The following is a 72,089-nucleotide window of genomic DNA, read 5'->3' on the forward strand; positions in this document are numbered from 1 at the left end:
GAAAGTAAGTTCTTGAAATAAAAAATCCAGAACAAGAAATAACAATGTCCACAACTGGGGGTTGAAAAAGCAACCCTCTTAACTGAATACAAGGACACAGTGAAGAGCGAATGCAAGTTTAGAAGCAAATACTATGTAGCCCGCAACTACGGGGAAGGGGAAAGACCGGGCAAAGCTATAGCAGACTATATTCGAAAACCCTGATTTTCCAATTACGTTACAAAAATCTGGAAATCTAATGGTACCATTTATAGGAACACTCCAGATCTTTTACAAGTCTTCACAACATACTAATTCTCACTATATACCAAACAGAGAAAACAACCCCTCAACCTTCCCCATATTGAAAAATATTGCACTGTGCTGGCTGGGTGACTCCGGGAGAGTGTTCCTGGCTGCAGCACTAGAAGAAGACGAAATAGGAATGCTTATTGTGCAAATGAAATCGGGACGTGCCCCGGGATCGGATGGTCTAATGTATACAGAGCACCTAGTCCCCATTTTAAAAAAAGTCTGGGAAGCAATGAGTACCTCTTTGCTTAAACTTTGTAAACCAGCAGAGCACTATGTGTGTATAGACCACTCTCCTTAATTAACTGTGAAACAAAAATCTTAGCAAAAGTTCTATTTAAAGATTAAATCTTTTACTGGAGACCCTGATAATTCCAGACCAAGCTGGATTTATTCCTGGGCATGCAACGACTCATAATCTCTGCACTCTCTTCTCGATAATGCAGGATTTAAATCCCGACATAGCTGCAGAGCAGTTTTTCTAGACGCCACACAAGTGTTTGATTCTGTATAGTGGGACTACCTCCTAGGAACGCTTCAACACCTGGGAATGCCCCCAAGTTTTCTTAAATGGATTGAACTAATTTATCACCAGCCTCAAGCCACAGTCCTTTTTAAGGGCTCACGCTCGTCACCTTTTCCTTATAACGCATGGCACTCTGCAAGGATTTCCATTGTCCCCACTCCTATTTGCTCTTGCCATAGAGACGTTAGCGGCTAAATTGTGGCAGCATCACAAAGAACGTGCCGTGCGGACGACCCAACCAGACATATTCTAACATCTTTATATGCAGATGGCATTACATTTAATCTCAGAGACCCTCAGGAGAATGTAAATCCACTTCTTCTGGAATATTCTGGAATATGCATCAATTGGAGCAAATCACAAATATTTCCCCTCACAGATGCTATCTCTCCGTATACGTTAGATTATCTCTCAGAATGGAGTATCATGGAGGTTAAATATTTAGGCATCAAGATTACTAGCGATAAAACTGAATTAATGCATAATAATTATGGCACAGCCCTAGACACCCTGACTAACTCCATTACTCACTGGATAGCCATGCCATTATCCATGGTAGGACGGTTCTCTCTTATAAAAATGGTGACACTACCCAAGCTACTTTACCTGTCTACTAATATTCCCTATAACCCATTCCCTGCAGCTCTAAAAACACAGACGTTCCGATTAGTATAGGGAGGCATCAACCTAGAATGAAATGGGAAGTACTGACATTCCCTTTCTCACAAGGAGGGCTTGAAGCACCGATCTAGAATTATACTACCTCTGTGCATAGGCAAATTATGCTACATATTGGTTTCACCCCCCAATACAGGCCACATTTAGCATTCAACTTGGGATATATGGACCCGACTCCATTGACCGGTGCTATTGCGACAAAACTGAAAGTTCGAGACACTGATCCTACCATGGAAGCATTTACTACTATGGCATGGCGAAAACTAGCAATAAAGCTGGATATGCTGTTGCTTTATTCATCCCGACTACTCCTACAGTACCATCCAGATCTGAAAGTAACCTACGGACTAGCATGAAGACAGATACTGGATAAAGTACATGTACAGGAATTGGGGGACTTATGCGAAAATTGTAAGTTTCTGACAAAATAACAACTCTTCATGGAAAAACACCTACAACTATGGACCTATTTATGTGCGTCAGGATCAGGGAAAGCATTGAGACTGCCACCCCAGAGTTCCCGCAGGAACCGCTGACTCTGCCCCCTCAGCATACGATATTACAAACGGAGCCGCCTCAACATGAAACCTCCCTTATTTACCAAAATACGCAAACATCTTGTAAACCATACCAGTTGATGTTGACTTAAATTGGGAGGAGGAGCTCGGCATAACCCTGCTAGACAAGCAGTGGGATCACTGTTGCAGGCAGACAGGGAATATTACTTCTAATAGTAGGCTGCACAGGATTCATTATACGTTTTTACATCGCCTATACAATACTCTGGCCAAAATGTTCAAATTTCAGTTTAGGGACAGCGCTAGATCCTAGCGTTTCAAAAGGAAGGCGCCTGATTTCCTACATTTGGCGTGGGAATGTCCTGAGGTTGACCGATACTGACATCAGGTCTTTAACGCAAAGGCAAAAATGAAGGGATCTTCCCTGCAGATGTCGACGATCACAGCCATTTTAGGATACACTGATGAGGTAGAGGCTGCGTTTACGAAATACACCGAATTGGGGTTGCTGTAGCTAAATGCAGAGTCACCTGCAGATGGGGATGGGGAAGGGGAAGAGCTCCCAAGTTCAAGGAATCAATTCAAGATCTAATAGTCTGGCGGGAACAAACACTCACTTATGCAGAGCTACTTCTGCCTACTTCTAAACCAAAAGATATCTGGAACCCACTGAAAACTTATCTAATAACTACATTGGTATAGATATAAACAGCAGAGCAATCGTCCGATAGTTCTTTGGGTCGGTGTATGTCCCTTTTTTAAAATTGGTTGCAGCAGTGAACATCTCCAGGAATCCGGGACGTCCTCTAGAGTCCTGCATTCCGCATATAGTAATGAAAGATTTGAGGACCAGAAATGTATGTCTTGCCTGAAAAGGGAGTCGGGCAGTCTATTAGAGCTCGGCGCTCCCTTTTGCCGGATCCTTTTTAAGACGGTGCAGTCTGCTGCCTCGCTTTGAACTGTGGAAACCCTGATGGCCTGGAAGGCGCCGCTCTGATGCTTTCTGACTTCCTTGGTGTGGTATGACCATTTAAACAGATAGATTTCTGGGCGTCGGTGTACAAAGACCACTTGTAGGCTGCCCAGGACTCCATGGGGACAGAGGGGCAGATTTACAAGCCCCTTGCACCTGATTTACGCCACCGTTGCGTCACTTTTGTATCGCAGCGGCGGCGCAAATCCTACGCCATGGTGCAGGGTACTTACGACATGGCGCATCTGTGAGATGAGTCACGTTGTAAAGCCCTGCACCACATGTAGGCATTCCTGCGCAGGGGGGGGGGGGGTAGGGGAGGGCGGCGTTCTGGCGCAGGAACGTCTCCTAAAAGTGGCTGAGTGAAATCTACAATATTTCACGTAGTCACTTTTAGGCCCATGCTGCGTCAAAACCCTCCGCCTGCCTGAAGCAGGTGTAAGGATTGACGCAGCATTAACTAGATAGGGCCCCCAGAGCATTGCTGGAGCTGGGTCGCGCTTGCGACGCAACTACAGCAATGCGCCACTTTTACGGCACAGATGCGTGACGCATCAGTGGCATTCTTGCCTCATGGTGCGCCGCATTTTAAATGCGGCGCATCCATGATTTCGGAGCTGGGGCGCACAATAACTGGCACATCCCTGCTGATATGCAGGGTGTTAGACGGGGACCCGGAGGGTCGGCCGAGGACAGGGGGAGAGGCCTCCGGTGAGGGCTGTCTCCAGCGATCGTACAGACGAGTAACTTCCCCCCCACAGATGGACACCACACAAGGATGAGGTCAACACTCTTTATATACGATTCTTTGAAGCAAGGTTATCAGCGATACAGTGAGGTCGGGACACAAGGGTCCTCTCAATTCTAGTCTCCGAAGGGGAAAGGGTAGCGGGACAGTCTTGGTACCGGTCCGGTACGGGTGTGGCAAGATGGGGAGCTCACAATCCTCGAGCTCGGAGTTCTGGAAGGTCGGGCCGCGGCAGCGCCAGCAGGCTAGGATGATAAGTCTCGTTTGAGAAGGGCCGCGGCAGCGCCAGCAGGCAAGAGCGAAGGTTCACGGATGGGCCGCGGCAGCGCCAGCAGGTCCCGACGAAGGTGTAGGTTGCAGAGGGCCGTGGCAGCGCCAGCAGGCAGGAACAATGGTTCACAAGGATGGGCCGCGGCAGCGCCAGCAGGTCCCGACGAAGGTGTAGGTTGCAGAGGGCCGCGGCAGCGCCAGCAGGCAGGAACGATGGTTCACAAGGATGGGCCGCGGCAGCGCCAGCAGGTCCCGACGAAGGTGTAGGTTGCAGAGGGCCGCGGCAGCTCCAGCAGGCAGGAACGATGATTCACAAGGCAGGGCTGCGGCAGCGCCAGCAGTCCGTCAAGGATGAGTTCTTCAAGGTGTCTCTCGACTCCAGGACACAACTGCCTTCCTGCTCTGGAGCTGCCCCAGTTATAGGTCTGGCCTCCTTTGATGTCCGGACCCTCGCGCTTGGAGGTCGGGAGGTCCGGGATGAGGGAGTCCAGACACCCAGCAGGGAGGTGGAGCCAGCGCCCGGGGAGACCGGGGGCGATCGGCACCTGGCGGGGGAGAGCCATCAGCACTCCTCTCTCCAATTGACCTGCCAAGTGGTTTCTTCACCTCCTGGGTGGATGGTGGTGCCTCGATGTCGGGGCCTGGCCAGGCCCAGGGTTGGGGTCGAGCTGAGGCCACGCGGCCTCGTGGTGCAGTGTCCAAGATGGCGGCTGGGCCGGGGCAATGCTGCTGATGGAGGCCCGGGCCAGCCGATGTCGGGGTGTTCGGGAGCAGGCGTCCCGTTGGGGACGGGTTGCGGGTTGCTTCGGTGGGTTGCCGGGGTGGTTCTTCTGGAGACACACGGGAGAGCCGGTGTTCGGGCCCTATTGTGCGGGGAGGGAGCGGCCCCTTCACGAGGCCTGTCCAACACAGGGATGCTCCAGTTATTGTAAATATGCCCCTGAGTTTTCTCTGGTGGAGGACCCATGAAGAAAATTGTTTAAATATTGGCAACATTGTTGGGTCTTACATGGTGACAACAACTCGAAGATCTTTAACCATTTCACCTCAGTAGTTTCCTGTTTTAATTTCCAAACAAGAAGTGTGTAAGTCTTTGCTGCTGAATACAGTTGCTTTTTGGCGGTTTCCAATTCTATATTTTTGTATGCCCTTTGTTTTATTTTTATTTGCTGCACGCTTTGCTTAATCCCTGGAGCTCGGCCTAAGTTGTATGTTGTTGTACTTGTTTTGCTGTGAGTCCCTCGGAGCAGCATGACCAGTCCATATGCAAGTTTTTCCCATTCGCCTATAATGGCCCTTAGATTATGCCCGGCCGGCCAGCCAGTCCAAGTGAATTTCCAGGAGAGGCTTATTGCTAGGGGTGGGCCTGAATTTTGGCGACCAAGTTGGAAGCGACCCGCCCCCAGTAAGCCAAAATGACTTGGTACTTTTCATTTTCAAATATCCAAATATCGATCCCCCATTCTGCGCATTGGTCTTTTTCTTTATGCACTCTTTCTTCTGTGCTCGAGTTGCCCCAAGTTATGATGGCTTGTTCCTTCCCTAGCTACAAGGTCAACTAGACAAATTGCACCCTGACAATGTTCCTGCTGGTAATGTGAGACATTGGCTGGATGTGTTGGAGAAGTTTCAGAATATTTGATCTGTTAAGAGTGTCTGTATTGCCTTTTGTGGTGTATAATGGAGCCATAATCATCTTTGCTGACTGGCCTCCCCTAGAGCTAAGAGGTCTGACCTAAAGCTAAAGTCATTGTGAAGTGTTGGTGGAGTTCTATCGACATGTGTAAGCGTGCTTTGTGGATCTTGCGGATGGCCTTGGTAGCCTAGTTCACTCCATTGGGCTGATCTTATACATTCTATTTTCCTGGGGCCAGTGTCAGCCCAACGAGGCTGTCCGGTTGAACTTTCATTATTGACCTAGCTTCTTTGTTGTTTTATTTCCCGCCCTTAGGCATTGGGCACTTTGTTGGAGATTGAGGCCCAGGTTGTGGCACTTTGCCAGTTCAGAGTAGCTTCCCCTGTGTCAATGGACACCTCACAGGTTTCCTTAGCTTTGATTGTTGGAGGGCTTGTGTACGTGCCAGATAGAACTGATTTGGCATTGAATCGGGTTCCACGGCTTGCTGACGTTTGATGCCCGTGCCTGGATCACTGGTGCCGCGTGAGCTCTTCATTATCTTGGGCGTTTGCACCCAGTAAATGAGCGTTTAGAATGATGGGTGTCTCAGGCTTTGTAGTTTGGGCCTGTGTTGTTGTGTCCCCATGTGTAACCATCACCATCTGTGTGGAAAAAGTGGCTGTTTGTGTTGCTAAGAGGCCCGATTCTCGTGAAGCATGAATGTGTGCCTTCTTGCAAAATATGGGGAAGAGAGGATGACTGTTTTCTGCTTCAGTGGTCCGCACTGGTAGTTCTTTTTTGCCTACAAGGTTAATTGGATTGGGCTGGGAGGTTCTCTCTGGTAGTCACTTTAGGTGCTTGTGTTGTTTTTTGAGAAGTTTTTTCTCTTTCCGCGTCCTTGGTGGTGCTGTCAGAAGTGTGTCCTGTGAGCCTATGGGCTCTAAATTGTTGAGGTCGGGGTCTGCTGTATAATTGCTGCGTCCTGTCGTAGGCTCCAGGTTTAGAGGCCAAGTTACTTTAATTGTTTTCGGCTGGTGAAATTGGGTCTAAGCACAATCTGTGTTCCTGCTAGCTGCTGTGGGGTCATTTGCACTATTCACCGGGCTCTCGGGGTCTGAGCAGGTTTAGATTTTGTTTTAACTCCTCCACCAATAAAGTGAGTACCGTTGGGAGGATGCCAGTTTGTCTACTATCGCAGGACACCGGCTTTCCAAGGAAGTGATTGCGGTGATGCTAACAGCTGCCATCCTATCAATTTTCTTGGCCATGGCAGCCATTGTTATTGCCATAACTTGGAGGGTTTCCATTTGTATTTCAAGTTTCTCCGATTGTTGTGTTGAAGCATATACCGCGGTAGACAAGGAAGTGCTGACTGACCTTAGCATGTTGTCCTGTGCACATGAAAGTTCAAAAGGTAGTAGCAAGGGTGATCTATGGATGGAATAGATTAGCTATGGCTCAGAAGAGGAATCTAGGATAATACATTAACCCTCCTTGCATTTGTGAATATGTGAGTCATGAGGAGGCACTGCCTTTGTGTATGGTCTTGGTGTGTTCAGGTTGTTGGCAATAGTTTTTGACATTTTATGAGGGCTGGCTATCTCCTCCTGTGATTCCCAAACAGTGGCTGCAGGGGGGCTTCCTTGAAAGTCTGTTTCCTGTCTTGATGCGCACCTGATGGTTGTGGCTGGAAAAGCTCCCAGGTTGTGGCAGGATTGAGACCTTTTCTTCTACCAAGTATGACTTGTCTCCATGGGGCGGCTGGGCATTGAGAGTGTGATGGATAGAAGGGATGACTCAGTCCCTATAAATACAGAGGCTGCACCTATCTTGTCCTCACTGCCTATGCCAGTCTTTGGACATCCCTCGCTTGTAGTTGTAATTGAGAAGGCTTCCGACCCTGAGCCTTTAAGGTCCTGGGTGTCCTGGCATATACTGCCAGGGCTACTTTCTAAAAGAGTTGGGTTCTGGGTCTGTACCTAACTGTGCAGGTCATACGTCTTGACAACATTAGTCTGGGCGGGTGCTTTCCTAAAGACGTCCCTGCTTGATGGCGTGTCTCAAGCGGCAGACTTTGATTTCTGCTTTAGCCTTAACAGGTGAGTACTTTTCTTTGTCATTGCAGCAAAGCTGCCATTTTCCCAGCACCTGCAGTTGTGCTCAGAAATGTAGGGATGGTTAGCTAAATTCCTGATTTCCAAGCAATGGTCCTGGCCCCCTCCCTCGAGTTGAGAGCTCTGACTCCTCTTGTGCGTCTCCGCTTTGCTTTAACCAAGAAGTTCGCCCAATTTACCTGATAGCCTGGTAGCCTGATAGCCTGGAGGGGGAGACAAGGTAGGCAAGGCTGGTGCACCCCTGGGCAAGGTGGAAAAGGCTGCAGTGCTCCTGGGCAGTGTGACAAACCTGAGCGCTGTTGCGACTGCCCACTTAATTGTGGCTAGTGTCCAGCAGCCCTTAAAGCTATAGGAGGCAATTATTCTTTGTACTTTCTTTTTGCCCCTTGGGTTGCAGGTATGACTACCAGATATCCTGTTTGCCTGCTCTTCCATTGCAGACTTTCTATCAGTTGGGGGTGAGCAGGTGAACAGGTCTAAGGGCAAGACTGGATTGGTTCCCTTAGTCCTCTTGATGTAGCCAGTCAGCCTTTGAATAAAACTGGCGGGTGGAGAGGCGGCCGGTCTGCTAATTAGGTGGTGGGTTTGTGGAGTGAAGATGAAGGAAATGACCAGATTAGAGTCACTCTGGTCACTAATGACCACCTCTCAGTCTTCCATACAAAATGAAGAGTCGATCATACAGTAGAGAATACAAACCAATATCGATTTATTAAAAAGTACACTCAGAGCGGAGGCCAAGACGCTAGGAGTGCTGCAGAAGGACTGACATCAGCAAGCAGAAAGATACATTCTGTACATTTCAGGATGATTGAAGGCATGCCCTCAATGGAATTTTCCTAACAGATGCAACTGAACAGAGAAAGACAAGGAGTAAGTTTCAATTCTGAAGTGGGCACACACTATCTATCAGTCAAGGCCATTCTGCCTGTGCCTGCCACTAGACAAGTGGGAGAAAACCTCTATCTCAAGAGAAAGGTATGCGCTAATAAGAAACAGTATATTCATTAGTGTAGCAAAACTCAGCTTTGAAGAAGCGTAACCTAGAAGAGGCCATTTCTCAGAAATAGTAAAGGATTTGTTTAGATCATGATTCAAAATGATACACAAATACAAAACTGTGCCGCCACATCTAAAATACATAGAGCAATACACAAAAAATATAATTTCTATTCTAATAAAGGCTCAGCGGAACTAGCCGAAGGCAGAAGGCAGACAAGCAGCCGAAGCAGAGGGCGCCCTATGGCCCTGCTCCTCACTCTTCACACCGCCCAGTCCATGCACTCACCAAGCCCAGGGGAGGAGGAGCACAGGGCCGGCTCTAGGCATGTGCAAGCTGTGCACCTGCACAGGGCCACCAAACCCCAGGGGCCACCACGCCAATATATATCCTTAATATATTAATCCTCTGAGGATGGATACATATTTGCGTGGTGGCCCCTGGCAGGGATTTGGCGGCCTCCGGCTCTGTTCCACTTCTAAACTCCCTGACCCCCTCCCCTCTTTACTGGCCTGCGCGCTCCGCCCCGCCCGGACTCCCTCTTCCGGGCCCCCTACCTACGCTCCCTGCCCAGGGCCACCATGAGCCTAGAGCCGGCCCTGAGGAGCAGGCCAAGATGCAAGCACCACCACCAGAGTTGGGCACGTAGAAGGCAGAGAGGGAGCAGATGGAGCGGTCACACTGACTCACAAGCCGCACCGGCCTAATGCGGCTGCCTCCGCGAGAATGGGCAGAGCTGCAGCTCTGAGCTCTAAACAGGGTGAGCTCCCCTCCCTGCTGAGAGCTGAAGGCTCTGTGTCCGAGCACACTTCCACACACCGTACCCGATATCTAGCCCCTTGCAGGCAGGGGGAAGCAGGTGGGGCAGTGCCTGCTTACTCGCGGCACATGTGTCACCTGTCTCCTCCTTCACTCTTTCCCGGAACCGGAACTGCTAAGTCCAAGGGTGGCCAAAAAAAGAGAATACTATCAACATCACTGATCAACAAGCAGTGGGTGCAGTACACAGGGATCCCAAAGATTATATCCACAAATGCTAGAATTAAATACATTAAATTTAACTACCTCCAACACACCTACCTCACTCCAAACAGTTTGACACGAATGTACGCAAACTCTCCTGACATCTGCCCACGATATCACAACCCTGAAGCCACGTTTGTACACATGGTTTGTGCATGTCCCCAGCTGACAGTGTACTGGAATGTGGTGGCTGCCACAGTCTCTGAGACCATGGACACGAAGTTCACAGCTCAAGGTTATCACTTTCTGCTGGGCATTACCAAGCGCATTACACAACGTAAAACTATCAACAAATTCCTAGTCCTTGTGCCAGGCCTAGCCAAATGCAGGCTGGCTATGTCCTGTAAGTCATGCTCTTCTTTGCGGGTCACTAGTGGCTGAATACGAGCTGATACACGACAAAATCCCATTTAGTAGTGAGTATTCCTCAATTTCCAGCCACTTCCCTCTGTCCCTCCCACATTATTTACTAAAACATGTGGAGCATCTGCAGTCAGGACAGAGAACTCCACACAGAAAAAGAAAGGAGAGGCGGAGGAGAAACTGTCACATGTATGTTTTTGGATTGCATTTTCTAGTATGTTTGTAATGCTATAGTAGTATTACAAAATGTACTACAAAATGCAGTTTGTGAATAAGCCCTGAAGTGTTTATCACACAAGTGTATTCACACATAATTACCAAAGATAGGCTTTTGTTTAAATGCTTTTTTCATAATTTTCCTGCTGCAGTCGATGGGTTTCAGTAGAACATTTGTCTCCTGGGAACTGTGAAAGACATTTCTGTCCAAACAAGTCTCCTGCCAATACCTCATGCGCAGTTTGCACACCAGTATGGTCTCACATATAAGTTTCATGCAAAATAGCAGCCGAGTCACGTAATTAGGCAAATGAAAAATTTCACTATTTCATGCAAGTTATTTGAAAACAATAAAGTGGCTTATTCTTTTGGTGAGGTAATAAAAAATGTATACACCCCAAACCAATTGAAGGACATTTTTGTCAATGATGTTCTGACATTAACCCGTACCCATGAGCAATGAAGAGGCATTACGCTCAAGCCATTATCAAAAGTATTAGAACGCATGAAGAAAGTACAGGGGTTGAGTTTTTAGTATCTATATGTCTAATGTTTTAATCAAAAAGTGGGTTGAATGCAGATATTTATGATATCCCTAAACAAATATTGCATGGAGACCCCACATGCTGCCTTCTGGACACTTCTAAGTTCTCCCCATGCAGAATAAAGTCATCAAAGAAGTTGGTTGAGTCGAATAGGATGAATGCCCTCAAAGGACTTTGTGAAGAAATGAACCAAAAGGCATCATTACTGTGCCAGAAGTCGGACCCCTGCCTGCCATCATGGCGGTTCAGGGACCTCCTAACAGGCAGGTGGGGATCCAACCACCCAATTACGATTTGACCGCTGTGGTGGTGGTCCGAAAAGTGATTTCTAACACTGCAACTTGTGCTGAAGTCCAGGAAAAGGGCTGCGGCACATGCCACAGTTTTAGAGAGCAGTTTGTTCACATCCATGCACAGTGTGCCATGCACCCAATGGTGCATGGCACACTGAGCATGGATGTGAATGGGGCACTGCATGGGCCCCCTGGGCCAGTTTGCAGTGGCCCACAAGGGTCAGGCCCTGTTTTGGGCCCAAACTCTAGTCCGACAGACTTTTCATGGCAGTGAGACCGCCATGAAAAGGCTGTGGAAAATGGACATTGTAATCCCGGCGGCAGTGCCTGCCTCTGCACAGCCACCCCCCGGACAGGATTGTAGATCCTGTTGGAGGTGGCGGTCTTTCCCACCGACATCTGTGGTCCAATCGCCAGTATTGTGGTGCGACAGTTGGACCATTGGCCTGTATGTCGAGCAGATCACCACGAGAGCCTATCTGTGGCGGTCCGCCTGACACCCTAATCAGGACCCAAAAGTTCTAAAGTGATCAGCACAGTTTGTTGTTTTCATGCAGCATTTTTTGCTCTTTGGAAAGTCTCATTATTAAATCTCTGCATACGTGGATGAAAAATGTACTCATTCAGGTGGTGCATTAGCTTTTTTCCTTTGAAATGAGTTAAGCATAACTAGGGAAATGAGTCAATGTGGGAAAGCCAAGACTATGTAATATGCCCCAGTGAGAAAAATTCAGCAGCAAAGAATGTGGCAGGGTTTATAGAATCATCTGAGTAAGGCCTTTAACTAACTCTACATTCCCTTAGAATGGTCTAAAAGTGATCATGAAGCCTGAGCAATGTAGATCTATGGAGTATATTCTTGGCGGACACTGGCATTTTGTTTTAAAATCAGGCTGGAACTTTAAGGTCTGCGTATTAAAACTGGGGAATGGCTGGGCATGCTATTGCTGGCCAATATTGCCACTGAGTGATGGGCAAAGCTAAAATGTAGTTAGAAACAGTAGTAAAAGAGCGGTAGTTCAGTATATCCTCCTATGCATTTCTGAACTTTATTAAAAAGCATTGGCAAAGCTAATAAGTCTTGCCTTTGGGACCAATTGACGTTGCCAATATGTGCTATCCCTGCTGCACAACATCCTCGATATTTTGCAGCATGGCTAAACAATTTTGAAAGAACCTTTGACGTAGCCACCTGCATTTTCAGTTGGTGTGCACACCATGCCCATGCACTCCTACAAAAGGACACAGGCATTTTGATGCTGTTTTGTTACCAATCTGAACTGGATCAGTAACCATACAGAAAAAACGTGTAACAGCAACTTTGGGGCAGAAGTAATATGGGGGTGGAAGCAAAATGGAGGTATGGACGCAAAAGAGGGGGAAGCAGCATGGAGGGTGAGGGGAGCCGATGCAACAGGAGAAAATCCAACATGAAGCATGTAAAGGAGAAGCACAAAGGGGAGTAGGCAATGGAGGTCAGTAGAGAGATGGGGAGATGAAGCAATGGGTGAGACAGAATGGTGTTGGTTGGAGTAAGCAATATGCATGGTGAGGTGGGGAGAAACAACAGGCAAGAGAGCAACCTGGAGAGGGCAGGAGAGAAGCATATGGGTGAGAAAGAATAAGTGGGTATCTGAGAGTGAGCACAACATGGAGGGGGGCGAGAAGAAGCACACAGATGCCAGAGAACAACATGGAGTACACAGGAAAAGAAGCACACGACAGCTGGAAAAAACATGCACTCTCATAAAGTGCTTAACCGAAATGTAAAAAGTAGTGCTTTATAAGCAAGTAGTGAAAGCATAAAAGCCAGCCAATCAAAAGTGACAGTAAAGAGGCAATGCTCCATGGGAGGGAAACTCCAAAATTGACAAGCTAGGAGACTAATAAGAAGCAGATAAATAGAGAGTAGGAGGAAAGCAATCAAATTGTAAGCAATGGATGTGTACTAAACCCCTTTATGTTCTTAGTAACCCCATAATATGTCTCACAACAGAAAGTACATGAGCTATCTACTGGGCAAGACCTAAAAAGTGGGGAGGGTGATTTTTCTAATGGTGGAGTTCACTTGCTCTGCCTTCAGTAACATCATGTTGGTGGTTGCCAGTGCCACTGAATATCATATAGAACTGACCACCTAATTAAAGCTACCTGGAATGCAACAGCACTGGTTCCTTGCAAGCCCACCATGTTCCATGGTGGTGTCAAATAGACAGGTGTGCATGTCCTATGATGTTTACTCATTAAATGGCATACACATTCCTGTGGGATCCTGGCAAAAAAACGGGATCTCTGGACTACCTGTCAGGCTGGCACTGAAAATGGAGCACAATTTCTGGGTACATTTACAATACTCACACATGTTGGCAGCAATTATGCCATGCTACACAGCGTGGTGGGAGTGCCAACAGGGAGTGTTTCCACTAAAGCAACTTCTGTCATGGCACTAGAAGTTGTTGCAGGAGAAAATACCCACTTATGTGGTAGCCATTTTTAGCTAGGGCAGGGGTTCTTCCACAGTGTGGCAGAGGTGGAATTTTCTTCACAAGGGGAGGTAGACCAATCCCCTCAAAAAGTCTCTGTTCCAGTTTCTAGTAAGTTGCCTGTCTATTAGGACATGGCACGTGCACTATATTTTGCACGCAAGTAGATATCAAAGGTGAGAGGAAGAATTTTAATTCCTGCTTGAAGAGAAAGACGCAGATATTTGTTTCACAGTCACCAGCAATATTGAGGCTGCTCTCAGAGTGAGCTATGAGAGAACATTCATGTATAAGCTCATTAAAAGTGCTATGGCATTGTTAGACATTTCTATGGCTGGTACCATTAAACAATCATTTCTACTAATCACAAACTTGTAGTCATAAATGTGGGGGTATTGCTATTAACGCTTCCTAGAAACTGTATCCTCACAGGTGGGTTCAGGATGTGTATGCATTTTGGGTTATTTTCATAAACTGATGTATAGTCACTAACAGCGCAATTACGATGTTGGGTGGACCGCCACCGACATGCGGTCAATGCTGGTCTGCCCGAAATCTAGGGCAACGCTACGACTGCCAGATTATGATGATGGCGGTTGGAGCACATCGGGTTTGGGAGAGACCGTTGCCTCCAACAGGCTCAAGGAGCCCGTCGAGTAGGCAGTCGGAGCCTAATCCTTACAATGGAAGCAGTGCCCATGGTGGAACCGCTGTAGGGATTAGGATGTTAGTTTCCCAAATTATTTTCATGCAATGAAAAGGATGTTGGAAAATGACTTTAGGGGCCCCTATCAGGCCCTCAGTCACCTGTGGGCCTCAACTATGTGCCCAACTACATGTCGGGCGTCCCCACTATCGCTTCTATTGCGGTGAGACACTCATCCAACTGCCATTGTGTTGAGGTCCTTAGAATTGCTGAAAAAGCATTGTTACACTACTATATATTTTCTCATTTTAACACACTGTAAGATGAGTGTCATCAATTGGTGCAAGCCAAAGGTAAAGTATGTTTGCTTGAACTAATGACTTTGGCAAGGACTGACCTTTGGGAGTTAATGTAAGGTATGGACTCATGAGCCTGTGTGGCTTCCTGCTCCTGGAAGAAGGACAAGCCTCTGTGCATCAATAGCTGCTGAACAGAGCATCCCATCAGAACATGCAATTGTAAATATATGAACCAACATTTGATTAAAAGCGCCAAAAACTATCTCTATTAGCAATTTTAAGCTTAAGTATGTGAACAGGAGTATACTACAGTATGTTATAAAAGAAAAATTATGTTTTTTGTTTCGAAATTTTTTATTGAAAACATTTGTAATGATTACAGAGATATGAACACATAAGATTATAATTTACCATTTGAAGTTCAGAGAATATTATTATAACAAAAAACAGAGAGAGTAAGAATTTCCTAAGGGATCTTATATGATATGTAGAGGAGATTATAAAAGAGAACAACTTATAACGAGTTAATAAATACATATATTTCATTATCAAGGTAATAATAATCATAAGTATAAAATATAAAAATTAAGAAGTAAAAAATGATCCATGAAATACAAACTGCATAAATGAGGTAAATATTGAAAGATACGAGGGAAATTCTTAGAGAATCAATTAAAAAAATTAATGGAAAGATAACTAAATATGGAAATATAGACATATACATAGATAGAGAAAGTAAAAATGATGCTAATAAATAAATAAATATATAAGTAAGTATAAGAATATATAGATAGTTATCAATATAAATATGTTTATAAATAAAAAAATAAAAAACATATAGAGATAAATAGAGAAAAGACTACAGATAAATATATAAAGCTGAATATAGATAAATATATTTATATATTACCTACTGGAGGTCGCCAGTAGGTGGTTATAGTTAAGACCTAGTTTCCATAGGAAATCCGCAACATTCTATTTGGAATAACTTTGGTGCCGGTCGACGAATCTTCACGAAATTCTCCAAATAAATGGCCTGCTCCGCTCCTTCCGTGAAAGTTTGAGGTTGATTCGAGAAAAAAGGGGGGTCCCAAAACATGTTTTCCCCATGCAATTTTCCATAGGTACCTTTAGCCAGGGCTACTGCTTGAACGGCTGAACGGAATTACACCAAATTTGGCAGAGTAGTAGAGTTCGGTTTGCAGATTGTGCTTTTTGTTAAATGGTGTAAATTCGTTCAGTAATTTCTGAGAAAATTACAAGTAAAATCATAGCGATATCTAGAGACAGAGTTCTACACGCGGACTGGGATCCGTTCAATTACGAGCGCGAGCTGCATGCTGATTGGCTGTCAAGTGTCTGTCAACACTGGAAACCAGGAAGTGTTAGCGGCCATCTGTGCCTCGGTAGAAACAGTAAAACAAAGTTGAGAAATAAGGGAAGGGGGCAGGCTAGAAATATTCTGAAGCTTTTAGGCTCCATTTTATTTTATTTTTTTTAAAGAAAAATCGCGGCGTACGCATACGAAACGAAACAGAAGTCGGTTTAATTCATTAGGTCCCGGGGGGACAAATTACGGGGGCATTTTCATTCCATAATGGGGGGCTTGTAAGGTGCCCCGAGCACTGGGGAACACCACTCCTCTGGTTTTATTTTGAAGTATGCGGGGGGTTACGGTTCTACTCCCTGCAGTCTCGGGGAGCGGCACCCCTCAGGGCTTTTTAAAAAAAAATATGTTTTGATCTCTCCCTCCCTCTCTCCACATACACGTTGCAGGGAACTCCACCTTTCTGGGGCAGTAATATGTAAAATGACCTTCCAGATCTGGGTACCTGCACTGTCTGGGGTTTTTCATTAATGTTGGGAGGGCGTCTCGCGGCCCTCTTAGTGGAACCATTGATGGTCGTGGGAAGCTCCATTTCTCAGGCAGTGTGTCGGGTGCGTACTCCCGGGACACTGCTGTTGGTATGGTACCGCTCCCACTTTACCACAGCAAACATTTTTTCTCTTTGAAAGAGAGAGCAAGTTAATCTGCTCTCTCTTTCAAGTAGGAAAGGAGATTGGTAGAACGCGGGGAGCCGTCTGGAATCGTGGGGGCATTGGGGCTGAAAAAAAAAAAAAAGAGGGCTATATTATCAAGCAAGGGCGATACATTATCGCCGCTTTTATCGGTAGGAAACTGCAGCTAAAGGGGCAATAATGGGCTTGATAATATGGCCTTGTTAATTCCCATAGAAGCTCGTGTTCTGGTGTTAACATGGGCTTCTATGGGAAATAACAAGGCCGTATTATCAAGCTCATTATCGCCGTTTTATCGGCAGTTTCCTGCCGATAAAACAGCGATAATTTTAACACCGGTCCTTGATAATATGCACCTAAGTTTACTGGTTAAAAAAAGAGGTATATTTCTATGATAGTATGTAAAACTTTCCGTTTGTTTTTTTGTGCAGCAGTTGTACTCTCTACGCATGCGCTGCCTCGTTTCGAAGCCCACGTTTTTTTCTTTTCCTTCAAGTTCAACGAACAAACCTTTCTTTATTTCAGGTATTAAATTTGCCGCTTTCTTTTCCCGGGTTGTGTGTGTCATCTGCTGCTGTACTTTTGTAATATATTAATAATCATACTTTATCTATATTTATTTGAAATGTAGTGCCGAGACGCCAAACATTGATTACGTACTCCGTCCACCGCTATTTTAGTAGTTTTTCACCGGTATTTTTATTATATCTGTTACTTTCATTTTACCGTCCTTCTATTTTCTGTGATCGATGATATTTCCTGCCACAGACACCACGGTGTTTGTCCTTGGCCTCTGATGTTATCAGACTTGGTCACACGTATACGGAAAAACTAATTAGAAGGACGTAAGCCACAGCCACTACAACGTGTGTCTGTCAACACAAAGACATTATTAATATTATGTGTTTATCATGCGTGGTAAATGCATAGTAATTTTAAAAGCATGCGTGGTAAAGACATGCGTGGTAAAGCTATATGCGTGCTAATGGCTTCGTGGTGATGATCACGCGTGCTTATGACCTCTGAAGACCCCGCCTAGCAGACCCGGTAGCAAGAAAGCCCCATTGTTCACCGACGAACTCAAGAGCTCCAAGAAGAACTGCCGAGCCCTCGAGAGAACCTGGTGCAGAGACCCAACACCGGACAACATGACTGCCCTCAAGCTCGCCACCCGAAAAGACCACGAACTCATCCACGCCACCAAGAAAACCGCATTCAAGGAATGACTGGACAACAACGCACACAACAGCAGGGAACTCTTCAACATCGTTAAAGAGCTCTCCAACCCCAATGCCGGAAACAACGGCATCACCCCTTCGCAAGAACTCTGCAACTCCCTCGCCTCCTACTTCCACAACAAGATCGCAGACATACACAACAGCTTCAGCACTCAACCGACGCCCGCCATGACCGAACCACCGCCCCCCACCACCACCCTCCGCGCCTGGACCCCGATCAGCACCGAAGACACCGTCCGCACGATGAACTCCATCCACTCCGGATCTCCTACCGACCCCTGCCCTCACCACGTCTTCAACAAGGCCGACGCTGTCATCGACCCCACCTGCTGGACATCATCAACACCTCCTTCGACATCGCTACCTTCCCGGAGAGCTGGAAGCACGCCAAAGTCAGCGCTCTACAAAAGAAGCCATCAGCCGACCCCACCGACCTCAAGAACTACCGCCCCATCTCGCTGCTCCCGTTTCCTGCAAAAGTCATCAAGAAGACCGTCAACAAGCAGCCTTCCTTGAGACGAACGGATCCCTCGACCTCTCGCAGTCTGGCTTCTGGGCCAACCACAGCACCGAGACCGCCCTGATCGCAGCCACCGATGTTATGCGAGCACTGCTTGACAACGGAGAAACGGCAGCCCTCATCCTCCTAGACCTCTCCGCGGCCTTCGACACTGTTTGCCACCGAACACTAGTGCAGTGACTCAGCAACGTCGGAATCCAGGAGAAGGCACTGGAGTGGATCATCTCCTTCCTCGCCGGAAGGACACAGAGAGTCCGCCTCCCCCCGTTCAGATCTGAACCCACTGAAGTCATCTGCGGCGTTCCTCAAGGCTCCTCGCTCAGTCCAACCCTCTTCAACGTCTACATGAGCCCCCTCGCAGACATCGCACGCCAGCACAACCTCAACATCATCTCCTACGCCAACGACACCCAGCTGATTCTCTCCCTCACCAACGACCCCGCCACCGCCAGAGCCAACCTTCACAAAGGGATGGTAGCCGAATGGATGAAGAATAGCCGCCTGAAACTGAACTCAGACAAGACGGAAGTCCTCATCCTGGGATCCTCACCCTCCGCCTGGGACGACTCCTGGTGGCCCCCCGCCCTAGGCAGCGCACCCAAACCAACAGACCACGCACGCAACCTGGGCTTCATCCTGGACTCCTCCCTCTCCATGACCAGACAAGTCAACGCCGTCTCCTCGTCTTGCTTCAACATCCTGCGCATGCTACGTAAGATCTTCCGGTGGATCCCCACCGAGACCAGGAAGACGGTCACCCAGGCCCTCGTCACCAGCCGTCTGGACTGCGGCAACTCCCTCTACGCCGGAACCACCGCCACAGACTAATTTGCATACAGCCAGGTTCTGAAACTGGGATGGTGCAGTGAGCTAAAAAACGGTGTTGGATCTAGCCCTGATCTCTTGACTGGGTGAGAGCTTTCTGCTTAATTCAGAGACTCTGTCCCTCACCACCCCTTGTTGTAAATATTTTTGTCCACCCTAAGCGTGGAAGGGTATTCTCAGATGTGAGACCCTTGCTCATTGCACCATCAGGATTCAAGCAAACCGGGCCGAAGACGGCTGTAATGCCAGAAACCGGTCCCCGGGAGCTTGTTTCCTTCCCAGTGTAAGAATTGGCTTTTGTAGTTTGGTTTGCCCTGTTCCCATCATGCACTGGGACAGGAACAGACTAATTTGCATACAGCCAGGTTCTGAAACTGGGATGGTGCAGTGAGCTAAAAAACGGTGTTGGATCTAGCCCTGATCTCTTGACTGGGTGAGAGCTTTCTGCTTAATTCAGAGACTCTGTCCCTCACCACCCCTTGTTGTAAATATTTTTGTCCACCCTAAGCGTGGAAGGGTATTCTCAGATGTGAGACCCTTGCTCATTGCACCATCAGGATTCAAGCAAACCGGGCCGAAGACGGCTGTAATGCCAGAAACCGGTCCCCGGGAGCTTGTTTCCTTCCCAGTGTAAGAATTGGCTTTTGTAGTTTGGTTTGCCCTGTTCCCATCATGCACTGGGACAGGAACAGACTAATTTGCATACAGCCAGGTTCGGAAACTGGGATGGTGCAGTGAGCTAAAAAACGGTGTTGGATCTAGCCCTGATCTCTTGACTGGGTGAGAGCTTTCTGCTTAATTCAGAGACTCTGTCCCTCACCACCCCTTGTTGTAAATATTTTTGTCCACCCTAAGCGTGGAAGGGTATTCTCAGATGTGAGACCCTTGCTCATTGCACCATCAGGATTCAAGCAAACCGGGCCGAAGACGGCTGTAATGCCAGAAACCGGTCCCCGGGAGCTTGTTTCCTTCCCAGTGTAAGAATTGGCTTTTGTAGTTTGGTTTGCCCTGTTCCCATCATGCACTGGGACAGGAACAGACTAATTTGCATACAGCCAGGTTCTGAAACTGGGATGGTGCAGTGAGCTAAAAAACGGTGTTGGATCTAGCCCTGATCTCTTGACTGGGTGAGAGCTTTCTGCTTAATTCAGAGACTCTGTCCCTCACCACCCCTTGTTGTAAATATTTTTGTCCACCCTAAGCGTGGAAGGGTATTCTCAGATGTGAGACCCTTGCTCATTGCACCATCAGGATTCAAGCAAACCGGGCCGAAGACGGCTGTAATGCCAGAAACCGGTCCCCGGGAGCTTGTTTCCTTCCCAGTGTAAGAATTGGCTTTTGTAGTTTGGTTTGCCCTGTTCCCATCATACACTGGGACAGGAACAGACTAATTTGCATACAGCCAGGTTCTGAAACTGGGATGGTGCAGTGAGCTAAAAAACGGTGTTGGATCTAGCCCTGATCTCTTGACTGGGTGAGAGCTTTCTGCTTAATTCAGAGACTCTGTCCCTCACCACCCCTTGTTGTAAATATTTTTGTCCAACCTAAGCGTGGAAGGGTATTCTCAGATGTGAGACCCTTGCTCATTGCACCATCAGGATTCAAGCAAACCGGGCCGAAGACGGCTGTAATGCCAGAAACCGGTCCCCGGGAGCTTGTTTCCTTCCCAGTGTAAGAATTGGCTTTTGTAGTTTGGTTTGCCCTGTTCCCATCATGCACTGGGACAGGAACAGACTAATTTGCATACAGCCAGGTTCTGAAACTGGGATGGTGCAGTGAGCTAAAAAACGGTGTTGGATCTAGCCCTGATCTCTTGACTGGGTGAGAGCTTTCTGCTTAATTCAGAGACTCTGTCCCTCACCACCCCTTGTTGTAAATATTTTTGTCCACCCTAAGCGTGGAAGGGTATTCTCAGATGTGAGACCCTTGCTCATTGCACCATCAGGATTCAAGCAAACCGGGCCGAAGACGGCTGTAATGCCAGAAACCGGTCCCCGGGAGCTTGTTTCCTTCCCAGTGTAAGAATTGGCTTTTGTAGTTTGGTTTGCCCTGTTCCCATCATGCACTGGGACAGGAACAGACTAATTTGCATACAGCCAGGTTCTGAAACTGGGATGGTGCAGTGAGCTAAAAAACGGTGTTGGATCTAGCCCTGATCTCTTGACTGGGTGAGAGCTTTCTGCTTAATTCAGAGACTCTGTCCCTCACCACCCCTTGTTGTAAATATAAACTCCAGAAAAGAACGCCTCAGCACGACTCAGCCTGGACATCCCCCGTCGCAGCCACATCTCCGGACACCTGAGAGACCTGCACTGCCTCCCGGTCAACAAGAGAATCACCTTCCGACTCCTCACCCACGCACACAAAGCCCTACACAACCAAGGCCCAGGATACCTCAACAGCCGCCTCAACTTCAACGCTCCCAAACGCCAGCTTCGATCGACCGGCCACGCCCTGGCCGCCGTCCCCCGCATCCGAAGAGCCACTACAGGGGCACGGTCCTTCTCCTACCTCGCCGCCAAGACATGGAACTCCCTCCCGACCCACCTCCACCTGACCCAGGACCTCCTCGCCTTCAGGAAGCAACTCAAGACCTGGCTGTTCGAGCAGTAGCGGACCCCCCTCCCCCAGCGCCTTGAGACCCTCTGGGTGAGTAGTGCGCTATATAAATGCTTTGATTGATTGATTGATTGACCGCATTGTAATGGCTGTTTCCCCCAGGACACTGCAGCAACCGGGTCTGGGCGTCGTGGTCTTCAGGGCAGTAGGTGGAGGGCCACGCAGCTCCTCATACAATATAGAAATCTTTGTGGGGTGATTGTTTCCGTGGTTTGAGGGGCGTGATTGAGGTTCACACATTTAATTTTGTAGTGGGGTACGTTTTGCACAGGAAAATGTGGCATGAAGTTTGCAAATGTGGTACACATTGTTCCGTATTATTTTGATTTCTTTTGTAAGTTGTAGTCTACCAGAGGAAATATAACTCAGTAGTTTTCAATCCTTGTCTTGAACATCTTACTATAGTATTATTAGATTATTTTTAATGTGGACAATCATACCCCCCCCCAAATAAAAGAAGTATGTAGTATTTTTTCTTAACTTTTATTAAAACAATACCTGTAAACGAAACTTAATTATAACTATATTGGAAGCAACTAGAAAAATTACTTTAAAAAAGAACAATATTATAAACAAATTGTGAAATGGAGTCCAAAAGATGTCTGATTGGTAATCTGCAAAACAAAAAAAAAATTAGAGTTTAGAATTATGTAGATGTGAGTAAGTGAACTGAAGCATTACAAGTCAAGGTAACTCTACGGTTTTGCGTGTGCAGTGTGCCTGGTACAATTCACTTCTGTTATAACGCCGCCTTTAAGGGGTGTCTATATGGAAGTGCCCACTGCGTTAATGACAGAAAAGTGGCACAAAGGGATTGTAAAGATGCAGTCTTATTTCTAATGCATTGCAATGAAGGCTTTGTAGATCTAGGCCTCTGTGCTTACCGTTGTATAAACTAACCCTGGGCGGAGTTCGCGGAGTGGGGCTTCGCGGAGCTACGCGAAGTGGGCGAGAAACTACGCCCACCTCCGCACTCCGCGTAGCCCCACTCCGCAAAACCACTGGCCGGCAGCCCCGCAACCCGCCTCCCTCCCGCCCTCCCTAAATACTTTAAAATAAAAGAACGCAATAATTTTAAAAGCACTTACCTTGCCGCCGCTGGCCGCCGCGTTCCCCGGGGCTCGTTCTCTTCCGTCTTCCGTATTTTGCAGTAATGCGCATGCGCGGGCGGCCGCGCATGCGCATTTTCTCGTGAAAATGCGCATGCGCGGCCGTCCGCGCATGCGCATTACTGCAAAATACGGAAGGCGGAAGAGAACGAGCCCCGGGGAACGCGGCGGCCAGCGGCGGCAAGGTAAGTGCTTTTAAAATTATTGCGTTCTTTTATTTTAAAGTATTTAGGGAGGGCGGGAGGGAGGCGGGTGGCGGCCAGCTACGCTCCGTCTGCGGAGCGTGCGTAGTGCCGCCTGGCTCCGCCAGCTCCGCAAAATGCGGAGTAGGCGGAACTACGCACACTCCGCAGACGGAGCGTAGCTGGCCGCCCACGGTTAGTATAAACACTGCGGCGAAACACTTGAATTCACAACTTCTTTTGAACAATTCTTCTACACATCCAAGCAGACAGCAGTGTCTATAAGTTTAGGAGAGATAGAGAAATTATGTCACAGATAGTGAGAGAGAGAGAAAACAACATTAAAACTGTCTCGCAGAGTCTGGTGTTGACATTTATGTTGAAAAGTCAGACGTAGATTTACAAGCTCTCTGCGTCACTTTCCCCATGTTAAATGTTGTAGAAAAGTGGCACAATAAGTTTGTAGATCTGTTTTTGTCAAACTGTTGTAACCTATCTGTTGTCACTGCGTGGAGGAAATTATTCATTTTAGACAGAGAAGCTGCTGCGTACAACGCATTCTCTGCTTTCAGAAATAAAGGTAACACTACGGTTTTACGTGTGCAGTGTGCCTGGTACAATTCACTTGTTATAGTGGTGTGTTCAAGTGGTGTCCATATGGAGGTGCCTACTGCGTTACTGACAGAAAAGTCACACAACAGGATTGTAAAGATGCAGACTTATTACTAATGCATTGCAATGAAGGCTTTGTAGATCTAGACCTCTGTGCTTACCGTTGTATAAACACTGTGGTCAAACGCTTCGGCCAGTTGAATTCACAACTTGAGTTGAGCTGTTCTTCTACATGTGCAAGTAGACACCAGTGTCTATAAGTTTAAGAGATAAAGAGAAATTATGTCACAGAGAGTGAGAGAGAGAAAGAGAGAGAAAAGAACATTAAAACTGTCTCGCACAGTCTGGAGTTGAGATTATTTCTTCAAAAGTGAGAGGTAGATTTACAAGCTCCTTGCGTCAGTTTACCCATGTTAAAAGTGACTCAAAAGTGGCATAATAAGACTATTGTAACTTCTCTGTTGTCACTGCTCGGAGGTAATTATAGGTTTTACAGAGAGAAGCTGCTGCACACTACGCATCCTCTCCTTTCACAAATAAAGGTAACACTACATTTTTTACGAGGGCAGTGTGCCTGGTACATTTCAGTTGTTATAGTGCCACGTTCAAATGGTGTCTATATGGAAGTGCCTACTGCGTTACTGATGCAAAAGTGGCACAACGGGATTGTAAATATTGCGACTTATTTCTAATGCATTGCTATGAAGGCATTGTATATGTAGGCTGCTGTGCTTACCTTGTATAAACAGTGCGGCCATCAGACTTCACACCTTGACTTGAACTATTCTTCTATACGTCAAAGTATATTCAATATGTTGTAGAGAATTCCATTGCTGCTGCTCGATAGGGCGTGATTGCTTCTGAAGGATGTTTGGTGAAGGAAACAAAAGGAGAATGTGATTAATCATCGTAAACTGAGTTGCAAAACTACTGTCAAGAGTGAATTTTAATGTGGTTTTTAATATTCCGTACTTAGACTGTTGCAGCCCATTGAGTCTCAGAGTTTGGAATTGAGAGTTTTTCTTGAAACGTCAGACGTAGATTTACAAGCTCCTTGCTTTACTTTCTCCATGTTAAAAGTGACAGAAAAGTGGCGTAATAAGCTTGTAGATCTGTTTGTCAGACTGTTGTAACCTATCTGTTAATACATTTCTACACTGTGAAGCTGCTGCAGACTACCAAGTCTTTCCTTTCACAAATAATTTGCTGTTGTTTCGGAAAGAAAGGGCCATACTATCAAGCAAGGGCGATACATTGTCGCCTCTTTTATCGGGAGGAAACTTTCGATAAAGCGGCGATAATGAGCTTGGTGATATGCCCTTGTGAATTCCCATAGCAGCCCAGGTTAACACTAGAACTTGGGCTGCTATGGGAATTCAGAAGGGCATAATATCAAGCCATTATCGCCACTTTATAGGCAGTTTCCTGACGATAAAAGCGGCGATAATGTATCGCCATTGCTAGATAATATGGCCTTCGATTCTTTGTCACCCTGTGCCATCGGGGTTATTGAAAGATGGTGCTGTACGTGTGAAAGAAGTATTCACTGTAATCAAGATAGTTAACTATTTGAATTCAGATAAGGTTGTATACAGCAGAGTGGGGATAGTATAGTGGAAAACTTTTAAAAAGGAAGAGAAACATTGTGAGAGAGTAAGAAACAGAACGAGAAAAAAGGACTTTAAAATGTGGGAGACACACACACATGACAGGGGGTGTACGTGAAGCCAGAGGCGCCACCACAGTCAAAATTTTCGGGGGGCGGGTTTAAGTTCAAACAAAAAGAAGAGTGGAGCTGCAGGGGCTGTAAGCGGCGGGGTGGGAGGGCGGGGGGATCATCAAAGCCTCATTAACAAGCAAAACATCTTTAAAAGACCTGTGACGTACTCGGGTGCGACTGTGTGTGGGCCCAGGAAGGTATGTCATCCTGATAGGGGGGGTGTGCATGAAGCCAGAGGCGCAACCACAGTCAACATTTTCCAGGGGGGGGCTTAAGTTCAAACAAAAAGAAGAATCGAGCTGCTGGGGCTGTGAGCGGGGGGGATCATCAAAGCCTCATTAACAAGCAAAATGTCTTTAAAAGACCTGTTACGTACTTGGGTGCGACTGTGTGTGAGCGCAGGAAGGTATGTCATCCTAGCTGAAGCCTCGTTAGCCCAATGTATGTTTTGCGCGCCTGCTGCATACTATAGATTGTCTCCCTTTACAGATAAGTTGTTGTTTCAGAAACAAGCATCTTTGCTCACCTTGTGCTATTTCCGTCGTCATTGTTATATGATCGATCGTGAAGTTGTACATCTAAAAGGATTTAAAAGAAAGATGTTATGATTGATAATTGCTGCTAAATTAATTTGGAGTTAGATAATATTGCGGTTTTATAGACGTTCATTGTCATATTTGTACGTACCAGGGGGCATATTATCAAGAACCGGTGATAAAATTATTGCTGTTTTATCGGCAGGAAACTGCTGATAAAATGGCGATAATGGGCTTGATAATTCGCCCTTGTTAATTCCCATAGAAGCCCATTTTCTGGTGTTAACATGGGTTTCTATGGAAATTAACAAGGGCGAATTATCAAGCCGATTATCGCCGTTTTATCGGCAGTTTCCTGCCGATAAAACGGCGATAATTTTAACAGCAGTTCTTGATTATATGTCCCTGTTTGTATTGTGAATATATTAGCGATTATAAAAACGTTAGTGCTATTGCAAAAAAAAATTATACATGTACATTTATACATTATATAGGAGTGCAATCTTGTAAAATATTTAGTCACATTTTTGTATGTAGTCAGCTACAACCCTTTGACTCCTTCTGATGCTTATTTAAGTGTCACTGCTCACCTTTTGGGGAAAAAACAGTTTCAGAAGCCACGGACATAGAGCGATGCAAAGAAGGAATTACACACCCACTTTGGGTAGATAAGAAAGCCCTCACACACCGACCTAGTCAGTGTCATGCTTCATCATAGGGCCCAAGCAAAGGGGCAGAGTGCCTCTTTGGTGTGCTCCGACGCCAGAAGACTGCGGAGCTGGTTGTGTGAGTGGGCGTGCAGTGAGGTATATAGATTAAAGTGCCTAAAGAGTATCTAAAAAAATGTTTTTATTGATAGATCCCTAAGACACGATTAACAAGTTCTTATGTGTCTGAATTTACAGCCAAAGGTAATGGTTTGGTTTAATTCAGAAATTACATAAAGTCAGTCAACATGTTTCAGCCTTTTACAGTGGTGTTAATTTACCTAGGCATTCATCAGGACTAGTGTGAACCCCGGCGGTATGGACTCTCTAATCGTCTACCCTAACCTGGGGACGTGAAAGTGAGAAAGTAAAAAGTGTAGTAAAGTGCAAAAAAAGGGGGGGGGGGGGGGGGAAGAGCAAAAATGCCCGTTCCTAAAAAACTCCCGATTTAAGAGTGTTTCTCCACCTGTAAAAGAAAAGACACAGACAAACATAGAAGACATACACACAATTAATGGCAGGTATAGGTCAAGTCGTTCGTCCAGGGTGCTCCAAAGCTGTGGCAAAAATAGTGTTAGCAATAAAACACTAAAGTTATCACCATCCGTATAACCCTGTAGGGATGATACCACTAACTCTAGGGAGTGAAGTGGAAAATGAGTGATTGAAACACGCTAAATAGCTAGAGGGGCCTAAAAACACATATAAAAAGTACTCCATAGGAAAGATCAATGGACCAAAGGTCAGTGACCCCACCAGATAGTTCGTAAACTCAAACAGTTATCTCACTTTAGGTTATGGCGCTAGCTGCACCATGGGTCTCGGGAGGGGGGTAGGAGCGTACCTGGCACACCATGTAAGTAAAAGGCAGTGGTTTAAGTACATTAGATTGGGTTTACTCAGCTCGATCGCGTAGGTCGTGTTGGATGAAATGGTGTCAGGAACTCACGCCCTCAACGCTCGCCACCCGCTAAGAACCTAGCTTAACCTCTGGACTGGACCACGATGATGAAGAGCGGGGCCGGTTATCGTTTTTAAAAGGCATTCCTCGTTACTCTGTGCACTTCCGGGTGGGCGTGGTTGGGCTGAAGCGAGGCTTGGAATGCACCAGCCGATTGCCTGTGGGCGTGGTCTAGCTGAAAATGAAGCTTGGTTGGCGGCGGCCAATGGAAACAAGCTAACAAACGTTTCCATGGTAGCCGGTCAGCTACTTTCTGACAGGGACATTGATTAAAGCTTTATTCAATCAAAAAGCCAGGCTGACAATGCCATGCTGCAGCCTGGATACCCCAAGATCAAGAAAGGGGAATGCGCAGCGCTGTGAAAAGTCACAGGGGGCGGATTACCCTAGGCTTGGTCTGATTGTTGGGTGACATGCAGTCCAAGGGCCAGTGCTAGGAAAAAGGGCTGATCAAAGTAATCATAGTCCCACCTTGTCTTATATTCACACAACTATGCAGGGGTGAAGGGGAAGCCGCTGGGATCGCAATGTATGTTTAGTCCTATAGCAAGTGAGAAAACATCATTAGGCGATAATACGGTGGTAGATCTTACACTACTTCGCTTAACATAGAATTACATAAGTTCTCAATCAGATCAGCTATTTGGGGTCAGCCTGCAGTATATAGTGGAGGTGCAGGTGTGGTGCGGTCCTCTCTTTACCTCAGTCCTGTGCTCCATGGGATATCATCGTTCAGCCCAACTACATTGGTGCCCAAGCGATAAACCCAACGCTGTTCTTTCTCAAACAGCCTGCTTGTGATGTTAGTGGTACCAGTGATTACCTCTATAATGGTATACAACGTTTACAATGCACTACCATTACAACGCAGGCATTACCACGCATACCATTACAACGCATTGCGCTGGGGGGCGCTCTAGGATAGGGAATAAGTTTAAATTTCTATCCAACACCTTCCCTAGTGTCCACGGAGACTGGAGTTGGAATAGAAAATTATACTTACCACTATCCAGCACCTCTAAGCGCTATGCGTTGTAACGGTATTCGTTGTAAATATTCGTTGTAAAGGTATGCGTGGTAAAAGTATGCGTTGTAACGTCATACATCCCTCTATAATAGTCCATCTCAGGTCATTGGTAGTGTGATTGCTGTCCAGGAAATGACGGCTCAACTTGGTCGTTGTTTTCTTGCATCTAATATTACTTTGATGCTCACAGATACGCTGTTTTACTTTGAGCATGGTCATGCCTACATAACGCAAGGCGCAGGGACAGGTGATTAGATACACAGCATTGGTTGAGTTGCAGTTCGTGTGTGCAACCTGTGCCCAGGTCTTCCCTTGCTCTAATGTGAGCTTTTTAGATTCATCCGTCAGATGGCACACGCTACAATCTGTGCAGGGGTAGTGCCCTGTGACTTGAGGTAAACCCCATGACTCCGTAACTGAAGGGATTCGTGGGGGGATCTTTTCCTTGGGGCGAGTGTGAAACAAGGCGTCTTTTAGACTGCGGCCCTTCTTGAAGGAGAAGAGAGGCTTCTCCCAGTCCTTTTTGGTGGATTTGATGATGCTCCAATGCTTGTTTATGGTCTTTTTCATGAAGTTGGTCACACATGTGAGTGGTATTTTATCTTGAGTGTTAGTTTTCTCTTCCAACAGTGCCTCTCTAGGCTGGTTCCGAGCTCTCTTGAAACCCTTATTCAGAGTTGAGGCTGCGTAACCCCTATCTTTCAATTTTTCAGTTAGTCCAGAAGACTGTTCTTTGAAATCTTTTAGAGTACTACAGTTCCTTCTGAGTCTTAAGTATTGCCCGTATGGTAAATTCTTCTTCAGAGGGCGGGGGTGGAAACTGGTAAACTCTAGTAGATTGTTCTTGGCTGTGGGTTTGTGATGGGTTTTTGTGGTTAGACTCGTACCAGAGACAGAGATCACTACATCAAGAAAGACAATTTCAGTTTTACTGGTGGTGTAAGTGAACCTGAGGTTGTGGTCAAGGGTATTAATCCATGTCAGGAATAACTCAAGGTCACTGTCACTGCCTGTCCTCAGTAGCAGAATGTCGTCAATGTAGCGCTTCCATAAAAGTATGGAAGCCGAGAATTCTGCGGATGGAGGTAAGATGTGTTTTGCCTCGAAATCTGCCACATAGAGTCCAGCTACACTTGGGGCAAAAGTGCTGCCCATAGATGTACCTGAGCATTGGAGGAACAACTGATTCTTGAAGGAGAAATAATTATCTTTGAGGGCTATTGTAGCGCACTCGATTATGAATGATTTTGGTGTTTGGTTTTTCCAGACAATTGAGTTTAGTCACTCCTCCAGGACTCTGATGGTATCGTCCTGGGGGATGCTCGTATAGAGGCTCACAACATCCAACGTCACCAATGTAATTGAGTTTTCTGCAAAGGTGATGTCTAGAAGGCGCTGTAATAAGCTTTAGGTGTCTCTCAGGTAAGTCGGGGTTGACTGCACAAGTGGTGTGAGAAATTGATCACAAAATCGGGATAACGGCTCCAGGAGAGAACCTATGCTTGATACTATTTGACGTCCAGGAGGTGGCAGCCTATTCTTTTTTTTTTTTTTAAACCTTTATTATATCGTTCAACACAAGATACAAAAGTAACCCTGCAATGGCAGGGGCCGGTACCACATGCATGTAACACGAATCAGTAATGCCAATAATACAGCTCTTCAGCTGACAACCCATGGGTCCGGCAGCGGTAAAGGATAGACGATGTATCGGAAACATTTCGAATCAAGGATATGAATAAGGTTTCATTTTATATTTAACCCCCCCCCCCCGAACGAGATAAAGAAGAAAATACAGGATATCCGGAGCTACACATTCGGAGGTATAAAATATGCAGGTAGGTGTTAAAAGCAGTCGTGGATCAAAATAGGCCAACAGTAAAAACGCAAGCGCCAGTAAGTTCACTAAGGGTAAAGAACTAAGCTACCTATCTATCATCACAGCCATCCACTCCATACCCCGCCCACTCATATACATCAGGATGAAACCGAAAGTTATCGCGACCGGACCCTGCGAGAAAAAGAAAAAGAAAAGGGGCCATAGAACACAACAAAGGCAAAATAACAAACCCCCCTCACACTCCCCACCCTGCTGCCCTGTAATGGCTACGGCCTACCCCACTGGCAGCGCGCCTGTCTCCCCGAGGAATACCCAAAAGAGAGAAGAGAAGAAAAAGGGGCCATAGAACAAAACAAAGGCAAAATAACAAACCCCCCCACCACCCTGCACCCCTGCAATGGCTACAGCCTAACCCACTTGCAGCGTGCCTGTCGCCCAGAAGCTACCCTAAAAGAAGAAAGCAGTGGAGGAGGAGAAACAAAAACACACACTCCCGGACTCCCCTCCCCCCACCAGATGCGACCCCCCGGAAACAAATTCAAAAGAAAGGGCAGCGAAATACACAATCAATCCGGGGAAGTACCAGACATACCACCTGACTCCCGCAGTTCACAGGTCACAATCCCAGCAGCCGAGTACATTATTGTCCCGTGTCCTGAAAAGCCCCACAAGTTAACCCTGGCCAGTACGAGTGTTCACTGGAGCAATTGTAATCCAAACATCAGCAGGAGTGAGAGCATTGAAGCTTTCATGGAAATTCTAGTCAGTACGAACAAGCCAATTAAAGGATAAAAGTTCACAGTCTACACAAAGCCAGCGAGGAAAAGCGTGCCAGGATGATAAAACTCTCCAATAGTCACAGGCGATCTTGTTGAGGCAGTCAAGGTTGTCCATAGTGATGTTCGGCAAGATAGGGCTCAAGCAGGGAACGCTGACAATGTTCACGGGCGCGCGATCTGTATTATTGGAATCCACAGCGCCAAAGGAATCCGGTTCCTGCACAGGGACCTCGAAGTCAGATATATGATGTGCCGATGATTGCACCGCTGGCTGCGATGATGGCAAAAAGCCACTGTCTGGTCTCCGGCAAAGGTCGTCCATTGTTATCGACAGTGCCTGGTAGTTGATGGTGATCTGTGAGTGGAGCGCTCTAATGGCCGCCATTACGGCGTGCAGCGGTGACGTGTCTTTTGTCCCCTCCATCTCCTCTCGCAAGCAACAGATCAGTATGCAAACCCCCGGAGGCCGGCTTCTCCGGGGTAGCAGGCAAATCTGGAGCGGACACCAACAACGGGCGCTCTCACCTCACAGTGTTGATCCTTCGCCGCTGATCAGGGCTCCCGTCCGCACCCCCACGGCAAGCTTACTGTGTCTCCAGGCGTTGGACACGGGGCCAGCAAATGATGTGACACACCGTCCCGAGTATGTTGCAGACAGGATACGAAATCGCCATCAAAAACCAGGAAGATTTTATCTCTGTTCGGGAGACCGGACAAAGCCCAAGGTTCCAGCAGATGTTATTCAATTCCAGCCCGGATGGGTTGGAAATCGTGGCCCTGGCTTCAGCTCCGGGGTAATCCAAGAATGAAACACGGCATATCTCTGTCATCCGGTATGATAAAAAGTTTGGGATTGCGCCTTCAGATTCAGATACTCCTCACACATACGGGAGTCCGGTGTGAAATCAGGATAACTTGCAGGATATACGAGCTGCTGGTGGAGGTCGGCGGAGCCGGGAGCTTAAGCGGCCATCTTGCTTGCTTGGCAGCCTATTCTTATGCATCTTTGGCAGTGTGTAAAAGTATGGAATCACATCACTGCTACTGTCCAGAAAGTCTGCTTCATTTTTGGACAGATGTCCTCGTTCTTCCGCTTGTCTCACTAGAGTGGTGATCTTCTTGGTTAGATCCACCATGGGATCTCTAGTCAGAGGGGTGTAGTTCCTATTATCTCGTAGCAAATACTCACAGGTTTTGTCATAATCTTTGTTATTCTGTATTACAATGCCCCCTCCTTTGTCAGCCGGTTTTATAGTTATTGCAGTGTCGTTCTGTAATTGTTGTAAGGCCTGGTATTCTGCGCTGGTAAAATTGCCAAATGTTCTTGGGTTCTGGCAGGACTCCAGGTCTTTAAACACCGCCTCTTCAAAGGCGGTGATAGCCGCCGGCACAGTATGTGGAGGGGGGGGTGAAAGTGGAGTTCAATCTCAGGCCAGTGTCACTTTTCCGAATGGACTCGTTAGGATCTGTTTTGCCTTCGAAAAAAGCTTTCAGCTTCAGCTTGTGGAAGAAAGCAGCAAGTTCACAGTGCAACTTGAATTTGTCCGGTCGGGCTGTGGGGACAAACCCCAAGCCTTTTTTTAGAACCTCAATAGGTGTTAATATGCTTTCTGAAAGATTGGTCACTAAGCTTACACTCCGCTCGTTCCTGGTTGTGGATTGTTGCTGTGGGTGTGATTTGCTACAGAGTCGTCCTCCTCCCAGGACACCCGGTTGTTGCCCCTCCTTCTCCCTCTCCCCCTCCGGCCGCTCTCTAAAAAAGGCGGTCGGTATTGGTTTTGGAAGTTCATAGGAGGCATAAATACCGGGTTCCAACCCATAAATGGGTTCGGAGGCTGTTGGTATGGGTAGGAATGGGGGCCCATCCCCATCTGAGGTGGTGCCTGCCATTGTTGATGTTGGCTCTGATGGCCTGACCTGCTTCTATTGTTCCTATTGCCACGATTGCCTCTTCTTTTAGTTTGTTTAAAGGAGCCATTACTTGACCCGCTGCTGTTTGAAGAATCATCATCCGAGTAATCGGATTTGCTCGCATTCCTTGTTGGTGGGGTATAGGACACTGCGGAGTAAGGGTAAACCTTCTCAAAATCAAATTTTTTCTGATCTTTTTGAAATTTAGTTGCCTTCGATTGTATGATATTATCTTTATACTCATTGAGTTCTTTGTTTAGCTCATCCAACCTTTTCTTATACCCCGTTATTCTGGCCTTGAAATGAGATTCTGTTTCTCTAATTTCAACCATTAGTGCTTCAGAGAGTCTGAGCGCTGTTTTAATAATGAGGACGAGCCAATCACACGTGCAGTTCCACGCGATCATGGCCCAGTCCTTTCTGAATGTCGCTTCGTTCAGAAAAATGCGAGGGGCGTTGGTAACAAGCAAACCCCTCGGTGCTGTGTTCCAGAGAAAATATTGTTTCAGGATGGTACCATGTAAAATTGTGCAGATGTGTTCACGTTTCTTCTCCGTGAGTGTTTCCCACTCTGTGGTATTTGCTATAGCTTGGGATATGTGTGGGTCTGCGAATAGTGATGGATCAGACATGAGTGCTTCTACTTCAGACTCAGAGTATGTCAGGCCCAAGTTCGCCATGGTCAGGCCAGGAAAGGAGATAGGAGTACGTGAATAAAACAAGCAGTGGTGATGGGAAATTTCCACCACGCCTGGAGTAAAACCAAACTCTCACAGCTGTGCGCTGCTAGATACAGGACAACAAAAGGAGAGGCAGGGAGATTCAGGAACACTCTCTTAGTCCCCGGTTATAGTACATAAACAAAAGAAGAGAGGTTAAATGTGTCTCAGAAGCCACAGAGTTGGAGCGATGCAAGGAAGGAATTACACACCCAATTTGGGTAGATAAGAAAGCCCTCACACACCGACCTAGTCAGTGTCATGCTTCATCATAGGGCCCCACCAAAGGGGCAGAGTGCCTCTTTGGTGTGCTACGACGCCAGAAGACTCCGGAGTTGGTTGTGTGAGTGGGCGTGCAGTGAGGTATATAGATAAAAGTGCCTAAAGAGTATCTCAAAAAAGTTTTTATTGATAGATCCCTAAGACACGATTAACAAGTTCTTATGTGTCTGAATTTACAGCCAAAGGTAATGGTTTGGTTTAATTCAGAAATTACATAAAGTCAGTCAACATGTTTCAGCCTTTTACAGTGGTGTTAATTTACCTAGGCATTCATCAGGACTAGTGTGAACCCCGGCAGTATGGACTCTCTAATCGTCCACCCTAACCTGGAGACGTGAAAGTGAAAAAGTAAAAAGTATAGTAAAGTGCAAAAAAAGGGGGGGAAGGAAGAGCAAAATAGCCCGTTCCTAAAAAACTCCTGATTTAGAAGTGTTTCTGCACCTGTAAAAGAAAGGACACAGACAAACATAGAAGACATACACACAATTAATGGCAGGTATAGGTCAAGTCGTTTGTCCAGGGTGCTCCAAAGCTGTGGCAAAAAGAGTGTTAGCAAATAAACACTAAAGTTATCACCATCTGTATAACCCTGTAGGGATGATACCACTAACTCTAGGGAGTGAAGTGGAAAATGAGTGCTTGAAACACGCTAAATAGCTAGAGGGGGTTAAAAACACAAATAAAAGTACTCCATAGGAAGGATCAATGGACCAAAGGTCAGTGACCCCACCAGATAGTTTGTATACTCAAATAGTTATCTCACTTTAGGTTATGGCGCTAGCTGCACCATGGGTCTCGGGAGGGGGGTAGGAGCGTACCTGGCACACCCTGTAACTAAAAGGCAGAGGTTTAAGTACATTAGATCGGGTTTACTTAGCTCGATCGTGTAGGTCGTGTTGGATGAAATGGTGTCAGGAACTCATGCCCTCAACGCTCGCCACCCGCTAAGCACCTAGCTTAACCTCTGGACCGGACCCCGACGATGAAGAGCGGGGCCGGTTATCATGTTTAAAAGGCATTCCTCGTTTCTCCGTGCCTTTCCGGGTGGCCGTGGTTGGGCTGAAGTGAGGCTTGGAACGCACAGGCCGATTGCCGGTGGGCATGGTCTCATTGAAAATGAGGCTTGGTTGGCGGCGACCAATGGAAACAAGCTAACAAACGTTTCCATGGTAGCCGGTCAGCTACTTTCTGACAGGGACGTTGATTAAAGCTTTATTCAATCAAAAAGCAAGGCTGACAATGCCATGCTGCAGCCTGGATACCCCAAGATCGAGAAAGGGGAATGCCCTGCGCTGTGAAAAGTCACAGGGGGCGGATTACCCTGGGCTTGGTCTGATTGTTGGGTGACATGCAGTCCAAGCGCCAGTGCTAGAAAAAAGGGCTGATCAAAGTAATCATAGTCCCACCTTGTCTTATATCCACACAACTATGCAGGGGTGAAGGGGAAGCCGCTGGGATCGCAATGTATGTTTAGTCCTATAGAAAGAGAGAAAACATCATTAGGCAATAATACGGTGGTAGATCTTAATCTACTTCGCTTAACACAGAATTACATAAGTTCTCAAGCAGATCAGTTATTTGGGGTCAGCCTGCAGTATATAGTGGAGGTGCAGGTGTTGAGGGGTCCTCTCTTTACCTCAGTACTGTGTTCCATGGGATATCATCGTTCAGCCCAACTACATTGGTGCCCAAGCGATAAACCCAACGCTGTTCTTTCTCAAACAGCCTGCTTGTGATGTTAGTGGTACCAGTGATTACCTCTATATTAGTCCATCTCAGGTCATTGGTAGTGTGATTGCTGTCCAGGAAATGATGACTCAACTTGGTCGTTGTTTTCTTGCATCTAATATTACTTCGATGCTCACAGATATGCTATTTTACTTTGCGCGTGGTCATGCCTACATAACGTAGGGCGCAGGGACAGGTGATTAGATACACAACATTGGTTGAGTTGCAATTCGTGTGTGCAACCTGTGTCCAGGTCTTCCCTTGTTCTAATGTGAGTGTTTTAGATGTGTCCGTCAGATGGCACACGCTACAATCTGTGCAGGGGTAGTGCCCTGTGACTTGAGGTAAACCCCATGACGCCATGACTGAAGGGATTCGTGGGGCGATCTTTTCCTTGGGGCGAGTGTGAAACAAGGCGTCTTTTAGACTGCGGCCCTTCTTGAAGGAGAAGAGAGGTTTCTCCCAGTCCTTTTTGGTGGATTTGATGATGCTCCAATGCTTGTTTATGGTCTTTTTCATGAAGTTGGACAGGCCGTTGAAGGTGGTCACACATGTGAGTGTTATTTTATCTTGAGTGTTAGTTTTCTCTTCCAACAGTGCCTCTCTGGGCGGGTTCCGAGCTCTCTTGAAACCCTTATTCAGAGTTGAGGCTGGGTAACCCCTATCTTTCAATTTTTCAGTTAGTCCAGAAGACTGATCTTTGAAATCTTTTAGAGTACTACAGTTCCTTCTGAGTCTTAAGAATTGCCCGTATTATAAATTCTCCTTCAGAGGGCGGGGGTGGAAACTGGTAAACTCTAGTAGATTGTTCTTGGCTGTGGGTTTGTGATGGGTTTTTGTGGTTAGACTCTTACCGGAGACAGAGATCACTACATCGAGAAAGACAATTTCAGTTTTACTGGTGGTGTAAGTGAACCTGAGGTTGTGGTCAAGGGTATTAATCCATGTCAGGAATAACTCAAGGTCCCTGTCACTGCCTGTCCACAGTAGCAGAATGTCGTCAATGTAGCGCTTCCATAAAAGTATGTAAGCCGAGAATTCTGCGGATGGAGGTAAGATGTGGTTTGCCTCGAAATCTGCCACATAGAGTCCAGAGAATAGCCCTCAAAGAGAATTATTTCTCCTACAAGAATCAGTTGTTCCTCCAATGCTCAGGTACATCCATGGGCAGCACTTTTGCCCCAAGTGTAGCTGGACTCTATGTGGCAGATTTTGAGGCAAAACACATCTTACCTCCATCCGCAGAATTCTCGGCTTCCATACTTTTATGGAGTGCTACACTGACGACATTCTGCTACTGTGGACAGGCAGTGACAGTGACCTTGAGTTATTCCTGACATGGATTAATACCCTTGACCACAACCTCAGGTTCACTTACACCACCAGTAAAACTGAAATTGTCTTTCTCGATGTAGTGATCTCTGTCTCCGGTACGAGTCTAACCACAAAAACCCATCACAAACCCACAGCCAAGAACAATCTACTAGAGTTTACCAGTTTTCACCCCCGCCCTCTGAAGGAGAATTTACCATATGGGCAATACTTAAGACTAAGCATGGGCGAATTTTGCGAATCTGCGTTCGTGAATTTTGCGAATTTGCAAATTCGCAATCCGCAAAATCCGCGAATTCTCGCGAATTTGCGGATATTTTTTTTTTTGTGTTTGCAATAGTTTCTGCCAGTTTGCGAGGATTTGGTACTAGTTCGCAATTGCGAACTTACTTGTCGGCTCGCAACGGTCGCGACTATGTTGTTTCTACGTCTGGTTCATCATCACAGCCTCCCAGCACACTCTGTTTCACCACTGCCACCCTCTCTTTTACCCATGCCACCCTCTGTTACATCAATGCCACCCTCTGGTTCATCATCACTGTAGATGATGGGGGGAAAAGCAAGCACACCTGCCCTGCTTCAACTGACATGGATTAATTTGGGGTTAGTTTATTAATGTGTCACTGTTTTAGAATTCCAGGTCTGGCACCTGATTCCTTATCAGTAATTTGCTTTCTGTTGCAGAGCAATCTTTTTTTCCAGGACCTTTGTGGCCTACTTCTAGCTATTCTATGAGCCTGCTGTGAGGGTCAGAGCAGGGTCATACAATTGTTGCAACTAGCAACTGAACTCTGGAGGGGCCCCAGTCAGGAAGCACTACAGTGAATTGTTACTAATGATGAGTTTGAACTCTTGCACCTGCCGATTGCTTTCAGTTTTGCAAAACTCATTTTTCTGCAATTTCGCTGGATTCGCGGGGCGCGAACGTGCGCGGGATCGGATTCGGAAGCCGCGAATTTGTGCGAATATGCGATTTCTTTTTTTTGCGGCGTGTTAGTTCGCAAGGTTTTGTGCGTTTTTGCGAGCCGCTTGTAGCGCAAGGCGCGAAGTTACCCTCGCGGTCGTTCAAGGGCACGGCCATCTTGTTTGCATGACGTATTTCCGTTTCCGGGCGCGAAGTGTAATCTCGCAAAGTGTGCGGCTCGCAAGTACAATTTCGCGAGTGTTCGAACATCTCGCGCGAACTTACCCGCGCGGTCGTGAACGGGCGCGGCCATCTTGTTTCTCATTCATTGCTATGGTTCTGGGCATGCTTCTTGTATCCTTTCTAAATCTGTGCCATCCTTTGCTTGTTTGAAGATTTTTTTGATCTACTTTACTTATTATCTACCCCTCTATTTTTCTAGCCCTATATTTTTGTGTTTACTGCTACTTTTTGTTAATTTTAAACTACTTTTTTAAACTCTTTTCTTTTTTTCTCTTCCCTATTCTATTTTCTTTATTCCTTTCCGCCCAGACCATGGTGAAGGGAGCCGGGAAGCATCCCGAGAAGGGGAAGGGTCCCGCACCCCGTGCCCGGCTCCTGTGCGGGCGTTTGAGGGGGGAGACAGTCGCACCCCGGGAGATTTTCAGCCCGGAGGAGGTGGGCGCACTACTGTTCTATGTACAGCGCCACCTCCCCAGGACCATAATGGCAGGCAGCAAGATCGGAAGCGGGTACGGGATGCGGGAGCGCTGGAAGCGGTGGGATAAGGTGTGCCGGGCCATGTACCACCACTCTCGGGTCCGGCGCACCTACAACCAGGCCACCCACCGCTGGATGGATGTCCTGACCGGTGAACGAGATCTGCTCGACCTGCTTGGCCTCGAGATCCCCGGGCTTGGTGAGTAGTAGTAGTAGCTATTTCTTTACTACTCTGTTTTCTCCTGCTGTGTTATTATATTGCATTTTTTTTTACCAAGAGCAATAATGCTGCTCATTACATTGTAGGTATATTATATTTCAAAATCTTCTGTGCATTTCAGGTGCACTGCTCTCCTTCTCAGTAGTGTTGCTACTATGCTTATTTGTTTCCGATTTTGTGTTCATTTCATCGGCCTGTGTAGTTTAAAGAACTGCGTAATGCTACACACTAAGGTTCAGATGTTTAATTACCGGCGCATCCCTGCAAAGTAGCAGGGATGCGCCCGTAATTGTGCGCCACGCCACTATCACCCATGGTGCGCGGTATTTACAATGCGGCGCACCATGGGCCCAAAACGTCACCAAAGCGTTACGCATCTGTGCCGTAAGGGCGGCGCATTGCTGGAGTTGCGTCGCAACGATGGTGCAGCTCCATCAATGCTCTGGGGTGCCCTATCTCCCCAAAGCTGCGTCAAGCCGTACGTCTGCTTCAAGCAGGCACAGAGTTTGAGTCACGCATCATTGTCGTTAAAGTGAGTGATTGAAATCTTGTAGATTTCCCTCAGCCACTTTTAGGATGCGTTCCTGCGCAGGAATGCCCTCCCTTGCGCCGGAACGCCCCATGATGGCGCAGGGCTTTACAACGTGAAGCATCTCCCATATGCGTCACGTTGTTAATATACGCCGCACCATTGCGCCTCTTTTGTGCTGCCGCTGCGTCACAAAAGTCACGCAACAATGGAGCAAAAGAGCCGCAAGAGGCTTCTAAATCAGCCCCTACAGACTCAAGTCCAGTCCTTCCTTTGTACACATGGCGATAAGAAGAAATAGTGGTGGTGGATTGATAGTTTGAGTATTTTAATGACTGGTTAATGTAGTAGGAAACTTTAGTGTTGTCGCTGATCTGCAATCACGGTGGACTTTGGCTGTCACTTCGCGTGCTGCGGACTGCTGCCTGCCAATCCTAGGCAAAACTTTTTAGTACTTTGTGTAGTGAGTCACATAAGAAGTTTACAATTCGACGGTCCACAAATCAAGCAATACTAATAACGTAGTAGACCACATGAGATTGGTCAATAATATATCCCGTTGAATAGTTGTCTATTTGCTGTTTCGTCAAAATATTTTGTTAGTCCTTTTGAAATGTTTGATTTGGTTGACAAATATCATCCATGTTTTCTGTTTTTCTTTCTTACATGTTGTACATCAGCTTACCCCAGGGCCAAGAGGAGGACACAGGAGGAAGAGGAGGAGGGTGCTGTTGATGAGGATGCAGGCCAGGATCGGGCAGGCGAGGGCTCCTTTGCTGGCGCCAGTAAGTTTTAATTTTAATATAGAGTACTTATTTTTCCCAGCGTTCCTCATTTTTTCTAAATCGTCTTTGATATTCTTGTAGACTGGATCTAAATTCTTATCCTGCCCCGAATATGACTCTGTGTGGTATTACTAGATTATTCTTATTAGTCTGCCTGTGTAGCTAACTAAGATTGCACACTTGGCAATTCCATTGGACTCCCATTCTAGTCAGCAATAGCTCTATGCACAGAGTGCAGTCCTCTGGGATTGTCCATAATGTCTTTTCAAGTCTTCTAAATGTTTATGCTTTGACAATTGCCAACAATAAAAAGGTGAATGACCACCAAGAAAGAATAAGATACTACTTTACTTTTGGTTTGGATAGGAGGACAATCCATTCTACTACTGTTGCAGGGACAAATCTGCACAAACAGAACTATGGACACTAAATAATGCATTGCTTAGCTTATCAATTATAATAGGTGCTGTTATACTTTCCACATACCTCAGTGATAACAGACTTTGTAGTTGAACCCCCAATCTCCTTACTGACTAGATAGTGTGGCAGAGTCATTTAGCTCCCAAAGTCACAGATGATTATGATTATTCCCCAATGATGTCAGAGGCACGGACTCATGCTTGCAAAAATTGCAAAACCTTTAGCTCATCCACTCTAGTCTGGAGGACCAAAAACCACAGAGTCTATTTAAGTTTAAAAGCTTTATTAAAAGTAAACACATTTATTAAAATCAAGTTTGTCATAAAAATAAACGTTTAACTGAAAATGGAAAAGTGCTTAGTGCTGACGATTAATTGGACACATTTCTTGTGGTCGAGCCGAGCTCTCACCTGGTTTGAACTTGATCCTGCTTGTGTTCTTAGAAGTCAAGCTTCTGTCTGTTAGGAGAAAAAGTGGTTCGTGTTAAAAATAAAAAGCAAGCATTCATTAGTTGTGCCAAAAAGTGCAGCAAGACAACAGCCTTCCCTGGAAAAAGGGACATTTTTACTTTATAGTAGACAGTCACAAATTATTAAATTATGTACTGTTTTTTTCACATTTCTTTCTTCCTCCTAGACCAAATATTATATAGTAGTGAGTGGTGTATTCTAACATTATTAAATGAACTTTGTAGGTGGAACATCTGGAGGCGGGGCCAGGGTGGAGGTGGTGGTGGCATTGGACGAGGAGGACAACTCTGGGGAGGAGGCGGTGGAAGTGCCGGACAATTCTGTGGGGGATGACACGGTGGTGGCGGGCAGAGGTAAGCTATATATTCCTTACTCTTTGAGATTGAAGACTGCAGAGTGTGCTTTCTGCACGGGTGTATTATAAATCAACCAGGTAGTAGCCTCCTCTAAATGTACTTCGACTTAGCTGTGAAGTTTTTGGCGAGAAGAATCCCAATCAGATCTGAGATGAACTTGATGGATGGGATGAACAAAAAGCGAAAGAAGGGTGTAAGTAAGTGTGGAAGGACGAGAAATGTAATGATGACTGGAAAAGAAGAATGATATGTGTTTGCTTGGTCCCCGAGGTGGCTGGGAAGGATAGAATATGGTATGGTGCATGGCTGGGTGAATGATGAAGCAAGGATGGGTGGAAGAACAGCCTGGGTGGGTGAAACAGAAACTGTATGTGTGCATATACTTTGAATGGATGGATGCCTGGATCATTCATGGTACTATCTGACTCTTAGATAGCATATGTGTATCTAGAGAGAGTAGACGGTCACTGGATGAACTAAGTGTTACTTTGAAGAGCATGTAACACCGCACCCGCACGTCCGTTCCAGTGTAGGAAAGGCAAGGAAAAGAAGTTTTAATTTTGTCCAAATACTACCATGAATAGTAGCAGTAGTTTGTATTGCAACTGCAAGCACAGCATATATCCGGTTATTACGGTGGACACTCCCTACCTCTCTTAATAACTTTTAGTTTAGTAGTAGTACGTCATTCATGTGTGGGTGTATCACTGTTCACTCAATAATAAGCAAAGCACCTAAAGTCATCCCATATGCCATCAAATACATCCCATGTGAAGTGATAGATAATCAGATTATTTAGCTTCTTCATTTTCCTTTTTTAATACTCATTTGCACTGTAGGGTGAAAGCTAAATTAATTAAGCAGTAGCCCTTTTAACAGAGTATTCTCAGTGCCACCCGTAATAGAAAAGTAAGAGCTTCACCACCTGCATGTACTGGACCGGTACAGTAACGCAAGTCTGTCTCACTCACCATGGTGTGCGTCTGTTTTTCTCGGGTGGAAGTTCACTGCGCTGGCATTATGCCGGCTTGCATAAGATAACGTACCAATTTTCCTAAACAAGAGAGAAGAAGAAGAATAAGACTTGTGTACTGTCATAGTCGACTGTAATGGAAGTCCATAATGCGCGTAGAATTTGTTCCTTAAACTCCCACGAATGTTAGAGCAAGGATGAAGAAGTCGGAGGTTACATAGATACTGTCCTCAATAGTTATGTACTGTGCTTTCAATTTGCTACTTGTACTGTGACAACTTTCTGCTCAATCATTTTGTGTTAATCTTAAGGAGCATTGGTTACAGACTATGTCTTTCTTTCTTCATGTAGTTGCTCCTTCCAAATCCAAGAGACAATCAAGGAGGAAGGAGCTGGCTCGAATGGCCCGGCAACGGAGGCTGGATGCCACTGTCGCTGAATATCGGCGGCTGGTGGCCCTGGAGGAGGAGGAGACGCAGTCTGGTAATACAACAACGTCCACTGGGACAGCTGCATCCTCCTCCGTGCGGGCTGCCAGCCAGCCCAGTGCTCCAGCGGTACGGAGCCGGGCTCCAAAGCCAAACGCCACCGCGGAGCAGCAAAGACAGTAGATGCCCCCCACAGGATTTGCAAGGCACGCCTGTGCCGCTTATCCCTCAGACTGTTCTACCTGGAGCAGGAGGTCCTGAATTATAAGAACTTGGTGGAGGGCCTCAGCTTCGAACTTGCCACCCTCCGCAAGGAGCATGATGCGCTGGCTGCCAAAGTCAACAGCACCCTGCCATAGTGTCCCTTGCTCCTTTTTTAGAGACTTTTGGGGGGTGGGAATTGGGAGTTGGGTTTTTGGGGACTTTTGAAGGACAATCGTTGGGGTTAGGGAGGGTCTTGCAGGAGATTATTTTGTTAGGGCTATAAAGATATACTTTTGAAACTTTATCTGACCATACCTGTTTTTAACTGCTTTTGAGTCTGGTGGGTGGGGGCTTAACAGTAAGTTTGTTTTCCTGAATAGTCCTAGGACTTTAGTAGTACTACCATCAATCTCTCGTCTCTCCTAATACTCCATTATACTACCTCCAACCAAACGCTTATCTTACCTGTAATTTCTGTTTGAAAGTAGGGCTAGGCCCAGGGCTGTCTCCACGGGAAATGGCGATTAAGGTTGCAATCCAGGGCGGCTGAAATTTCCTCCTTCTTGTGGTGGTACTAGTGGTGTGACACAGTGGCAGTTGCATGGCTATGGAAAAAAAGAAAATGAAACCTGGTTTGTCCTTACTGTAGCATTACAACGGTACGATAGAGAATATAGCAGGTGACAGTACACTAGACTACAACAGTGCCACAATGTAGCCTAACAAATGGTAAAGTATTTATAGTATAACTTGTACTTGCGTAGGATTTCTTTGACATTGGCTAATACTACAAGAAATAGTACTGAAGCTGAGTAAGTCTAGAATATATCCTCGGATTCCTTCACCAGCCTGTTGCTAGGAGCTTATCCTCCCCAGCAAGTGTGTGGAATTATTGATGTCAGTTAGTCACACATCAAGCAAAACCACACAACCCGGGGGAAGAGGGTTAGGGATGGGGGTTTCTTTTAGGGTAGGTTTTGTTGAGAAAAAAAAAGCACAGCATGGAAAAACAATAATTGAACATAAAGAAATTTTTAGTTACAAAGCTAACCATAAATCTTTTACGTGACATAAAGGAAGTGCATGCACTACTGAATGCATTGTTACAGAAAAGTAAGTAGTACTTTCGACAACCGTTAATGCCAGAATGCGACAGTACAGGGCTACATTAAATTAGGTTAAAAAAATAGCCGAAGTAAAACATATAGAATGGCTGTAGGGATCAATTTAGAAGCAGAGAGAGATATAAGAAATGCAGTCACACACACTCATTGAATAAAATAATGGATACTAGATCTGTATTGTTGTGGTAGTCCTGTTGAATTTGGTAAGTAAGTTGCATGCAGCAAACAATTCCTCTTATTAGCGGCACTCCTCCATTCCAGCTGACGCTTCGTCCATCAATGTTGGTGACCAGAAGACACCCTGTACACTGCCTGCCTGGCGGATGCTGAATTGCGTCTCGCTAATGTGAAGCCTGACTCCATCATTTTTTCCCCATTGCAGACTGAAACCCGGCCTGTAATTATTGAACGAAAAACAGCACTGATGAATAAATATAAGGTATGTACGCTGTGTAGTGCAAAAAGTCACACTTTGATTTTCCTAATAGACAGTACAACATTTTTTGAAAGTGCGTACTCTGTCTGAGTCACCTTTTCAAGGATAAATAAGTATGGGCGAATTAATTTAGCGGATCTTTCCCCTCAAGCTAGGTGTACTGTAAACTGTGTTTTAGAGCGAAATTAGACCTTCCCAGCAGTGCTTCCACCCAGAACCTTACTAAAGCCAGTTGCACAAATGTAGAAGACCCCCAATCAGATCTCAAAAAACGAGGCCTAGCAGAAAACTGGTGACAAAACATACTTCAAAAGTAAATGTAGGCCCAAATACCCCCTTACCCACCATGGATTGTATTCAAACCACTTGCAAGCAAGCAAAAGTATCCATAGCCAGCATCACTCCAAGACTCGAACCCCCCCCCACCCAAACACATGCAATAGAAATACTGCTAGTGCTAACCCTAACGAGCCCTAAGTTAAGAATAGTGGCAGAGGCTTTCTTTAAAAATGCCAAATCCCCCCTTTCCTACCATGGATTTTCTTCAAATGACTTGCAACCAAAATTACACATTCTCACGAGTGCTCTAAGACCCCAGAACTCAGTTGCAAAAATCTAGAACACCCCAAAACACATGCAATCCTGCTGCTAGGGCTAACCCTAACGAACCCTAAGTTACAAAAAGTGCCAAAAGGGTTTTACTTATGGATTTTGTCGCAACCACTTCTATCCGGTATTAGACCTTCCCAGGAATGCCCCAAGACCCGCCAACCCACGCGCCAAAAAGCACAACACCCCCAAACAGCCCAAAAGCAAAATCTCATACTTACAATTTTTCTCGGCCTTCGGTCCAAACGCGCTGTGTAGCTAGGCCATAACTCCGGTTTACCACCACGGATTTCCTGAAAAGCAAATGCAATCAAGATTAGACTGTCCCAGCAGTGCTCCCAGACCCCGAAACTGACCCACAAACAGCCGGAACCCCCCCAAAGAGCTCCTCAAAGGCAAGCAATGCAGCAAAATCACAAAAAAAATTCCGCCTCCGATTTGGTCCAAACCACTTTTATCCGGTATTAGAGCTTCCCAGCAATGGCCCCAGAGCCGTCAACCCAGGAGAAAACGAGTAGAAGACCCCCAAACAGCCAAAGAGCAAAAGTACAAAAATGGGGACTTAGTCATTTTTTTGCCAATTTCCCAAATCACTCCGCGCGCGCTCTGCAGCTAGGCCCTAACTCCCCTCTGCCACCATGGATTTGCTTCAAACCTCTTGCAAGGTAAAGTATCCATACTCAGCAGTGCTCCCAGACCCCGAAACCCACCCACAAACACCAGGAAGCCCCCCCAAACAGGCCCCCGAAAATGCTACATTGAGCAAAATGTCAGAAATAGCAACAACAACAAAATCAGCGTGGATTTTGTCCCAACCACTTCTATCCGGTATTAGACCTTCCCAGGAATGCCCCAAGACCCGCCAACCCACCCGCCAAAAAGCACAACACCCCCAAACAGCCCAAAAGCAAAATCTCATACTTACAATATTTCTCGGCCTTCGGTCCAAACGTGCTGTGTAGCTAGGCCATAACTCCAGTTTACCACCACGGATTTTCTGAAAAGCAAATGCAATCAAGATTAGAGTGTCCCAGCAGTGCTCCCAGACCCCGAAACCCACCCACAAACACCAGGAAGCCCCCCAAACAGGCCCCCGAAAATGCTACATTGAGCTAAATGTCAGAAATAGCACAAAAAAAGTCAGCGTGGATTTTGTCCCAACCACTTCTGTCCGGTATTAGACATTCCCAGGAATGCCCCAAGACCCGCCAACCCACCCACCAAAAAGCACAACACCCCCTAACAGCCCAAAAGCAAAATCTCATACTTACAATATTTCTCGGCCTTCGGTCCAAACGCGCTGTGTAGCTAGGCCATAACTCTAGTTTACCACCACGGATTTCCTGAAAAGCAAAAGCAATCAAGATTAGAGTGTCCCAGCAGTGCTCCCAGACCCCGAAACCCACCCACAAACACCAGGAAGCCCCCCAAACAGGCCCCCGAAAACGCTACATTGAGCAAAATGTCAGAAATAGCACCAAAAAAAATCAGCGTGGATTTTGTCCCAACCACTTCTATCGTATTAGATAAGCATGGGCGGAAAATCCGTTTCGCTCGCGGATTTTGCGGATTTTCGGTAAATTCGCAATCCGCGAGATTCGCGAATCTCCCGCAAAATCCGCAAATCCGCGAGCAGCGGATTTTGCTCGCACTGCTCGCACTGTTCGCGTGAGTTCGCGGCTTCCCAGTACAACTTCGCGCCCCGCGAATAAGCGCAAAATTGCAGAAATACGATCTTAGCAAAACTGAAACTACTTACCAGGTTCAAAAGTTCAGGCTCATCATTAGTAGCCATTTCCTGTAGTGCTTCCTGAGGGGCCCCTCCAGAGTTCAGTTGCCAGTTGCAACTATTATGTGACCCTGCTCTGAACCTCAGAATAGTTACACATATGCCACAAAGGTCCTGAATTACAGCTAAGGGAGACAAGCAGGAGCCAGGCTGGAAGTTCAAATCCATTAATCAGCCCCTAATTCATTATTGTCAGTTGGGGCAGGGCAGGTGTTGTAACTAATTTTGCAACAATGAAAGCACTTAGCAAGTGCAAAAGATCACTAATCAGGAAGCACTAAGGAAGCAGGTGCCAGCTAAAAAAATATTCTGTGACACATTAATCAGCCCCAAATTAATTCAGGTCACTTGAGGCAGGGAAGGTGTGCTTGCGTTGCCACAATAATGTACACTGCCTGGACAACCAGAGGGTGCTGTGATGAAACAGAGGGTGGCATGGGTGGGCCAGAGGGTGGCATGAGTAGTCAGAGAGTGGCAGTGGTGACAGAGAGTGGCAGTGATGAAGAAGAGTGTCCCAAACAGGCTGGACACGTAGAAACAACAAGTTCGCTAAACTTGCGACCCGACAGGTAAGTTCGCAATTTGCAAAATTGTACAAAACCCTCGCGAACTGGCAGAAACCCGCGCAAAAACACAAAAAAAAAAAATCCGCAAATTCGCGAGAATTCGCAGATTTTGCGGATTGCGAGTTCGCAAATCCGCAAAATTCGCGAACGCGAGATTCGTAAAATTCACCCATGCTTAGTATTAGACCTTCCCAGGAATGCCCAAAGACCCGCCAACCCACCCGCAAAAAAGCACAACACCCCCAAACAGCCCAAAAGCAAAATCTCATACTTAAAATATTTCTCGGCCTTCGGTCCAAACGCGCTGTGTAGCTCGGCCATAACTCCGGTTTACCACAACGGATTTCCTGAAAAGCAAATGCAATCAAGATTAGACTGTCCCAGCAGTGCTCCCAGACCCCGAAACTCACCCACAAACAGCCGGAACCCCCTCAAAGAGCACCTCAAAGGCAAGCAAGTCAGCAAAAACAAAAAAAAATTCCGCCTCCGATTTGGTCCAAACCACTTTTATCCGGTATTGGAGCTTCCCAGCAATGGCCCCAGAGCCGTCAACTCACCCGCAAAGAAGTAGAAAACCCCCACAAGTGCTGAGTCTTTCTTCATTGGGCGTAATCCAGCCCTCTGCTTTGATGGAAATAGGAGTCTGGAGGAGAAGGATAGAGGAGCATGTTCTTCTGAACTTGTGAACCTGAGGAATGCAGACTGCGGCACCTACAAATCAATAAGCAAACAAGTGAAGACAGTTCTGCTGATGGGCTTGTTTTTGTGATTAGGTGATTAAAGTTTGAATTATATTAACTGTCCACAACAAAGAAAGACAGACACACAGGAATGAAAGTGAATAAGGACGAAAAAGAAAGTTATTGATTCATTGTCTCATTTTCAGGGCTCGGTGTTAAGGTCCAGGAATAAGAATAAGGCTTCGTCTTCATACTCTGCGAATTCAGGCAGGGTGAGCTCAGTGTCACCTGACAGAGTAGAAATTCCCTCATCTACGTTGCTGTCCACCTCGTCTTCATCCGGCGCGCTTTCTCATACTCTGTAATCTGGTGGTATGAGGTGCTGATTCATCTTGATCATTGTTAACCTCTCCACATTTTTGGGTGAGAGGCGGCTCCGTTTGGGAGTTACAATGGCACCAGCAGCACTGAAAACACGTTCAGAAGACACGCTTGCGAGTGGGCAAGACAAGTAGTTTAAAGCCAGGTTGGAGGGCTGTGGCTACAATTCTTTTTCCCATGCCAATACGCCAATGGGTCAGCATTAACATAGACCTCTGTTGAGTCATTCAGATAGTCCTTCACCATCGACCAAGGTCCTCATCCAAGGTTCCTCCACTTTGCTTAGCTGTTGCTGTGCCTGTGACCTTTTGAGAACCAAACCCAAGCCGAGCTAGCCAATCCTCTTCAGCCTCCAATGTTTCTGTTGTGTCTGGTGCAGATGATCCGGTTGCCGGTGTCTTTAACGGCTGAGAGGTCACTTGTGCCACAGCCACAGGTGCAGAAGTGGATTGTTTTGACTGGGGATGGCCTGCTGATGCTGATGTACTGCCTTTTCCTTCAATTTTCTGCCGTTCTCTTTCAAACCTCTTGGCTGACAAGGCTAGCCAACGTTTGTACTTTGGAACCTGTTCATCATCAAAAGGAAAGAATGCTTGGCCTGCCAGCGCCTTTTTGTAGCGTGGATCCAGAATAGTAGCACAAATGTAATGCTGTTCTGAGTGGATCATTTTAAGACGTTCATCACCACGTAGGCGCTCTAATAATTTCTCCGCCAAAACAAAAGGGTCTTTGTTTTTTTCATCTTTTTGAAACACAGAACACACCTCCTTCAGTTGGTGCTCCAGCATGTACAACAATGGGATAGCTTTTCCCAAATTACAGTCCTCCTTGCTGACTGCACGCGTGAAGACCTCAAAAGGACGAAGCATGCGTGTCAGGCTTTTAACTATGTGCCATTGCTCCGCACCCATCCTCAGGTCCTTCTGAGCTGTACCCTGTGTTAAGAAATATTGATCGAGCAACGTTTACTGCTCATACAGACGCTCAAGCATGTAGAAGGTTGAGTTCCAACGTGTTGCCACCTCCTGGATGAGTGCTTTCACTGGCATTCGACAGTCATGTAGCAGGCTCCTCAGATGCTTTCGGGCCTTAAAAGAATGGCTGAAATGGTTGCACATTTTTCGGCAGGTCTCCACTACCTCGTACGCTGGACTCTCAAGAATTTTTTGACAACCTGGTTTATGCAGTACGCCAAACACGGCACTCTGAAATAGTGACCCAGCTCCATGGCCTTAACTACATTGGCACCATTATCCGTGGAAACATAACCAATCTGGCGTTTTTTTGGGGACAGCCAGTCAAGGACCTTTGTGTTAAACTCATCCAAAATGTTTTGTGCTGTGTGACGTTTCTCCAAACCAAACATGGCTAGTGTTGCATGTTTCCGAGCAGCTTTGAAAACTTGGTCCGGGTCAACACCTGCGTTTAGCTTTGCTTTAACCCCTGAAAAAGAGACCCAGTGTGCAGTGATGCACATGTAATCAGCGCCTGCGCCACTGGTCCACATGTCTGTTGTCAGATGTATAGTGTGAACAGCACTCTTCTGCAAAGCTGCCCCAATCACCTCCAGCACATCTTCATGTAGTGCTGGAACCGCAACTCTGGCAAAATAGAACCGGCTAGGAACCTTCCATTTAGGGCAGAGCGCTGCCACTAATTCTAGAAAACCAACCCCTTCTACAAAAGAAAAAGGGAGAAGGTACAGAGCTAGCATTTTAGCCAGCTTAGTGTTATACAGACGCGTCAGTGGGTGGTTGCGTTCATATTGTGCTTCTATAAACAACATCTTTTTAATGTTGCCTTGGACCAAGCATTTACGGGATGATGATGATATCTTCGACCCAGTTACGCTCGCTGATGAACTTTTGCGCATTGTTGTCTCACTCTCTCCCACACTCTTAGTGTGGCTCACATGGGGTGTGCTGCTGACAGGGGTACTGGGTGTAAGTGAAGTGTTTGACACGTCTTCTTCCTCCTCGTCATCATCAGATGAAACAGCATTACATGCAATTCGGGCTTCCTTGATCGCCTGTAGGTGCGCAAACCATTGGACAGCGTGCTTTCTTTCAAGATGACCTCTCTGGCCTCCGGTACCATAGTTGGAACCAAACTTACTACAACTAACTGCCAACTTACAAATGCTACAAATGGCGAGGTTTTCATTCTTTGTGGAAACACTAAAGAAGTCCCAAACTGCGGACTTGAAATGTCTTTGGGGGCTGGAGGAGGCGGCGATACTGGTGGTGGTGGTCCTGCTGCTAATGCCAGATGAAGTGGAGGATGTGGATTGCCGAACTTCAGTACGTTTTGCACTTTCACCACCACTAATTGAGGTTGAGGTGGATGGAGGTCCCTTCTGGCGACTAAGAAATATGGAAGTGGTAGGTGTTGGTGTACTAGTTAACTCCAATGATTGTAGTGTTTCTTCCATTGCCTCCTCGTCGACAACATTATCACGCGCAGCAGCTTCTCAGGCTAGGGTCAATATGTCTTTTTGCTGCATGCCCGCTGGGGCTGCAGTGACCTTTATGATGACTGGCTCGTCATGGTGAGAGGCTTCATCAGCAGCAGTATCCGTCACTTCTTGTTGAGCCTCATCACACTCCATAGCTATGAGTTTTTCGACGACCTTCCTTTTACGCTTAGGTACCTTTGTCAGATCATGGTGTGCCTCACTCTCAGACTGCAGTGGTGGTTCCCAAGCTTGATCCATATCATCAGAAGGAGGTGGGCTTGAAGAAGATGTAGACACCCCCTTGATCTTTTCCTTGCTAGGGATGTGGAAGACAATGAATGTTCATCAAGAGGAGTGGCTTCCTCAAATGATACCTCGGTTTGATTGTCGATTTCCTGATGTGCCCCTACTTGGGGAGGAACACCTATTGTGGGCACTTGTGACCCTCCATGCACCTCTGCTTGCGCATCTCCTTGCGCTGCCTCTCCTTCCACATGTACTTGGGCTTGTACTTGCACATGTGGTTGTTGTCTCGGCTGTGGTTGTTTAACACTTGTCAGATGAGTTACAACAACCTGTGTTGATTCAGGGACATTGCTGCTACTTTCTTGCGATGAGCCAACATCACTGGTCGATGGTGATTTAAGAAGTACACTGACTGCCTGTGCAGCACTCAAGGGCTTTGACTTAAGTTGGCGTGGTGGTGGTGGTGGAGGCACTGAGCCCAATGAAGCGGGGGTGCTGCTCCCAGCTTGGTCCCCAGCAGATCCCGCTGCTGCTGCAGGCGTACTTTTTTTTTTACTCCCAAAAAATGCGGCGGCCGGCACACCAGCCTCCTTGGTAACTTGCTTCTTCTGCTCCTTACTGGCAACTTTCTTGCTAGAGGAGCTACGGAGACATTTTTTTGGGGCCATCTTCTTCAGAGCAGGTCAGAACAGCAGGCCGCAGTTGCACGAGTTGCAGAGTTGTCTGTGGCCAGACGTGACGCCGCGTGACGTTATGCTGCACACACACACCGCTGCAGGACTTCTTCCTGGCACTGGTGGTTCTCTTGAGTCTTGTGCACCTAAAAGCAATGGAAGACAGAGGAGCATCAGTTCAGTTATACACCCCAAAAAAATCGGAAAAAAAACAGACAAATCAGCACAATCCCATGCCCTCCATGATGTTTAAATTCAAGACATCCCACAGAAAGACCAGGCCCATGCAACACTCACTAGTCACTACCCCTGGTGAAAAGGCCACAACAACAGGCCAAAAAAACGAAAATCACAGAAAAATCAGCACAATCCCAAGCCATCCATCCCCTCCATGATGTTTAAATTCAAGACAACCCACAGAAAGACTAGGCCCATGCACCACTCACTACCCCTGGGCATAATGGATGAAAGCTAGGCAAAATGGGTGCAGGCCCGAGAACACTGCCTGCATTCAAAATGGCCCCCTCCCTCACAGCACATGGCCAGGGCCTGAAGCAGCACTCAAAATGGCCCCCAACCACATGGCCTGTCCACAACAGGCCAAAAAAACGAAAATCACAGAAAAATCAGCACAATCCCAAGCCATCCAGCCCCTACATGATGTTTAAATTCAAGACAACCCACAGAAAGACTAGGCCCATGCACCTCTCACTACCCCTGGTGAAAAGGCCACAAAAGGCCAAAAAAACAAAAATCACAGAAAAATCAGCACAATCCCAAGCCATCCAGCCCCTCCATGATGTTTAAATTCAAGACAACCCACAGAAAGACTAGGCCCATGCACCACTCACTACCCCTGGGCATAATGGATGAAAGCTAGGCAAAATGGGTGCAGGCCTGAGAACACTGCCTGCATTCAAAATGGCCCCCTCCCTCACAGCACATGGTCAGGGCCTGTAGCAGCACTCAAAATGGTCCCCAACCACATGGCCTGTCCACAACAGGCCAAAAAAAACGAAAATCACAGAAAAATCAGCACAATCCCAAGCCATCCAGCCCCTCTATGATGTTTAAATTCAAGACAACCCACAGAAAGACTTGGCACATACACCACTCACTACCCCTGGTAAAAAGGCCACAACAGGCCAAAAAAACAAAAATCACAGAAAAATCAGCACAATCCCAAGGCATCCAGCCCCTCCATGATGTTTAAATTCAAGACAACCCACAGAAAGACTAGGCACGTGCACCACTCACTACCCCTGGGCATAATGGATGAAAGCTAGGCAAAATGGGTGCAGGCCTGAGAACACTGCCTGCATTCAAAATGGCCCCCTCCCTCCCAGCACATGGCCAGAGCCTGTAGCAGCACTCAAAATGGCCTCCAAACACATGGCCTGTCCACAACAGGCCAAAAAAATGAAAATCACAGAAAAATCAGCACAATCCCAAGCCATCCAGCCCCTCCATGATGTTTAAATTCAAGAAAACCCACAGAAAGACTAGGCCCATGCAACACTCACTACCCCTGGTGAAAAGGCCACAACAGGCCAAAAAAAACGAAAATCACAGAAAAATCAGCACAATCCCAAGCCATCCAGCCCCTCCATGATGTTTAAATTCAAAACACCCCACAGAAAGACTCAGTGCACCCACCACTGAGTACCCCTGGGCAAAAGGCCCCAAAACAGCCCAAAAATCGAAAATTCCAAAATTGTAGTTGCAGCAACTGTAATGCCCCAAACAAACTTACTTGTGAAATTTCTAATCCAAAAGTGATCCAAAGAAAGTCAAAAGGCCTCAAATCCAAATATCCAGCAGCATCCACAAAAAGTAATCCTTCCAGCTCCAGATCCAAATGAAAAGTGACCAGGAGATGGACAAAGCACTGGGAGGAGCCTGCTGGACAGGAACAGGAAGTTGAAGACTGTGGGGCACTTCCTTCCTCCCACCCCCCCTCCCCAAAATGGACTCCTCGCAAAAAAAGTGCAGGCAAATGTCAACCTGAGGAGGTATTCAGATAAAAATCATCATTTCCATAAGGTTTATGCTGCTTGCTGGTGGATTTCTTGTGCAGAATTGCAAATTTTGTATTTTCGCGAGTGCGAGATTGTTGCTGCTCGCCGCATCTTCAAGCTCGCAATTGCGAAGTACCGCGATACGTGATCAAGGCGTACTCGCATTGACAAATTCTCGCTGTGCAAGTTGGCAAGCCGCGATTACGAAATCGCGCTCGCCAAGTTCCCGCGGGATCCCGCAGCAAGATCCAAAATGGCGCAGCACTCGCAAAATATCAAGAAAAACAACTCGCCAAACGCTGAATGACGGTAAGTAAACGCCGCGCGCCGCAAAATTGTATCACCAAGAAAATAAAAATCCGCTGCGTGCGAATTTGCGGATTTTCAGTAAATTCGCGAGCGTTCGCGGATTGCGAATTTACCGAAAATCCGCAAAATCCGCGAGCGTAACGGATTTTCCGCCCATGCTTACTTAAGACTCAGAAGGAACTGTAGTACTCTAAAAGATTTCAAAGAACAGTCTTCTGGACTAACTGAAAAATTGAAAGATAGGGATTACCCAGCCTCAACTCTAAATAAGGGTTTCAAGAGAGCTCGGAACCAGCCTAGAGAGGCACTGTTGGAAGAGAAAACTAACACTCAAGATAAAATACCACTCACATGTGTGACCAACTTCATGAAAAAGACCATAAACAAGCATTGGAGCATCATCAAATCCACCAAAAAGGACTGGGAGAAGCCTCTCTTCTCCTTCAAGAAGGGCCGCAGTCTAAAAGACGCCTTGGTTCACACTCGCCCCAAGGAAAAGATCCCCCCACGAATCCCTTCAGTCACGGAGTCATGGGGTTTCCCTCAAGTCACAGGGCACTACCCCGGCACAGATTGTAGCGTGTGCCATCTGACGGACGCATCTAAAACACTCACTTTAGAGCAAGGGAAGACCTGGACACAGGTTGCACACACGAACTGCAACTCAACCAATGTTGTGTATCTAATCACCTGTCCCTGCGCCTTGCGTTATGTAGGCATGACCACGCGCAAAGTAAAACAGCGTATCTGTGAGCATCGAAGTAATATTAGATGCAAGAAAATAACGACCAAGTTGAGTCGTCATTTCCTGGACAGCAAACACACTACCAATGACCTGAGATGGACTATTATAGAGGGTTGTATGACTAAAAAACCATACTATTACCACGCATACCTTTACAACGCGGTATTTATAACGAATACCGTTACAACGCATAGCGCTTAGAGGTTCTGGATAGTGGTAAGTATCATTTTCTATTCCAACTCCAGTCCCCGTGGACACTAGGGAAGGTGTTGGATAGAAAATTAAACTTATTCCCTATCCTAGAGCGCCACCCAGCGCAATGCGTTGTAATGGTATGCGTGGTAATGCCTGCGTTGTAATGGTAGTGCATTGTAAAAACTTTGTTGTAAACGTTGTATACCATTATAGAGGTAATCACTGGTACCACTAACATCACAAGCAGGCTGTTTGAGAAAGAACAGCGTTTTGTTTATCGCTTGGGCACCAGTGTAGTTGGGCTGAACGATGATATCCCATGGAACACAGTACTGAGGTAAAGAGAGGACCGCACAACACCTGCACCTCCACTATATACTGCAGGCTGACCCCAAATAACTGATCTGCTTGAGAACTTATGTAATTCTGTGTTAAGCGAAGTAGTGTAAGATCTACTACCGTATTATCGCCTAATAATGTTTTCTCTCTTGCTATAGGACTAAAAATACATTGCGATCCCAGTGGCTTCCCCTTCACCCCTGCATAGTTGTGTGGATATAAGACAAGGTGGGACTATGATTACTTTGATCAGCCCTTTTTCCTAGCACTGGCGCTTGGACTGCATGTCACCCAACAATCAGAACAAGCCTAGGGTAATCCGCCCCTGTGACTTTTCACAGCGCAGCGCATTCCCCTTTCTGGATCTTGGGGTATCCAGGTTGCAGCATGGCATTGTCAGCCTGGCTTTTTGATTGAATAAAGCTTTAATCAACGTCCCTGTCAAAAAGTAGCTGACCAGCTACCATGGAAACGTTTGTTAGCTTGTTTCCATTGGCCGCCGCCAACCATGCCTCATTTTCAGTGAGACCACGCCCACCGGCAATTGGCCGGTGCGTTCCAAGCCTCGCTTCAGCCCAACCACGCCCACCCGAAAGTACACGGAGTAACGAGGAATGCCTTTTAAACACGATAACCGGCCCCGCTCTTCATCGTCGGGGTCCGGTATAGAGGTTAAGCTAGGTGCTTAGCGGGTGGCGAGCATTGAGGGTGTGAGTTCTTGACACCATTCCATCCAACACGACCTACGCGATCGAGCTAAGTAAACCCGATCTAATGTACTTAAACCTCTGCCTTTTACTTACAGGGTGTGCCAGGTACGCTCCTACCCCCCTCCCGAGACCCATGGTGCCTGTAGCGCCATAACCTAAAGTGAGATAACTGTTTGAGTTTACGAACTATCTGGTGGGGTCACTGACCTCTGGTCCATTGATCCTTCTTATGGAGTACTTTTATATGTCTTTTTAACCCCCTCTAGCTATTTAGCGTGTTCCATGCACTCATTTTCCACTTCACTCCCTAGAGTTAGTGGTATCATCGCTACAGGGTTATACGGATGGTGATTACTTTAGTGTTTATTTGCTAACACTATTTTTGCCACTGCTTTGGAGCACCCTGGACAAACGACTTGACCTATACCTGCCATTAATTGTGTGTATGTCTTCTATGTTTGTCTGTGTCTTTTCTTTTACAGGTGCAGAAACACTCCTAAATCAGGAGTTTTTTAGGAACGGGCTATTTTGCTCTTCCTTCCCCCCCCCTTTTTTTGCACTTTACTACACTTTTTACTTTTTCACTTTCACGTCCCCAGGTTAGGGTGGACGATTAGAGAGTCCATTACCGCCGGGGTTCACACTAGTCCTGATGAATGCCTAGGTAAATTAACACCACTGTAAAAGGCTGAAACACGTTGACTGACTTTATGTAATTTCTGAATTAAACCAAACCATTACCTTTGGCTGTAAATTCAGACACATAAGAACTTGTTAATCATGTCTTAGGGATCTATCAATAATTTTTTTTTTTTAGATACTCTTTAGGCACTTTTATCTATATACCTCACTGCACGCCCACTCGCACAACCAGCTCCGCAATCTTCTGGCGTCGTAGCACACCAAAGAGGCACTCTGCCCCTTTGGTGGGCCCTATGATGAAGCATGACACTGACTAGGTCGGTGTGTGAGGGCTTTCTTATCTACCCAAATTGGGTGTGTAATTCCTTCCTTGCATCGCTCCGTCTCTGTGGCTTCTGAGACAGATTTAACCTCTCTTCTTTTGTTTATGTACTATAACCGGGGACTAAGAGAGTGTTCCTGAATCTCCCTGCCTCTCCTATTGTTGTCCTGAAACAACAGTTTCTTCATGATGTAGTCATGATCTCCAACATAGACGTCTCATATATGGTGCCGAGTCTTGATATCTCTATGGCTAATGACATACTCATGCTCCCATCATCATCATCATCGCAGGTTCTTGACCCGCTCAGTGCTTCAGGCACTACTAACTTAGTGACCAAAGAGGCCACGCATGTAGTAGTGGGCCCCTAGTTCTGTGCTTTGGGAACAACTCCAAAATGGCGTACAACATGTGCGTTCCGTCTTTTTTATAGATAGGGTCACGTGTGTAGTGATGAATGCGCTGGATGGGTGTGGTGTGGGTGTATACCAGCCATGAGGAAGTGTGTGTGTCGATCTGACAACTAGACTTGCAACTAAGAAATCACTACAATGGAAGTTTGGGACTTGTACTTTTGTTGTGTTTTCCTAGTATCGTGAGAGTGGCCTTCTTTTTTTCTATGTGACGTTATAGAGTCAGCATGTATGTAGCCTATTTTGTGACGCATTTTATTGTACAATGCGTTTCAAAAAGTAGTTGTGGCAGGGTGCTTTTAAATTAAACTGTGTACTCTGCTTACGAGTTTGTTGAGTGTAGAATTATATATATTGTTTTCTATTTTTTATTCTATCATAATTGTGTTGACTTTTCTGCTTTAGCGTGCAGTACTATATATCATTTTATAAATAAGAAACTGTTGAAATCATGTTTGAAACTAGAATGGAAGCATGTAATCGGCTCTCTGTGAGGAATAGCAATGTCGGCTCCCGCAGGAAGTGGGCAGCCGGATGGGATCGCGAAGGCCTTGGAGCTGTTTCCACGATCCGCAACGTTAAATTTGAGCCCCTGGAGATGGGGTCCTCAGGAATTATAAAAGATTGGTGATAAAGGCTAATTTTTTTATATGGTAGATTTATCGTACGCGTACCAAGCACGTATGGACGACGTGCAGCTGGAATATTGGAAGTGTTCCAGTAAGCGTATGTCAGCAAGAAAAATAAAAGTAATTTTAGATATTTATCAAGTTTATGTTTTAAATGTTGGGTGGCTCTTGTGTTTATTGGGAGATTGTAGTACCTACAAGGAAGTACTGATGCAGAGTCTTAAGTTTATGAGGAAGACTCTGTTCCCCTCATCTGTAAAATGTACACCATCTCTCCTATAGATGTCATGCATATTAAAACGCAAATTGTTGTGGTAGATGGACCCCATTCGATAGTCTCGAAGAAAGGCAGAAACAGATTTATTCACATGTTTCCTCGCTTTTTCAATCTGTGGACAATAGTGGTTGGACCAGTTCCATTTCTGCCTTTGGCATATATTAGAATAGACAAAGGCAGTTTGGGGGAAAAGTGCCATCAATTCTTCAAAGGTGTCCTTCATAAGCATTTCCAGACCTACCCCAGTCAAAGTGCCTAGGTCATTGCCACCACAGTGCACAATTATGAGGTCAGAGTGTTGGAGATGTAAAAAGGATTTCACCAATGGCATCAATTGATGCCACTTTAATCCTCTCTGTCCAATCCATTTAATGTCTACATTTGGTAAACTTAGGTCTTTGTGAATTCTTTTCTGTTGTGCGTACCTTTGACTCCAGAAAAAGTAGCTGTGTCCCACAATCCACACTGTAAGCATTTTGAAGAGAGGTCTGGATGCACTCTGATGGTCTCTGTCAATGAAATGGCAGTTTGAAAAGTAAACTTTTTCTAAATTGGTGGACAACATGCAGTTTTGAAAAAAGAAACTAAATGATTGGTTGTTTGACAACATTTTACAGAAAACTAGGGTGTATGTTTCTGTTTTTTGAAAGCCTTATTTTAATTGGTTAAGAAAAACTGATAGAACAGAACGTTACATAAGATAAGCTGGTATATTCTCAAATCAAGCATACTTGCTGTTTTAATGTGCAACAATGTATGATGAACTTTTCACCTGTGTGCTGAGTTAGGTGTTCCCTGAAGTGTTTCTATGGTAACTGGCATATTGTGGAATGAGGGAAGTGTTGAAAGTTTGTCTGTTGGAAAGGGTGCTAAAGTTCAAGCAATATAAAAGTGTGTTTCTTTTTTACTTTAATATGGGAATAAATGTGATTTTTTATTTATTTGTATATGTGTGTAGATTGATCAGAAAAGTTTGCTATTTGCTATAGAACTTCCTGATCCCGTAGGACTGCTTAGGGGAATTTACAATGATCCCCAAGGTCAAAATCTTTGATGGCCTTTGTTGAGCCTTTGATGCAGGGCACGGAACGAAATTCATTTTATTAGTTTAATTGTTTACTTACCTGCAATCATCCAGATTCCGTTGTATTTCACCCCCACCCTGCCCCTCTCCCGCCCCGCCTGCCTGCCCCACCGCAACTCCCTGCACGGGCCGTGGAAGAAAGACGGAGTAGCGATCTAGTCATTTATCACAGACTTGTGGAGAATCCTTGGTGAGGGGCGCGCTCACTAACGAGTGCGCACTTCACCGAAGACTTTCCGGAGTTCAGACTCATTTTCAATTGCTCCTTAGACATTCCTGAAGAGAAAGTTCAAATATTTCTTAGAGAGTTTAAGAACGTTGTATGATAAGTTAGTGATTAAGTAAACTTACCTGACATTATAGACAATAATGAATGTATTCAGTCAATGTATATTCTATGACTAAAACAAGAAACGATAACATTTGTGTTAAGCAAGGTCTTAAGAGAAAAGAACACATTGAGTAAGGAATATTAGACAGACTTTTGAATTAAGAAGGAACATTAGTGAAAAACACAAGATATTCAAGGATTGTTAGAATATATAACAAGCAACTGCATAAAGAAAGGTTAGTAGAAGAAAACAAGGACATTAATACTATAAAAATTAGACAATAAACTGAGGCGGTAGGTTAATGAATGTTAGGTAATTATAGGTTATAAGCAGTGAGAAAAATAAAGAACCGCATTCTACAAGGTTGCAGATAAATACTAGAGGGGAGGCTAGTTCGAAAGTTGAAGGGGTAGGTAATTAGTAGGGTTAGACTAAGTTATAGATGAGGAATAGAGATAGAGTAAACACATGAAGTATTCACAAAGTAGTGTGATAATGATGTCTAACTATACAGAGATACACAGTGTTATTCTGGACAATGAATAGTATATTTTGCATTTTAGTAAAATATATTTAGTATTTTGGAATGAGCAAGGTGAATATGCATATTCTGCATTTTTTAGTCGTGTATTTTACTATAACAGCTAGAGTCTTTTCCCATAGTCATAAGAAATGACTTGTTTCAAAATTTAAGAAAAGTTAAGAACAGGACAACAATTATAAGTAATTAGATTTATATAACTTTGCAAAGGACTAAAACTCTACTAATGGAATTTTATTAGATAATAGTATTTATATAGTATTTTTGGGAGGCCAAAATAGGTGAAAACGGTAGTTTTGTATTATATGTTACGAAAAGTGATAAAATGAACTGTTTATATTTTTATACAAGGAGCGAGAACATAAAGGAAAAATTATGGAAAGAGAACAGCCTCATACTAAGGACATTTTGGATATTTCCTTCAGTATAATTGAAGAACTAATTGTATCTGTCACCGGCAATGAGAGTGAAGAAGAAGAAATTAGTGCTGGAGACATGAGGTGTGATTTCGAAGAGGAACGCTTGGATGGAGAACTTCTGGAACTATTAAATTATGTTGAAAGTTTAGAACAAATTAATTCATAAATTGCTAACGAGGGAATTGATCTGTATGACATATCTGATGAACTTCTAGTGGAATGTGTGTGTTAAATTATGAGATGTTAATATAATAAATGTATTGTTTAAAAATAATAAAGGTTTGAGCACTATCTACTAATGTATTTATTGTACTAAAAGTGAAGCACTTATAGATTCAGTTATATATTCTTTAAATGTTTGTATTGATTTAAAATATGCAAAGTGGGTCTGAGGGTATGGATTGCTTAAAATCCATATGGAGTATACATGCAGTCTTATATGCACATGTAAACTTGTGTTTTATGCCTTCAATTCCCCAGTCTGTATCCTTAGACTTCCTCCAAACACTCTGACACTTCTGCTTTAGTATTGTAGTGAGCCAGTCAGCAGTGTGTTCTTTTCCATGGTACCGTGGTAAAACTGAAGCTGTAATAAATTTAGTAAGGAACTTTCTTTGCAGAAGTGTAATGATCCAGTCAGTATCTAGATACTCATGGATTAAAAGAGGCCTTAGTCCATAGGCTGTTTTAAACCTCTATAGATCGTGCATGCATTGTTCTATGCACCAGCAATCTTATGTTTTATACGTTCAATTCCTCAATGTGTATCCTTATACTTCCAGCAAACATTCTCATACTAGTGTTTCAATATTGTAGTGAGCCATTCAGCAGTATGTGTTTATCTGTATACTGTGGTAAAACTGAGGCTGTTATAAATTCAATCAGGTTCTTTCCTTGCAGAACTGTAATCATCCAGTCACTACCTAAGTAGTCATGCATTAAAATAGGCCTTAGGGAATAGACTGCTTTAAACCCTTATAGACGATGTATGCAGTCTTCTATGTACTTGCAAATTTGTCTTTTATACGTTCAATTTACCAGTTTGTATCCTTACACTTCCACCAAATACTCTGTCACTGTTGTTTTGTAGTGACTCATTCATCGGTATGTAGTAATCCATTCACTACATTAAAACACTAATGGGCCCATATACAATAACTGGCATATCCCCAGGAATATGTTAGTTATTGTGCTCCGTGACACCTCCACCATGGATGTGCTGTATTTACAATGCTGTGTACCATGGGACAAAAATGGCACATATATGTGCTGTAAGGGTGGTGCTTTGTTTGAGTTATGTTGCAAGTGGAACTCATCTCCAGCAATGCTCTGGGGGCCCTATGCTCAGACTGATGTGTCAATCCTTACCCCTGCTTCAAGGTAGTGCAGGGTTTTGAGACCGCATGAGCCCAAAAGTGACAAAGTGAAGTCTTGTATATTTCAATCAGCCACTTTTAGGAGGTGTTCATGCGCCGGAAGGCCCTCTCCCCCCTATGTAGGAATGTCTCCTTCTGGTACAGGGATTTACAATGTGACGCACCTCCCAGAGACGTCACATTCTAAATACCACATACCATGGCGCATCTTTTGCACCACATATTCATCAGAAAAGTGATGCAACGGCGGAGTAAAAGAGGCACAAGGGTGTTGTAAATCTGCCTCTAACAAACACTTCAATCAATCAGCAAATTTGTAGAGCGCACTACTCACCCGATAGGGTCTCAAGGCGCTGTAGGGGAGGGGGAGACGCTACTGCTCGAACAGCCAGGTCTTGAGTTGTTTCCTGAAGGAGAGATGATCCTGGGTCAGCCGTAGGTGTGTGGGGAGGGAGTTCCATGTCTTGGCCGCCAGGTAGTAGAAGGATCTTCTTCCGGCGGTGGTTCTGCAAATTCGTGGGACGGTGGCGAGGGCGAGGCTGGCGGAACGGAGCTGGCGAGAGGGTGTGTAGAATGCGAGGCGGCTGTTGAGGTATTCGGGGCCCATGTTGTGGAGAGCCTTGTGTGCGTGGGTGAGGAGTCTGAACGTGATCCTCTTGCAGACGGGGAGCCAGTGCAGGTCTTTCAGATGGGCCGAGATGTGGCTGTGACGGGGTATGTCCAGGATGAGTCGTGCAGAAGTGTTCTGTATGCGCTGGAGTTTGGCTGTGATGCCAGCGTAGAGGGTGTTCCCGTAGTCCAGCCGGCTGGTGACGAGGGGTGGGTGACCGTCTTCCTGGTTTCGGTGGGGATCCACCTGAAGATCTTTCAAAGCATACGCAGGGTGTTGAAACAGGATGACGAGACGGTGTTGACTTGCTTGGTCATTGTGAGGGAGGCGTCCAGGATGAAGCCCAGGTCGCGAGCATGGTCCGTTGGCTTGGGGGCGGTGTCCAGGGCAGGGGGCCACCAGGAGTCATCCCAGGCAGATGGAAATGGGCCCAGGATGAGGACTTCCATCTTGTTGGAGTTCAGTTTCAGGCGGCTGAGCCTCATCCATTCTGCGACGTCCTTCATTCCTTCCTGGAGGCTGGCTCTGGCGGTTGCGGGGTCGCTGGTGAGGGAGAGGATCAGCTGGGTGTCGTCAGCGTAGGAGATGATGGTTAGGTTGTGTTGGCATGCGATGGCTGCAAGGGGGATCATGTAGACGTTGAAGAGGGTGGGGCTGAGCGAGGATCCTTGCGGAATGCCGCAAATGACTTCATGGCCACGGATCGGAACGGTGGGAGGCGGACTCTCTGGGTTCTTCCGGCGAGGAACGAGATGATCCACTCGAGGGCCTTCCCTTGGATTCCAGTGTTGCTGAGGCGATGTGTTAGTGTGCGGTGGCATACGGTGTTGAAGGCTGTTGAGAGGTCGAGGAAGATGAGTGCAGCTGTTTCCCCGTTGTCGAGCAGGGACTTGATGTCGTCGGTGGGTGCGATGAGGGCGGTCTCGTTGCTGTGGTTTGCTCGGAAAACGGACTGCGAGGGGTCGAGGGATCCGTTAGTCTCGAGGAAGGCGGAGAGTTGTATGTTGACGGTCTTCTCGATGACTTTGGTAGGAAAAGGGAGAAGTGAGATGGGGCGGAAGTTCTTTAGGTCCATGGGGTCCGCGGTGGGTTTCTTCAAGAGGGCGTTTAGCTCGGCATGTTTCCAGCTCTCCGGGAAGGTGGCGGATGCAAAGGAGCTGTTGATGATGTCCCGGAGTTGGGGTGCGATGATGGAGTCGGCTTACAAATTCACCCATGCAGTTTCACTAGCAGTGCATTCTTTTTTAATTTACTTTTGTTATTATTTTACATTAAAGATATGAAATGTAACTTTAAAAATAAGATAAATATAAGTATTTATAATAAAAATGGAGGAAATTACTATAAAAAGAAGGAAATATAATAATTAGTATTTTTAAAATTATCATTTACAAAATATTAGAAATTCACTGAAAAAACCATAGGTTTCAGGCACGTTATAGTTAGGAATTAGCATTTAAAAAACCTTAGAAATTCACTGAAAACACCATAGGTTTCAGGGACGTTATAGTTAGGAATTAGCTTTTAAAAAACCTTAGAAATTCACTGAAAAAACTATAGGTTTCACCCATGTTATAGTTAGCTGGACATTTCTCTCATACAAAACCATTGAAATTCCTCCATTATAGTTAGTTCAGTTAACTATAACTCGCACGCCCGCAATGCACTGTTGATGATGTCACATATTACATCACTCATGACATGGTCAGTGACATCACTCATGACATCTCAAATGACATCACTGATGACATCACTGATGTCATTATCCTTGTGATAGAGTGGGAGAACTCCTCTCAGCGTAATATAACCTTTGATACACACATTGAAAAATAGATACTAAAAATTTCAAAAACAATCGAGATACCAATACCAGTTACAACAACCTGTTCAGTAATTCCAACATCTACATACACATCCACTCATTCACCAACAGTTCTATATAGTCACACATACATGTACTCACTCATCATATTTAGTCATACACCTATACATCCTGTTACACACGGTACTCATCCATAGAGTTACACACAAACATACGCACACATGCAAACAAACTATCAAACATCCATTTACTTGCATATATAACTATACACACACCACTACACTTATTTCTACAGAAACATACACATACTTATTCTCTTAAACAATCACTTATAGAAGCACATACTCATTCATATAGGAACTCTTTGAATCTCTCACACTCTCACATATACTCACTTATATACATCAATACTCACATATACTAGTTTAAAACATATGCAGTTACGTATAAAGATACTATTGAGACAGTCGTTCACTCACTAACACACCCATACACACACTCATCCATCGATACAGTCCTGCACACATGCTGTCTTCAAAACACATACAGTGATTCAGTCATTCATACATCTATGCGCTAAGTAATACCCCCCACCAGACCATACAGACACTCATACTGATACTCAAAAAACCAACTAATAACCCATATAGACACTCATGTAGCCACTCACCAACCCATGCAGCCATTTATACACAAAGTGAGACACTGATACAGATATTTACATATTTAAACATTACTCGCTAATACATGTATTCACTAAGATACACTTAATGAGTACGTTATACAATCAGTTTTACAAAACAAAATCCATTTAGACACTTATTTACCCTTTAGATATACATATATAAAAATGTTTATTTTTCATAAAGACACACATTCACTGCTTGATGTCCACAGTGATTTCATGAGTGATGTCACTGACCATGTCATTAGTGATGTAATATGTGACGTCATCAGCAGTGCATTGCGGGCGTACAAGCTATAGTTAGCTGAACTAACTATAACAGAGGAATTTCAATGGTTTTGTATGAGAGAAATGTCCAGCTAACTATAACATGGGTGAAACCTATGGTTTTTTCAGTGAATTTCTAAGGTTTTTTAAATGCTAAATCCTAACTATAACATGCTTGAAACCTATGTTTTTTTCAGTGAATATATATATAGATAGATATAGGTATAGATACAAAAATAGATATAGACTCCTTGTCTGGATAAAAAGAGGTAAAATGTTAAGACAATATATGAGAGAAGGAAGAAAATGCTTAGGGATCTTGAAGAAAGAGAGTCCAGACATGTTGGAAAATTTCCTCTTGGTCTTTTAATCGATATATAATTTGTTCATGGGATGTTGTTTGAACCATTGTTATCAGCCATTCTTTATTCGAATAAGGGTTAGATGATTGCCAATGTCTTAGGATACATATTTTAGCAGTGGAAAGTGCAGTGTGTAGAAGGCGACATTGTGGACGTGTAATGGAAGAAAGAGTCCTAAAATCATGTAATAAAGTAATAAAAGGGTAAGGTCAAGACAGAGTGATGGAATAGTTCTCTGTAGCATAACACTATGAAAGTCCAAAAATGTAGTGTGTAAGAACAATCACAAAGTAAATGGGTGAGATCACAATTAGTTTCAGAGCACCTCCAGCTTTTAGAATGCGAGAATAATCCTGCTTTTTGCAATTTCAGGGGGTCCAATACCAATCATGCAAAATTTTAAAAAGACAGATTTTCAAGCGAACTTCTCGAGTGCCTTTGTCAAGATCTTTCAATATGTCCAGCCATACATTATCTTCAATAGTAGTGTGTAGACGTTCCTGCCATTTCATTTGAAGAGCGTTAGCAAGTGGTTCTGAAAATAAGTGAAAAGTTTAAACAAGCCTGACATCACTCCGATGGGTCGTCCCCAGGTAAGGAGATAATCTAATATTGGTGAGGAGTTCAATGTCCAGGTAGGAGAACCTGAATATTGTCTTAGACAGTGCTGTAGCTTCAAGTATTGCGAGATTTGGTGTAATGGGAGATCAAATTCTTCACAAAGCAGTTCAACAGATTTTAGCTCTCCTTTGATATAACCTGATCAAGTGTTTGGATGCCACATGATATCCAACTAGACCATTGAAGTGCTTTACTATTTATTCAGATCCTTTTGTTATTCCAGAGTGGTGCTTTATAATGCAAACAGTAAGAAGTTTGTAAGAGGCGATGTGCTTGATTCCAGGCATGGGCTTGCATTACCGGATGTTGAGGGGAAGAGCGGGGATGTCCAATAACATAAAGAAAATTAAGGCCGTCATTTAGATTGAACTCACTGTGGAGTGTCAGTAGTGTTTGGAAGTAAATAAACTAATTGCAAAAGTTGCAAGGCTAACGAGTAATGTTCCAGGGAAGCAGTACAATAGTAGGAACCTGTACTCCATGGTAAGGGGTCAGCTAGTGACTATATTTCTGCCAGATTAAGACCAAGCTTGGACCAAAGTATCCAGAAAGCTCTGCTGTGACAGTCCTTAGGAAAGAGAGACTGCTAATATGGAGATGATGCTCAGTTGCATCTTTCAGACAGAATACCTTCTTGTCAGTAACTTCAAAAGCTCATCTGACCAAGAGGCCCCAGGCGAGCTGTTGTTTAACTACACAATGTGCCCCTAGCCAGATGCTCTTGAATCCACCAAAACCATCTACACTATTTACAGCATTACCTGGAGTAGTAGGTAAGGGCCTTCACCTTCTCTTACTCCCAAAGGTGGGCGAAGGAGCATCTTCAAGGGCCTGCTTGAGCTGTGCTGCAGAAACCCTTTCTTTGTCTCTTGTGGTTTTGGGCATACATCAGTTTCACACAGTGATGGAGAGATACCCGCAGGAGGTTACACGCAACCCATATTTAGTGGCTACCTTATTCTAGCCCAAGTTGTTCCTGACTTACACTACCAGTGTAGTGGGGTATTTTGGGACAGTGTTTAAATATGTGTTAAAAAATGTGTATTTTTCAAACAGGGACATTTTTTAATCAAAAAGAGCAAGTAAAATTCTGGACTATAATGGTAGATTGGTTGTAGTACAAAGAAGACAAAATGCCCCCATAAAATCAATGTCTTGAGCTCTGTCCTTGTGTCAATTCCGTTTTTAGTAACCCTTGGCTTGTGGTACAGGCCGATGAGCCTTTGTAATAACCTAAATTGCTATTCTGAAAAGAAAGCCAACTATTACCCCTAAATGAGTAGCCTGAGGCTGGTGGACTCCAGTGGACTGTGCATAACTGTGGACATCAGCACTGGAATCTGTCCCTACAGCCCAGACAGAGGACATATGGCCGGGATGCCTATCACCCCCTCCCAACACAATCCCCAAGGATGGGAAGTCGGACACAGTTCTGAACTTTTGAAAGGCGGGAGGGAGTTACCCTCCCGGCCATATTTATTAAAATATGAAACAAAATTAAAACATTAAAATAACAGTTTCATATCATGTACAATTTTTCATTTATACATTTCACTGCAGTCACGTTTATTGGCTAACCTTAACAAGTCTCTAATACAAAGGTTCTCCTAGCCGAGTCTAAACATCCTGCAAATGCATACTTTCTAAATAAAAATTGTACATCCTAACATTACGGGCCAACGGCAAGGTCGTAACCGGTGTCAGATCCCTACTACCAGAACTCCCCCCTCACGGTGTGAGGGGCGGGCGCACAGAGGACTGTACCTCTGTGCCAACTTCCAATTTCCCTTGTCTTAGCGGGGGCCCTTTATTTAACTCGACGCCATCTTAGTGGTCGTCCGAGGACTCGTGTGAGGTGTCTAGAAGGTAGCGTGGACCCCCCTCCTACCCCACACTGTTCACCACATCCGCCGTCGCGGATATCCTGGCCCCGGGAAATTCTTAGGAGGGGCATCGAGCCGCCTCCTCCCCTGGGAGGGGCCTATGACCGCCTTCCCTTTGGCGACCCCATACTTAGTGGGTGCCGCCTCCCCGTGTGAGGGGCCAATGGCCGCCTCCCCCCGGGCGCTCCCATCCATAATGGGTGGCGCCCCCTCTAGGGATCTTGAAATTACTGCTCACCGATCATGACCTTACCGCCCGACCAAAATAAATACGACGTTTTTTAACCTAATGAAGAGAGCGATAAAACGGTTAACTGGACATTGTTCTATTCATCCACTTATCTACACATGCCATACCTTTAATGAAACTTCGCTCAACTGGATGAGAAAATTGTTATGAAGCAAATCACTTTATTGCAGTTCAAACCTTGACACCTTTATTACATACTAAAATAGACCTTGGAAAAAGATACTATCAACGCAAATCAACTATATTGCATTTACTAACATTGCCATAAGGGGTTGGTGGGTGGGTCAAAATTGCTCCTTGTTCCCTCTAGGGCTCACGTGCAACGAGAGGGTGCAGCTTCCAAGCACAGGAACAAGAGGATGCTTCTCTGGATTGTTGCTCCTTTTATTCCTCTTCGGGAGGGCGTGTACCCTCCTCTAGTACGCCTACGGGGCGTGACCAACGGTGTAGGTGTCTAGGACAACCCCTTCTTGGGCGGGAAAAGGCGCGCCCCGGCTACGCCGCTTCGGGCATACCAGCCGAGACACGCCCCCCGCCCACAATGGTTTCCCGGGGGGATCCGGGCACCCTGCCATACGTTCGGGGGGACCGAGTGGTCGCCCCTTTCCATATGGCCGGGATGCCTATCACCCCCTCCCAACACAATCCCCAAGGATGGGAAGTCGGACACAGTTCTGAACTTTTGGAAGGCGGGAGGGAGTTACCCTCCCAGCCATATTTATTAAAATATGAAACAAAATTAAAACATTAAAATAACAGTTTCATATCATGTACAATTTTTCATTTATACATTTCACTGCAGTCACGTTTATTGGCTAACCTTAACAAGTCTCTAATACAAAGGTTCTCCTAGCCGAGTCTAAACATCCTGCAAATGCATACTTTCTAAATAAAAATTGTACATCCTAACATTACAGGCCAACGGCAAGGTCGTAACCGGTGTCAGATCCCTACTACCAGAACTCCCCCCTCACGGTGTGAGGGGCGGGCGCACATAGGACTGTACCTCTGTGCCAACTTCCAATTTCCCTTGTCTTAGCGGGGGCCCTTTATTTAACTCGACGCCATCTTAGTGGTCGTCCGAGGACTCGTGTGAGGTGTCTAGAAGGTAGCGTGGACCCCCCTCCTACCCCACACTGTTCACCACATCCGCCGTCGCGGATATCCTGGCCCCGGGAAATTCTTAGGAGGGGCATCGAGCCGCCTCCTCCCCTGGGAGGGGCCTATGACCGCCTTCCCTTCGGCGACCCCATACTTAGTGAGTGCCGCCTCCCCGTGTGAGGGGCCAATGGCCGCCTCCCCCCGGGCGCTCCCATCCATAATGGGTGGCGCCCCCTCTAGGGATCTTGAAATTACTGCTCACCGATCATGACCTTACCGCCACAGGCCGGATAGTTGACCGGCTATCCGGACCCCCCACACTCCTACTAAAGGTCATGACTATACAAACCCCGTAACCATGCTATGAAGTCTCCTATGATTAAGACATTCCCCTCCCGGGACAAATGAACCCCGTCTTCGAGATACATATTATCCCCCCGGATACATCCATGCGGAATACAGTGCAACTGTCCTGAACGAAACAATCTACTCAGTTTGTTATTAACTTTCTTCACTGAATGATTCAAAGCTGACACAGAGAGGGCCCCTGCCACACCTTCCTTGGAATCATGTGTGACCATGCTATCGTGCACCCCGGAATCCTCTTTGCCAGCCAGCTAACAGTGGATAGAACCCGCTCGAGGAGTACTCTCCGACCGAGCGCCACCAAGTCATTGCCCCCCAGATGCACTATGAGTATAGACGGCGGTGACCTTGTCCGCCCTAACAGTTCCTCGATAAAATACTGAAACCGGTCAATACAGAGCCCGCCCCTTCCATGGAAGGTCACCCTGTACCCGTATTCCTCAGCTGCGTGAATCATGTCACCTGCTTTGAATACGTCCGCGGCATGCCTCACGTATGAGTGGCCAACGACCCACACCACTCTTTCCTCAGCCGGTGAACTTTGACCGCTGGTTCCCAGGTGTCGGGTCGACTGCACAGTCCGCCCCTCCTCGCAGGCTCGCGAAACTGTAAACCAAACAAAAGACAAGAAGCGTGAGTGCATGACATTAGCTTCACAACATGTGCAACCGCACATACCTTTTATAACAGTTCGAGGACCATCGTCCCAATCGTTTCACCGTTTCCACACTCTGACCCCTGGCTGTAGCTTCTGTAGCAGCCCCTATCCTGAAGGAATGGGTCCCAAAATCGCTCGGGTCCAAGCCCGCTGCTGCGATTGCCAAAGTTAACACCCGCTCGAACTGAAACCTTGTCAGTGGGGTGGCGTCGGTGTGTCTCAGCAAGCTTCCCCCCCATGCTGCCGCCCTTTGCGCCAGGTATTCCTCAACACACTGCACCGGGCACATGGGGGACCCTCGCATGCGCTGGACCACAATACTGTCCCCATCGCACTCTGGTCGGTTTTAGACCTGGCTATTGTGATTACCATTGAATCACCCTTGATCTGAACGTGTTCCCGACATAGACCTCCCCCCACATCCTTCTTATTTCTTGCCACCAGCTCGCTCACCCGCATAGCCCCATGGAACGCTAATGTGAAAGCGGCCCGGAACAGCACTGCTTCGGACTGGGAGGAACAGGTCGCGGGGAGCACTGACATCAACAGGGACAGTCTTTCTAAGCCAATCGGGCACCTCTCATCTACTTTATGACCCTCGAGGCGTTGCCACCCTCGTAATGCATTCTTAACCAAAAAGGACGATGTAGGGTCCTCAATGCCGTAAGCCTGCGCCATGAATGCAATGGCGGCCCGGTGCATATTAGCCGTCGCTGCTGATCGCCAAGCCTTGTGAAGTGCTACTAAAAATTTCAGCACATACTCCTCCTCTCCCCACTTATCCCCTCCTGCCGGACCCAAAAAGGCACAATAGGAACGAAACGCTCCTTCGTATGCCTTCCTTGTCCTGGGGGCTAAGCTGGCTCCCACGAGG

This window comes from Lissotriton vulgaris, chromosome 2_1, assembly GCF_964263255.1.
Source record: "Lissotriton vulgaris chromosome 2_1, aLisVul1.2, whole genome shotgun sequence".
Taxonomy (NCBI): Eukaryota; Metazoa; Chordata; class Amphibia; order Caudata; family Salamandridae; genus Lissotriton; species Lissotriton vulgaris.